General features: G+C 33.0%; 4 protein-coding genes across 7 annotated transcripts; 1 reads left to right on the top strand and 3 right to left on the bottom strand.

Annotated features, from left to right (window-relative positions):
* Positions 1-43,291: 43,291 nt before the first annotated feature.
* LOC145079852 (protein SYM1-like) lies at positions 43,292-45,467 on the bottom strand. Of its 2 annotated transcripts, none has more exons than XM_079023135.1 (5): positions 44,968-45,467; positions 44,226-44,454; positions 43,986-44,110; positions 43,705-43,904; positions 43,292-43,616 (listed from the first exon to the last, which is right to left on the bottom strand). In XM_079023135.1, exons 1-4 carry the CDS (start codon positions 45,070-45,072, stop codon positions 43,821-43,823), a joined length of 543 nt encoding a protein of 180 aa, XP_078879261.1. In that variant the 5' UTR covers positions 45,073-45,467; the 3' UTR covers positions 43,292-43,616; positions 43,705-43,820. The 2 variants fall into 2 exon arrangements, with proteins under 2 accessions (XP_078879261.1, XP_078879260.1); XM_079023134.1 differs by having other exon boundaries at positions 43,292-43,627; positions 44,968-45,466.
* Positions 45,468-47,464: 1,997 nt separating this feature from the next.
* On the top strand, positions 47,465-49,247 carry LOC145079800 (uncharacterized). Of its 3 annotated transcripts, none has more exons than XM_079023130.1 (5): positions 47,465-47,807; positions 47,892-48,003; positions 48,098-48,622; positions 48,745-48,913; positions 49,070-49,247. In XM_079023130.1, exons 1-5 carry the CDS (start codon positions 47,731-47,733, stop codon positions 49,093-49,095), a joined length of 909 nt encoding a protein of 302 aa, XP_078879256.1. In that variant the 5' UTR covers positions 47,465-47,730; the 3' UTR covers positions 49,096-49,247. The 3 variants fall into 3 exon arrangements, with proteins under 3 accessions (XP_078879256.1, XP_078879258.1, XP_078879257.1); XM_079023132.1 differs by having other exon boundaries at positions 47,791-47,807; positions 48,087-48,622; XM_079023131.1 differs by lacking the exon at positions 47,465-47,807 and having other exon boundaries at positions 47,873-48,003; positions 48,087-48,622.
* Positions 49,248-49,273: 26 nt separating this feature from the next.
* LOC145079836 (glycine-rich protein) lies at positions 49,274-50,268 on the bottom strand. Its single transcript, XM_079023133.1, has 4 exons — positions 50,121-50,268; positions 49,972-50,016; positions 49,666-49,698; positions 49,274-49,557 (listed from the first exon to the last, which is right to left on the bottom strand). The coding sequence occupies exons 1-4, from the start codon at positions 50,158-50,160 to the stop codon at positions 49,415-49,417; spliced, it is 261 nt and encodes an 86-aa protein (XP_078879259.1). The 5' UTR covers positions 50,161-50,268; the 3' UTR covers positions 49,274-49,414.
* A 10,319-nt stretch (positions 50,269-60,587) lies between these two features.
* On the bottom strand, positions 60,588-62,997 carry LOC145079784 (ARM-repeat/Tetratricopeptide repeat (TPR)-like protein). The gene is made up of 2 exons (XM_079023129.1): positions 61,221-62,997; positions 60,588-60,876 (listed from the first exon to the last, which is right to left on the bottom strand). The coding sequence occupies exons 1-2, from the start codon at positions 62,923-62,925 to the stop codon at positions 60,764-60,766; spliced, it is 1,818 nt and encodes a 605-aa protein (XP_078879255.1). The 5' UTR covers positions 62,926-62,997; the 3' UTR covers positions 60,588-60,763.
* Positions 62,998-72,089: the final 9,092 nt, after the last annotated feature.

Here is a 72,089-nt window from a genome sequence, read left to right as displayed (position 1 = left end):
TCAAAGATCAGACTTGTAATAAATCAGATTAGGGCAAAACAATAAATATCAAGATACGTCAATAATGAGATGACGGCTCAATAAATATCAGTAATTGCGGAAAAACCCTAATTGAAACCTTTTCACAGAAAAGAAGTGTATCGATTACACAACCTCCTGCTCTGGTACCAATTGATGAGATTAAAACTTAATCTAGAAGATCGACTAGATCTCAAACAGGTAAATAAAGATCAAACAGTAAGAACGTAAAAGTAATGAACAACTTAAGTATGAATCAAACGAGTCGAATGATTATAAAATAACCCTCAGAAGAGCTCGATCAAGAACATCAACTGTAGAGGGTTGGAGGTTTACAAGAACGATAAAAGAAACTGTAATGGTATCGTAATCGTCTAAAATCGTTAACCTAATATGCATGCAAGCATATACTATATATAATAAACAAGTAAGCTCACGGTATGGACAGGCCCAAAACCGGAGTACAAAATTAAATGGACTAACAGCCGAGCCCATTGACGCAATCTTCAAAATGAATCTTCAACCCAACACTTTGGTAATGGTACATGAGACTATCTCAGAATTTGCCTTTCTCTTTACTATTTGGTCAACCGAGTTGACTATGGCCGATCCCTTTCCATTGGGAAGAGAAATCCTTTTCTAGATATCCAATGCTACCATTGTCAATGTCCATGTAGACTTGGGAAGTTGTTCTTTTAATCAAATTTGCTTTACTGGTGTTCCGAATCATTGCTGATTCCACAAGACCAAGCAAAAAGATAACATCATTAAGGGTCATGTCATAGTCTGCCTCATAGTAGTCCCAAAGAGACTCACTATGTTACTAAGAAAGTGATTGAACATCCAACTTTCACGAGACTTTGACACCCAACTCTCCCGGCTTGTCAATATGTGACTTTATCTCCAAGATGTGAGCGCACATGGACTATGCTTGCCAATAAGGATTGAGTGACTTTAAACTTTTCAAGAACTTGTGGGTGAGGGAGAATAATTGGAGGAGGTGGAGGAAGTGAAGCACGATGTTGAGGGACACCATCTTCAAGAGATTTGGGAATATCATAGTTGTCTGAACCAAACATCTATAATGGGAGAAAATCAAGTTAGTTGATTCAAAGTCCTTAATATAACACCCAATATGAAATATTAAGGCTAGGAACCAACACAATATTTTATAATTTGGAAGAGGGATGCCGTAATCCAAGCTATAAAATATTTGAAGGTAGGCGAATGACGATTCACCAATTTCCACCATGAAAAACGAAATAATTTATTAGGTTTTAATTGGACTTGAAATTCCTAGATCTTTTGAGATTCATTGAACTTTTCAATGGCATGTTTCAATCTCGAGTGTGCCCTCTCAAATTTTGTGACTGGGATGCCGAGGATCACAAAACAAGGTGTGAATAACCATACCAATTCACTTGGTACCCTTAATATTATCACCCAATCAATGTGTCGGTTAACCACACACGCTCCATTGATCTATGACAAACATTAAGTCACCCTTGGTGATCCTTACTAGTCCAAGTTAGTGTGTCGGTTAACCACACACGCTCCACCAACGACTTGGTAAGGTACAAAGTGTGAATTCCATGGGCTAGCACCAAATTCACATTTTTCCTATAGTAACTAAGATTGGGAATTAAATAAAAAATATTCAGTTACTTTATAATATTCATTATACTTTTAATGAGAATTTAAAGTCATTGTCCTACCCGTTCGGCTAACGACCCTCCACCGATCAAGCAAGCGGTGAGTGAGAGTGGACACCCATTAAGTCGCCATTTTATAGGCAACAACCTTATACCCACCTTATAGACCGGCTTCGTGAATGAGGCCTACTAACGGTAAAACGACTTGTTCTTATACATATATATAATAATTAACCATTAATGTTATAAATAGTATAAGTGTTGAATTTTAACTTTTAAAATTCTAAGTGTTGGAATTAAAGTTTATTAAAGTGTGTGAAACTTTTCCAAATTCCAAAACTTGAGGGCAAGTTTTGGAACTATTCAAAACTAATTAATTCAATGATTTATGTGTTTAAAGTAGTTTTAATCCAAAAACTCTTCAAATTCCATAACTTGAGGACAAATTATGGAAGACTTTAAACTAATAAAAGAATTACTTTTTCTTTATTTTATAACTTATGAAATTAATTAAGGTTACACTTTATTTATATATTTATTAATGAAGTGACTCTTGAACCTCCATAACTTAAGGACAAGATTCGTCATCTGTTGTAACCATCCAAAAATTTTCATTTCATAACTTATGAACTAAAGGTTCATAAAAATGAAGACTCTTCATTTTCATGTAACTTATGTGTTTTAAGTGTGTGTTAAATAAAAGTGACCTTTGGATATCCATAACTTGAGGACAAATTATGGACTCCATTAAAACACATAAATGATCAAGAATTAATTCTAAACAATTCAGCAAATAATTCCTATCATCTTCTAAATTCATAAGAACATGAACATGATCTTCAAAATTTCAAGAATTATATGAACACATAAAATCATGGAATTTTGATTACAACTTTGAAATTGGTCCACCATCATCATTACCACATCAAAAACAGGTTTTATGAGTCCAAAACAGTTTAAGGTAATGATTTTAGACCAATTCCAGCACCAAAACTCGAAGATATGCTGTCTAGGGGTCCAACTCGTCGAGTGCATGAACTAACTTGCCGAGTTGGATGAGTTTTGCCTTGGACTCGTCGAGTCCCTTCATGGACTCGGCGAGTCAGCTGTGCAGACAGCATAAAATCTTCGATTTTCAGCAATTTGCATCAAGTATTCAAACAAGCAAGCCTAGGCTCTGATACCACTGTTGGGTTTTGAGCAATCTAACACTTCCTAAGTGTGAATGCAACCCTAATAAACCTTGGATCTATGTTTGTCTAAATACATGCAAAATAATAATTTTCCAAGGTTCATAACCTATCTAACATGGCATGGGGAACATTTCAACATAAAAGAGTTAGAAGAGATTACATACCTTTTTGATGAGTTTGGTTCTTGAGGAGTTTGAGGGCCAAGCACCAATAGTGTGAATGCCTCAAATGGAATCACAAAACACCACAAACTCTTGGAAAACTTTGAGAGAGTATACACACTTGTATTTTCGGCCACACACAAGCACACACATACTAGTTCACTAGTTGCACTAGTGGCTATTTCATGCAACATAAGCATGCTTATATAGTGTACATGATTAGGGTGAAACCCTAATAACCCATGACCTTTCCTTTTCCAAGGATCCATGGGTTAAAAGCTCCATGGATCATCCATGGACTTCCATACAAGCCTAGCCCATTAACAAATGAGTGTTAGCCCACACTATATAAAACCAATAGCCCACAGTCTAATTAGTCTTCCTTTTAATCTCTAAATTAATTCATAATTAATTTAAGACTAAGACTAATTAAATAACATGACTTCATATTAATATATTATAACTTATAATATATTAATAAGATATGTGTATAACTCTCATAAAATTATCCATAAATAGTTCGGGTGAGATGCAACCCAAATGGACCATGCCGAGTCGGGTCAAGTATATACCAAATAAGTTATGGACTTAGACACCTTATCCAACAATAGGATGGCTAGGTGTCAAGCGAGGACTTGTACACACACTACGATCCTAATGAACATATAATCACACATATATGCACTCAATTAGTCTCAAATCACTAATTGATAATGTTAAGACATCCTAGACATAATAAACACTTTACATAAGTGTTTTAAGCCTTAAGGATTGCATCTAAGCTATTGTGGGACAAGGCACTTGTGTTTAGGGTTCCAAAGGACCCTATATGTGAGTTTACTCCCCATATACCATCACACATGGAGTTTACGGTTGTAAACTCTTGAGTTTACGGCCGTAAACTCCCAACCATGGGTGTTTTGTGTGTTTTGAAGTCCCAAATGATTCCTAGAATTATTCTAACTTGGTGGTTAAATTCTTGGAAGGGTTTAAGGTCTAGAAACACTCCAATTAGGAGTTTACGGCCCTAAGGCCATTCCCCTTAGAGTTTACGGCCATAAACTCTAAGTATGGTGAGTTTTTGATACTTTCAAGTCTCTTGCACTTGTGGTATAGGTTCTAGACTTTTATTCCAAGCATATGAAGGAATTATGCACACTTTGGTGCCCCTTTAAGGAGTTTACGGCCCAAGAACCATGTCTTGGCCGTAAACTCACTTTGGTAAGTGACTTTGATGTGGTTCAAGCCCTTGATTAAATGGGAACAAGTCTAGGTTCAGAAATTGGTTTATAGTCCTGAATTTGGTTCAGAAATCTATTTATAGTCCTGAAATATTTTTGGCAGAAAATACTTTTATTCCTGAAATGATCTCTAATATAATAGAGTGTTGGAATAATAGTGGTGCACAAAACCCTAGTGCACCCACTCTCCTGATATTTCCTGAAGTGTAAACCCTGAATTACTCAAACTTATGTGAAAAAGTCTGAAAATTAACAGTGACTACTATAACTTCTATTGAAGTGATATAGGTTGTACAGAATGGAAATTTCGGGTTGTCACACTCACCTGAACTACTAAACAGAAGCTCACGGCTACCTCAGCAACAGATCAGCTAACCCAAGTTTCCTAAACCTAAATCAATACCACAATACTCCATGCGACCCCAGGTTAACCAAAAGTCAATTGGTCAAAAAGTTAATCGGTCAAAGTTAATCTAGTTGACACCCACGTCGTGGCCAACCCATGGCCACGTCGTGGCCACTCAACCTAGTCCCAATCAAAATCCGCTAGCATGTTGTGGCAGATATGTCACCACACCGTGGGCACATCTAGACAAAACAAACGCGATAAGTCCCGCCACCACGTCGTGGCCTTCCTCGACCACGTCGTGGTCCTCAGTCCGAAAGACTTTTCTTCAAAAAAAAAAAGAGCTTAATTCATGAGGACCAAAGCTAAAACATCAGATCTGATTCCTAATGGCTTCACAATGGATAAAGTTTAAGATGGTCCAAACCACCAAGATCCAGACTTTATGTCTTAAAGGGAACCAAAAATGCATCTTTCTCAACTTAATCCTTTAAGTCCAAGTCTCCCATTTATAGACTTGAAGCATCAAGATGTCTAGATGGATAAAGTTTCCAATTTTATCCATAATAGTGCCACAATCCTTCAAGATCTAAACTTTATTGCACCATAATGACCTAAAGGACCAAGATAACTTGCATGGCTAAAAGGGAAGGCAAAAGATCATTACTTTCCTAGTCCATGAGGTACAAGAAACACTTCAAACTGATCAAAAGGTGTTACAGCCCACTCAACTCCAAGATCACTCATAAAATAGACCAAAAGTGCCAAAAACCACATATAAAGAGATTTAAAGAACTAAAGAGCAAGATTGGAACTTTATACTTACAATAGTCTACAAATGTTGTGTCTTTGATGGATCCAAGCTTGAAGCATCATTCCTTGCAACCAAAAGAACTTTCTTAGTCTTTGTGCTTCATCAAAATATCATAAAAAGCACCCAAAAGAAGAGAGAGAAGAGAGAAGGGGCTCAAATCTTGAAGGTGGATGCTAGGGTTTCTCCTAAGGGGTCTTAGAGGTGGTTGAGGCTGATAAAATGCCCAAAAATGTGGAACATTAAGCTTACATACACTAAAAACCCTAAAATCATGGGCATAGGCTTGGCAGATCACCACCTCGTGGTCCCGACTCACCACTCTGTGGTGACTACCACCTCGTGGTTCCATATCACTACTCCGTGGTGACTGTTTAGCCCAAATCCATTCCAGCTTTGAACAATCATAACTTCTTTGTTTCAACTCCGTTTTCGGCGATCTTTATATCCACCGAAAGGTATTGACGAGCCACAGACTTCCATCTAGTTAATTTTGGATTAACACATGTGGAACTAAAAGTCATAATCCATAAACGAAGCCCGAAACATCACTTTTCCTACTTTCCCCTTTGACTCCAAAACACAAAACCAAGGCTTAGATCACATAACCAATATTATCAGCATCCAATAGATTCTAAACCCTATCCCCTTGAAGCCTAAAACCTTTACTTGATCGATTTTTTGTCCACAATCCTAAAATAAGAAACTTTTCGAAACCGGATGTTACAAATATATATTGAATGGTGAATAAAAATTAACAAAAAAGTTATGTGTTTCTATGAAAATAAATGCGCAATTTAAATAAATAAGTTCAAACCTAAAAAAATTCTTATTAAAAATGCTCTTTTGTTTTGCTCATCATTTAAGAAAAGGAGAATGACATAGCTTGACATATGTTAAGCTCAGATGCGAAAAACTCTTAGTTTAGATGGAGTTCAATATATCCGACGCCACTCCTTATAAATAAACTTATAAATTTAGGATAGTCACAAACTTATTATTTTCCTAAGTTCTATTTAACTTTTTATCATCAATTTAATATTTCAAATTAGCTTTAATTATGAAATGTGGTATCTTTAATACTACTTTTATTATTATGAAAATAGGTTTCACCATCTTGAATTTAGTAAAAAAAATATGTTTGATGGTACAAGATTAAAAGTTATATTTTATACAGACAACATCTAACCAAAAATATCTAATTAAAGCTAATTCACCTAGTGTTTGAAAGCATTTATGAACTTTTAGATTTTGGGTGTGTTCGACGGAGAGTTTTTGAGAGTTTTTAAGATAAAAATATTTCATAAAGAAATAAACTTCGTTATATAGTAAAAAAATTTAGCTTTTATTTTAAATAAAATAACTCATAATCTAATTCCATTTTAAGAAGCTTAATGCCATTTTAAGAAGCTTTGAAGATCTTTTACCTTTGGTAAGAACATCTCCATTGTGAGTTTTTTTTAAAGCTTATTATTATTCATTTATTTATATTGAGTATTTATTGTTGTTGGAGTACATAGTTTTTTTTTCATTACTTTTATTGACCACTCAATATATATTGAGTGGTCAATATAAGTGTAATCGTTTTTATATTCAAACCTCTCGTCTTCTACTCATATTTTATTTTACCATTTAAGTATATTTTAATTTTTAATTAATTTATTTATTACTAGTTAGTTAATTCTATCAAATATTTAATGCCTTTTATTACACAATTTTAATGTATTTTATTGGGAAATATACAATATCTCATATTGACCACCAAAACAATTTATATAACCTAAATTAAAATTTTGGTTAAATTCATCTGCATTTTTAGTTTGAATTTTGAATTTTTGTCATGGTTCGTATCTAGGATTTTTTTTGGGGGGAAAGAGGCCACAACTCGTATCTAGGATTTTTAGTAGTTGTATGTATGGTCTCTATGCGTTACCATCTCCACATTTTGGTGTGGCCTTGGAGTGGTGTTTTGATCAAGGGCGGTTTTCTTATGGTTCACGTAGTGACATCTGCAATGCCTGATATTTCTCTACGCAGTGTAAAAAGTTTCTAATTTTTTATCAATTATCATGCCACTACTCAATTTTCGTGCCACATCTACTATGAAATTCTACATCCGCCCATGATTGTGAGAGGTCTCCTCGGCCTCCTTTATGCCATTATAGACCCAAACCCAAGAGCCTTACATAGAGGAAGAATATTTGATAACACCCGCATTGGCGGATTTTGGTGTATCTTGGGGGTCCCGAGCCACTACTCGATTTTATGTCGTAGTGTTTTTTTTCTTCTAGCAACACTATAAAAATATATATGCAACTACAATAATAATTTCCGCGTCCTGAACACCCGTAAAAGCATATTGTGCCTCGTATGTGAACAAATGTCTCCTATCGATATTCCAATCTCTAAAACTCGTTCTCTTGTTCTCATTCACTTTTTTCAGCACAACCTTCCTAATTTGTGAGTCAGAGCGTCATCATTATAGGATAAAGCCTCAAATTATTGTCTAACCTAAATTTCATTTGTCATGATAACGTGTCCATAATATTTGAATCGCTCTCTGGAAGATTATATAATCTTATTCCACACTTCTTCACTTGTCTATCTCTCTGTGACTTAATTGCATTGTATCATGATCGAAATCGCATATAATGATAGAACTCGCATATTGTTAGAATGGTATGATCTTGAAATTTATTTTTTTATTAATATATGTAGCCGTACAATCTGTCAATCGGTAAGTCAAATTAAATGACAACTTTTATATGGACTTTGTTGACTTTTAGCTTTAACCGACATACACAATTTCTTGAGTAAAAGTAACAATCTAAGCAAAATTGGATTCATAACAAGCACATAATAAACTTGTTCTAAGATAATCATATACAAATATATAAAAAAAAATTATACATTTTCAGTTATTTCATTTTTATAAATGAAACTCGTTTTATGACGTAAACAGAAAATCGTAGATATTTGTTGAAAATTTTCTTAAACCACGCTTTAATAATTATCAATAAAAATAGATTAACGAGTACAATCTTAATGAACATAGACTAAAATACATTTGATGATCACTTGTAATTTAATCATTTCAAATAATATTGTCAAAATATAAATTTATGTTTTTTTAAATTTAATTTATTTCAGTCTTGAATATTTCTTGAACCTTGATTCGAATCAATAGTCTATTTTATTTTGAACATTTTCCCCTATTTTTTCAAATCAGAATTTCCAAATTGTAATCATTAAAATTATAAAACAACAAACATAATACTCATTATATATGTTATCAAATTTACTGTATGACATGCTTATTTAATGATTTTATCATACAAAGTTCATCCAAAAGGCAAGATTGTATGTTTTTTTTCTTCAAAAAATTAATTAATATTTTTTTAACTTATTCCTAAACTACACCTTAAATCCATCTATATCCTCAACAGGATTTGAACCCTCAACCTCAAGGTGGAAGAGAAACACCGGATACCACTAGGCTATAAGTCCTTTGGTACTTAATTAATACTTAACAATTAACATTATTTTATTATATACATTAATGATAACGATAAGAATATAAGCTAAATTGGAATTTGTTGACTTTTAGCTTTAACCGACATACACAATTTCTTGAGTAAAAGTAACAATCTAAGCTAAATTGGATTCATAACAAGCACACAATAATCTTGTGCTAAATTAATCATATACAAATATATAAAAAAAATTATACATGTTCAGACATTTTATTTTTATAAATGAAACTCGTTTTACAACGTAAATAAAAAATCGTAGATATTTGTTGAAATTTTTCTTAAACCACACTTTAATAATTATCAATAAAAATAGATTAATGAGTACAACCTTATGAACATAGACTAAAATACATTTGACAATCACTTGTAATTTAATCATTTCAAATAAAATTGTCAAAATATAAATTTATGTTTTTTTTTAAATTTAATTTATTTATGTCTCAAATATTTCTTGAACCTTGATTAGAATCAATAGTCTATTTTATTTTGAACATTTCCCCATGTTTTTTCAAATCAGAATTTTCAAATTATTGTCATTAAAATTATAAAACAACCAACATAATATTCATTTTTTCTGTTATCAAATTTATTATGACATGATTATTTAATGATTTTATCATAAAAGTTCATCCAAAAAAGCAAAATTATATGTTTTTTCCTCAAAAAACAAAAAATTACTACTACTTAACAATTAATATTATTTCATTATATCACATAAATGATAATGATAAGAATATAATACTAAAAAAGGAGATCATATATCATTTTTACCGTTTTACCCTTCAATCCAATAAATACACACTAACTCACATAAGGCCAAAAACAACCTCTTTCCTTTATCTCTCTCTCTCTCTCTCTCTCTCTCTAGAAAGCTTTTCATCTTTATAAGCTCTTTCTCTATCTTTGATCCAAAGAACTCCCCTCTTTCGCTAAAACAGGAGATAGAAATGAGTTGCAATGGCTGTCGAGTTCTGCGAAAGGGTTGTGGTGAGAACTGTGTCTTGAGACCATGTTTGGAGTGGATCCAATCCCCCGATGCACAAGGCCACGCCACACTCTTCATCTCTAAGTTCTTCGGCCGCAGCGATCTCATCAATTTCATCACCGATGTCCCTTCCGGTAACCAACGTACTGGTGTGTAAAGTCTAATTAGTAATTAACCACTCTCTTCAATTCATCCAACTTGTATTCTAATTTTGTATGTTTTCATCTGAATTTTGCATGTATTAATTGTGCATTTCAATTCTCGCAGCGTTGTTCCAATCGCTTTTGTACGAAGCGGTTGGGCGGACAGTGAATCCGGTGAACGGTGCAATGGGATTTCTTACTACCGGAAAGTGGCACCTCCTTGAGGCTGCTGTGGAGACTGTCCTTTCCGGTGGTTCGCCGATTCCGATTGGTGACGAAACATCGATCGCGGAAGTTGACGAGAGTTCCGAGGTCTTCAAAGCTAGAGGTGAGTGGGCGATGGCGATAATCGGGAATCAGACCGATGCAGGCAACTCCAACGTGGTACCACCAGCAAATGTAGTGATCGTTGACGACAACAACCGTAGTTTCTCGATCATTCCAACCTCTGAAATTGCTATGGACTTGGGGGTGAGTTCCCACCGTTGCGACGGTGAAGAACCAAAGTTGTTGAACCTTTTTCCATGACGGAAATTTTGAGCGTAATGACAGAGTAATTATGTTATGAATTATCAAATACATGAGTAGTCGTATGGTAGGGGATTCCCTATTTTCAGAAAAAGTTCTCAATAATAAATAAATCTGTCGAAGAGTTTCGTCGTCTACAATCGACGATGGCTATAAGTAATTTCCAACGTTTCCTTTTCCTTGACGTATGTTCGTGTGTACTCTCTCTCTCTCTCTCTCTCTCTCCCTTTCTCTCTCTCTCTCTCTCTCTCAAAAAGTGACAAAATTACAAAATTGGTCTCTATGGTTTCTAAAAAATCTCACCTTAAGGACAACTATGAAAAACATTACACCACTAGTCCTATTGTTTTCAACTTCTTACGTGGTTGGTCCTTGAATCGTCTAAAATAACTGAAATACCCTATTAGTTTATTTTAGAATTTTAAATATATTCTTTCACAAATATAATTAAAGAAACGCACCACTAATGTAACCCTACTTATAACACCTATTTTTCCTTCGCTTCATCACGTGGACTTCATTCACCTGTTTATCTTTTTAGTTATCGTCGACTCCTAGATTCTTCCCTTTTCGATCTCGTTGGTGGTTACAAATCCCTAGATCATTTTATTGAACTACTTAGTGTAGGTTTTACATCAAATTACTTGTTTATTTTGTCTTTGGATTTCACTATAAGAAGCGTTGAATCATGAAGCCCTAGATAACTATATCGAAGTTCTTACTCATTTTGTCCATAATTTTAACAAAGGTTTTAAGATGAAGGTGAACATTTAATAGCTTGTTACACTTCAGAAATAGTTTTTTGTATCAAAATGGAGGTTCACATCACTTAAATTTTATAACAGAGGTTTCAAGATGGAGGTCTACATCGAGATTCTTGTTGAAATTTACCATGAGGGGGGGGGGGGGGGGGTCAAGGGATAAATAAATGGACATTTGCTCATCTATGTAATGAAGAGGTAAAAAATAATGTTCAGTGTTTTTGCCATACCTAATGAACTTGAGGGAAACTACAAAAAAAATTAAAGTCACTTGTTGAAGACTGTATGCATCCTGAAGCTTGGCTTTGTTTTCCTTAGCATTTGAACATACATCTTTATCTTAGCGAGTCAAATATGAAGCCGTTTTTGGCAATTGGGAGCTTGGGTGTTAATCAGAGCAACAAATGTGCATTTGAACAACAATTAAAACTCTTTGTATGAGAAATATTTTGGAAATTTAAAGATGGTGTAATTAAAAAAATTATGGTGCATTCTTGTTTAGTTTTTTTGTAATATTTTTCCACTCTGTTTGCAAAGATGATTAGATAATTGATTGCAAGAATTTTCTAAGCTTCATTATTTTTTTTTTGTATTTCTTTTTCTGCTTTCCCTTTTTCATATTTTGATTCTTCGTGTTCCAAATAAAATCGATAGTGTTTCATAATTTAATTTTCTTTCTTCGATTCTTTTCAAGATGTTATTTTTAGTTAATTTCCACATAATGTTTGCTATGTTTTTTTCTGTAATTTTGATGGCAGTGGAAATGGAAGTGGAGGTGGAAGGTGGCGGATAAAAAGGAGAGGAAGGGGGTGTGGTGGGGGTTGAGGGATGCCTTATGATTTAATACTAATAGATAAATTATAAACAAGTAATAGATAAAGATAAAAAATATTAGAAATGGGTAAAATGGACATTTTACATTACTTTGGACCAATAATGTAAGATTTTGAAACCATACGAACTAGTAGTGTAACGTTTTTCATAGTTGTCCTTAAACTGAAACTTTTTGATAACCACAATGACTAATTTGAAAATTTGTCAAAAAAAATAAATTATTTATATATAGATTAAAATATTGTTCCCTTAAGATAGTAAATTAATCCTATTTGATTTTAAATTTCAAATTTTTGCCATAAATTTTTTAGATATTGGCATATTTAATTCCTATAACTTTGTGATTTACAGAAAAGTTTCCTGTGAGACTTTTTTTTATAAAATGTCTAGATGGTTAAAATTTTCGTATGTTGGAAAGTTTGTGTAACATCCCAAAAAATACGACTCAAAATTTTCATTTTTAAGTTTACCAAATCACAAACTTCAAACATCATTGATTCCAAGATTATGAAAACATAAAATAGTTATAGTGTAATCAAGACAATTTATGGAAAAACATTATCAGAGCATAAGTCCCAAAATCCCTACTGGGGAAAATCATAGTGTGATGCGTCACGTTCAAGCCGGCCACTTCCCCTTTGAGTTGGGAGTACCTAAAACACAAACTAAAACAGTAAGCACAAAGCTTAGTGAGTTTCCCCACCATACCGCATACCAATAATAAACATAAAGTCAAGCATATCTGGGTGCTGTCCTACCCCTTCGGTTTATTTCAACCGAATACTGTCGAGCATATATAGGTGATCGACCTTCCCTTTCGGTCTATTTCAACTGGATAATGTCGAGCATATCTGGGTGCTCGACCTGCCCCTTCGGTCTATTTCAACCGGATATCAGGTCTATTTCGCCCCTACCACTACCACATAATATTTCACATAATTCACAGAATCATCAACCATTACATGCACAATCGATAATTATCACAAAGACAATCATCATGCTAAATCATAACTAATGGGTCGGCCTTGGTGCCTTCGACCCATAAATTCTATGAAATAAGACTCACCTCAACTGTAAATGTCAAATCGTACTCCCCGGATGACTCGAGACCCCTCCCTATAGCACTACAAATCTCCTAATTAGTCATTGGATCTAAACCTGACCCCAAGGTCCAAACCCTGATTCATAACATAAAACAAGGTTCCCTAATATTTGCCCTATTAGGCCTCTTCCTTCCAAGGCCCAATTTTCAAATTAAAATCCAAGTCCATCCAAATAAGCTTTAAGGCCCAATATGACCCAATGAAGCCCAATACCATAAATTCTAGGCCTAGGCCTAGAGGCCTTAATCCACAGGTGGGCTTAAGGCCCAGCTAATCCATGCCCAAAGTCCTAAAGCCCAAAACACAACATTTGACCCACTGCATGCGTACGCGCGGCGTACTTGGCACGTATGCCCAGCGTACACTGGCCTTGACCAGTTATGGGGAAGTTGACCCAGTACGCCCAGCATACTGGCCAACCACCTTAGGAGCTTTGTTTTGACTTAATCAGTTAAGTTCTAACGTCCAAAACATAGATCCAGGTCCTAAAAGACGTCCTAAACCATAAAGTTATAAACTTTATGTTTTTGCATGCATGGATGGGGATTAAGACATGATTTATGTTCATAAACACACTTTGTGGCCATCTAACACTTGCATGGTTGAGGCTAAACTATCAACGCCCAATTTTTATGGGTCCAAACACTTCCAAGAGCCTAAAAGGACAACTCTTATGGGATGAAATTTCTAAAACACAAGAAACCTCAACTATGGAACCAAAAATGCACATAAACACCCCAAAAGTAGATCTAAGCATGCAATGGTCAAGTTTAAAGCTTTATACCTCAAATGAGTCAGAAATGATGCTAAACTTTTGGATCTACAAGCCCTCTTCAGGTTCTTACTCCTTCTTCACACTACTTCTTCAAAATAAAAAATAAAAACACCAAAAATGCTCAAGATTAGCTCAAAATGCATGCAACAGGCTTAGGGTTCGATTTTTTCACTTTAGGGACAGTGGAGGCTGAGAGAATGAAGGCTGGGACGAACTTAAGGTGTTTATATAAGGTGCAAACCCTAAAATTTAGGGTTTGCATCTGATCAGCTTACGACCAGCGTACGTAGGGGCTTCCCCCGCTTCGTGCCTCACCTAACTACGTCGCGCGTACACTATGTACACCCAACGTACAACCCTCCTCCCAAAAATAAAAGGTTATTACTCAATAAGTAACAAAAAGAAATACCTGGCAACTTGGGCATTACAGTTTGACCCTTGTATAGAAAATAAATTATAAAAAATTTCCTCGTAATTTATTAAAAAAGTCATTGTGCATTTTTTTTACAGAAACGGTCCATGTGTTTAAAAAAATATACAATTGTATTTTATAAAATTTGTCCTCATAACTTACCAGTTATAATTATGTACAAACTACAATAAAATTTGATGAACAATTTGTTTGGATCAAAAGTTATATTAAAAGTATTATCACTCTTTGAAATATTTTTAATTGTTCTACTTTTAAAAAATATTAGTTTTGTTAAGCTTAAAGAGTTTTTATAACGTCGTTAAATATAATATTTAGAAGAATAAACATTAAATGTTCACAAGTAATACAAGCTATTTGAGGTAATATTCAGAGCTTATTCCCGTGTTTTTATTGATATGGTCAAATCTAGGGTTTCTTCATGCCTTGTTTGCCTTGTAATTCGAGTGTGAGAGGTCCCATGGGGAATTGGTACCTAGATCTGGACCTTAGTAGGTCCAGGGAGTCCCAAATGCTCTGCTTTATGCCTATCCTTTTTAGTTATGGACTTAGGTTACCATTTTAGATGTCATTTCACCAAAAGAAGCCTTGTAGGCGATGCATGGTAGCCAAGATTGTAACTTTACGTGATAAATGTGCTTGGAAGGACTGGATCTATGAGTTACTGGAACGGATCTGAACTCAGGAGTGAGTTTGAGTTCATGCATGGCTTAGACTCGCCGAGTCCGAAGAACAGACTCGGCGAGTAGCATGAAGATTGTCCATAACCACTCAGCGAGTGGTCTTACCGAGTTAAGGGTTGAATCAGTGAGTCAGGGAGAATCAAAGAGGGTTGACAGGTGGACTGAGTCAAGCTGGAACTCGCCGAGTTGTTCTTGAGACTCGGCGAGTTGAGTCGTGGTGGCCCCGCGATTCATGCCAGGTGGAACTCGTCGAGTCAGGGAAGTACTCGACGTGTCAAGAGAGGATCCTAGGGAGTCAGTGAACACGTATAGACTCGCCGAGTCGCTCTAGTGCACTCGCCGAGTCCGGTCAAAGTTGACCGTTGACCGTTGACCAGAGTTGAACAGCGTTGACTTGATAAGGGTAGTCAACCTTAGTTGTGAAAGTGTTAATTAGAGGTATATGGTGTTATAGGAGGATTATAGCTCGAAGGATCGAGAGCGAGTGATTTCCGGGATTGCGAGTTATCGAGATACACGAGGTGAGTCTTCTCACTATACTTTACCTTGAGTAGGTAACCAGAGTTATGTGACAGAGTATTTGTATGCTATATGTTATGTGTTGTACTGCATTATTTCTATGTGATTTATGCTGTGCATGTTTATAGAGTTGGAACCGGAAGGTTCCCAGAGTTAGAACCAGAGGGTTCACAGAGTAGGGTCTACGGGCCCACAGAGTTATAGCCTCGAGTGGCTAATATGTGTTATGGGTGGTATTTTGGGGAATTCACTAAGCTTTGTGCTTACAGTGTTGGTGTTATTTGTTTCAGGTACTAGTGATGACCATGGGAAGGCGCCGGCTTGATGAGTACACACACATGGGATTTTTATGATATGTGATCTTGGGATTCATTGTATGACATTGATTGGAGTTTCAAACACTGATGTTTTATGAAAATTAATTGAAAATGTTTTTATATTATGCGAAAAATTATTTTTAAATTCACGTTGTTACAGACATAGCTTGACATATGTTAAGCTGAGGTGCGAAAGACTCTTAGTTTAGATGAAGCTCGATATATTCAACACCACTCCTTATAAATAAACTTTTAATTAAGGATAGTCACAAACTTATTATTTTCCTAAGTTCTATTTAATTTTTTATCATCAATTTAATAGCTAAAATTAGCTTTAATTATGAAATGTGCTATCTTTAAAACTACTTTTATTAGTATCGAAATAGGTTTCACCATCTTGAATTCAGTAAAAATATGTTTGATGGTACAAGGTTAAAAGTTATATTTTATACAAACATCTAACTAAAAATATCTAATTAAAGCTAATTCATGTAGTGTTTGAAAGCATTTATGAACTTTTAGATTTTGCGTGTACAGAGAGGTTTTGAGAGTTATTAAGATAAAAAAAATTTCATCCAGAATTAAACTTCGTTATATACTCATAATCTAATGTCATTTTAAGAAGCTTTGGAGATCTTTTACCTTTGGTAAAAACATCTACAATATGAGTTTTTTTAAAGCTTATTACTATTCATTTATTTATATTGAGTATTTATTGCAGTTGGAGTACATAGTTTTTTTTCATTATTTTTATTGACCACTCAATATATATTGAGTGGTCTATATTGAATGGTCAATATAAGTTTAATCGTTTTTACATTCAATCCCCTCATCTACTACTCATATTTTATTTTACCATTTAAGTATATTTTAATTTTTAATTAATTTATTTATTACTAGTTAGTTAAGTCTATCAAATATTTAATGCATTTGATTACACGGTTTTAATGTATTTTATTAGGAAATATACAATATCTCATATTGACCACCAAAACAATCTATATAAAGTATATTACAATTTTGGTCATTCTGGTTAAATTCATCTCTATTTTTAGTTTGAATTTTGAATTTTTGTCATGACTCGTATCTAGGATTTTTTTTTTTTGGGGGGGGGGGGGGGGGGGAGAGGCCACAACTCGTATCTAGGATTTTTAGTAGTTGTATGTGTGGTTTCTATGTGTTGCCATCTCCACATTCTGGCGTGGCCTTGGAGTGGTGTTCCGATCAAGGGCAGTTCTAGTTCCCGTAGTGACATCGGCAACACCTGATATATGTCTATACGACGCAGTGTAATAATTTTCTAAATTTTTATTTTGAATTATCATGCCACTACTAAATTTCCATGCGATATCTGCTATAAATTTCTATGCCCGCCCATGATTCCAATCTTCTCCACAACGTCGAGAGAGGTCTCCTCATCCTCCTCCATGCAATTATAGACCCAAACCCAAGAGCCTTACATAGAGGAATGCATTTGATAACACCCGCATTGGCGGATTTCGGTGTATCCCGGGGGGTCCCGAGCTACCACTCGATTTTATGTCGCAGTGTAATTTTTTCTAGTAACACTATAAAAAATATATGCAACTACAATAATAATTTTTACCTCCTGAACACCCGTAAAAGCATATTATGCCTCGTATGTGAACAAATACATTTCTCCCTCATAGGATATATCGATATTCCAACCTCTAAAACTCGTTCTCTTGTTCGCATTCACTCTTTTCAGCACAACCTTCCTAATTTGTAACTCAGAGCGTCATCATAGGCAAAACCCTCAAATTATTGTCTAACCTAATTTTCATTTGTCATGATAACATATCCATGATATTTGGATCACTCTCACGAAGATTATACAATCACATTCCACATTTCTTCACTTGTCTATCTCTCTGCGACTTAATTGCATCATATAATGATAGAACTCACACATTGTTAGAATGGTTTGAACTTGGAATTTAATATTTTATTAATGTATCTGGCCGTACAATCCGTCAATAGATAAGTTATATTAAATGAAAATTTTTATATGGACTTTGTTGACTTTTAGCTTTAACCGACATACACAATTTCTTAAGTAAATGTAACAATCTAAGCTAAATTGGATTCATAACAAGCACATTATAAACTTGTTCTAAGTTAATCATATACAATACAAAAAAAATTATACATTTTCAGACATTTCATTTATATAAATGAAACTCGTTTTATGACGTAAACAGAAAATCGTAGATATTGTTGAAAATTTTCTTAAATCATGCTTTAATAATTATCAATAAAAAATAGATTAACGAGTACAATCTTAATATACATAGACTAAAATACATTTATCGATCACTTGTAATGTAATCATTTCAAATAATATTGTCAAAATATAAATTTATGTTTTTTTAATTTAATTTATTTCAGTCTTGAATATTTCTTGAACCTTGATTAGAATCAATAGTCTATTTTATTTTGAACATTTTCCCGTATTTTTTCAAATCAGAATTTCCAAATTATAGTCATTAAAATTATAAAACAACAAACATAATATTCATTATATCTTTTTTTATCAAATTTATTGTATGATATGCTTATTTAATAATTTTATCATACAAAATTCATCAAAAAGCAAGATTGTATGTTTTCTTTCCTCAAAAAATTAATTAATATTTTTTTAACCTACTCCTAAACTACACCTTAAATCCATATATATATGTTCACGACAGGACTTAAACCTTTGGAAATTAATTAATACTAAACAATTAACATTATTTTATTATATAACATTAATGATAACGATAAAAATATAATATTAAAAAAGGAGATCATACATCATTTTTACAAATTTTCCCTTCAGTCCAATAAATACTCACAAACTCACATAAGGCCAAAAACAACCTTTTTGCTCTCTCTCTCTCTCTCTCTCTCTCTCTCTCTCTCTCTCTCTCTCTCTCTCTCTCTCTCTCTCTCTCTCTCTATAAAGCTTTTCATCTTTATAAGCTCTCTCTTTGTCTTTGATCCTAAAAACTCCCCTCTTTCGCTAAAAGCAAGAGATAGAAATGAGTTGCAATGGCTGCTAAGTTCTGTGAAATGGTTGTGGTGAGAACTGTGTCCTGAGACCATGTTTGGAGTGGATCCAATCCCACGATCCACAGGGCCACGCCACACTCTTCATCTCCAAGTTCTTCGGCCGCAACGATCTCATCAATTTCATCACCGCCATCTCCTCCGACAACCAACGTACTAATGTGTATAGTCTAATTATTAATTAACCACTCTTTTCAATTCATCCAACTTGTATTCCAATTTTGAATGTTTTCATCTGAATTTTGCATGTATTAATTGTGCATTTCAATTCTCGCAGCTCCTTGAGGCAGCTGTGAAGACGGTCCTTTCCTATGGTTTTCCGATTCCGATTGGTGACGAAACGTCGATCGCAGAAGTTGACAAGAGTTCCGAGGTCTTCAACGCTAGAGGTGAGTGGGTGATGACGATAATCAGGAAACAATGCATGCAACTCCAACGCGGTTCCATTAGCAAATATAGTGATCGCCGACGACAAAATCCAGAGTATCTTGATCATTCCAGCCTCTGACATTACGATGGACTTGGGGATGAGTTCCCGCCACAGTGATGGTGAAGAACCAAAGTTGTTGAACCTTTTTTGATGACGAAAATTTTGAATGTAATGGAAGAGTAATTATGTTATAAATTATGAAAAACATGTGTAGTCGTATGGTAGGAGATTCCCTTTTTTCAGTAATAAATAAATCTGCCGAAGAGTTCCGTCATCTACAATCGATGATGGCTATATGTAATTTCCAACATTTCCTTTTCATTGACGTATGTTTGTGTGACTCTCTCTCTCTCTCTATCTCTATCTCTCTAAAAAAAGTGACAAAATTACAAAATTGGTCTCTATGGTTTCTAAAAAATCTCACTTTAAGGACAACTATGAAAAACACTACACCACTAGTCCTATTGTTTTCAACTTCTTACGTGGTTGGTCCTTGAATCGTCTAAAATAACTGAAATACCCTATTAGTTTATTTTAGAATGTTAAATATATTCTTTAACTATTATAATTAAAGAAACGAACCACTAACGTAACCCTACTTATAACCCCTATTTTTTCCTTTGCTTCATCACGTGTACTTCATTCACCTGTTCATCTTTTTAGTTATCATTGACTGCTAGATTCTTCCCTTTTCTATCCCGTTGGTGGTTACAAATCCCTAGATCATTTTATTGAACTATTTAGTGTAGGGTTTGCATCAAATTACTTGTTTATTATGTCTTCGGATTTCACTATAAGAAGCGTTGAATCAAGAAGCCCTAGATAACTATATCGAAGTTCTTACTCATTTTGTCCATAATTTTAACAAAGGTTTTAAGATGAAGGTGAACATCTAATAGCTTGTTACACTTCAGAAATAGTTTTTTGTATCAAGATGGAGGTTCACATCACTGAAATTTGATAATGGAGGTTTCAAGATGGAGGTCTACATTGAGATTCTTGTTGAAATTTAGCATGAGAGGGGGGGGGGGGGGGGGTCAAGGGATAAATAAATGGACATTTGCTCATCTATGTAATGAAGAGGTAATAAACAATGTTCAATTTTTTTGTCATACACAATTAACTTGAGGGAAACTACAAAAGAAATTAAAGTCACATGTTGAAGAATGTATGCGTCCTGAAGCTTGGCTTTGTTTTCTTTAGCACTATAACATACATCTTTATCTTAGCGAGTCAAATATGAACCCTTTTTGGTGATTGGGAGCTTGGATGTTAATCAGAGCAACAAATGTGCAATTGAACGACAATTAAAACTCTTTGTATGAGAAATATTTTGGAAATTTAAAGATGGTGTGATTAAAAATTTTCTGGTGCATTCTTGTTTAGTTTTTTTTGTAATATTTTTCCACTCAAATTGCAAAGATGATAAGATAACTGATTGCAAGAATTTTCTAAGCTTCTTTATTTCATATTTTGATTCTTCATGTTCCAAATAAAATCGATAGTGTTTCATAACTTAATTTTCTTTCTTCGATTCTTTGCAAGATGTTATTTTTAGTTAATTTCCACATAATGCTTGCTATGTTTTTTCTGTAATTTTGATGGCAGTGGAAATGGAAGTGGAGGTGGAAATGGAAGTGGAGGTGGAAAGTGGCGGATAGAAAGGAGAGGAAGGGGTGTGGTGGGGGTTGAGATGTGAAAGACTCTTACTTTAGATGGAGCTCAATATATATCCGACACCACTCCTTATAAATAAAGTTATAAATTTAAGATAGTCACAAACATATTATTTTCCTAAGTTCTATTTAATTTTTGATCATCAATTTAATAGATAAAATTAGCTTTAATTATGAAATGTGCTATCTTTAAAACTACTTTTACTAGTATCGAAATAGTTTTCACGATCTTGAATTAAGTAAAATTACGTTTGAGATTAAAAGTTATATTTTATACAAAGAACATCTAATTAAAAACATCTAATTAAAGCAAATTCATGTAGTGTTTGAAAGCATTTATGAATTTTTAGATTTTGGGTGTATTCGACATAGAGATTTTGAGAGTTTTTAAGATAAAAAAAATTTCATAAGGAAATAAACTTCGTTATATAGTAAAAAAAATTTTACTTTTATTTTAAATAAAATAACTCATAATCTAAGGCCATTTTAAGAATCTTTGGAGATCTTTTACCTTTGGTAAGAGGCTAAGAGCATTCCAATGTGAGTTATTACTATTCATTTATTTATATCGAGTATTTATTGTCATTGAATTACATAGTTTTTTTTGCTTATTTTTATTGACCACTCAATATGTATTGAGTGGTCAATATAAGTTTAATACTTTGTACATTCAATCTCATCCCCTCGCCTTATACTCATATTTTATTTTATCATTTAAGTATATTTTAATTTTTAACTAATTAATTTATTACTAGTTAGCTAATTGTATCAAATATTAAATGATATTTTATTTATGAAATATAAATTTATAATGATAAATCTTTATTAAAATAGTTTGTATTAAAATATAATGTGTGTATAAAAATGATTAATTAAATGGAGAGGATTACGTAGAACATTTTAAATAGATAAGAATAGATTAGTTAAATTTAAAGAAAAAGTTATTGAAAAATGTTAACCATTAGAGATGTCATGTAATTAGAGGTTAAATAAAATGGAATGATGAGGTGTCAATAGTATTAAGTGATAGTATATGTTAACCATTAGATATTCTCTAAGAGCATCTCAAATGGAAGATTTTTATAGCTTATTACTATTTGGTTAAATGGTTAAAATAATTAAACACCATTGGAGTGCATGGCTTTTTTCTTATTTTTATTGAACACTTAATATATATTGTGTGATCAATATAGTTTAATGATTTAAACAATCAATCCCTTTCTCTTTAATAATATTTCATTTTATCCATTTGATTTACTTTTACTTATTTATTATTTATCTAAAAAATTATAGATAAACAAATATATAATATATAAATATAAATTATAATAATATGTAAATCTTTGTACGTGAATGAATGTTTATATTAAAATATGATGTGTTTAAAAAATGATTAGTTAACGATGGGGGGTTTATATAACATTTTAGATAGACAAGGATAAAATAGTTAAATTAAAAAAATCAAAAAAAGGTTTAATCATTACAGAAAAATTTAACTACAGGTCAATAAATATAAAATATTCAGAAGGCAATATTTATGACATATGATACAGGTTTACTATTGGAGATACTCTAAATATTACATAACTTCAATTGCATGATTGCAATATTGTCTATTCATGTGTACAGACCTACACCGATGAATATGATATATTGTGAGGCGTGACGGCTAAGACAAGACCTCAAACTTTTACGAGTTATGATAAAGCATGACGTTTTTCAAAGTGTAACTTAACGCACTAATTTTGTACACAATAAATTAAAAATTATAGATTTATATCAACTTTATCAAGTTTTTAGAAATTTTATATTAATTATTGTTCTAAAAGGCGCGCACAGGTGGTAGGCGTGGCATCGCCGTTACGAAAAACCTCATAACGTTGTTGTTAGGCGTGACGCGTGGCAATGCGTGACATGGCATGCCATGGCACGATTTGGCGTGTTTATGGCGCGTGTTTTTCGTTTGAGACACAGTTTTTTGCTCTTTGTTATGTCTTTTCTAATTGGGGATACAATTATTGTGTTTTTTGTTAACTTTTTGTTATTAGTTATCGATATAACACTTCTAAAAAGTAGATATATTTAATACAAATTTTATATTTATGTGGTAATATAATTCTAAATTAATATAAAATCGCCGCCTTACATCACGCCTTGAAAAACGTCATGGCTTGTTAAGCTTAAGGTTTGACCTTGCCACCACGCCACGCATCACGTCATTTAGAACCTTGATATTAATACCCTATAAAAAAGTTAATAAAAATTCATTGGCTTCTAGGGCATGGTGAACCTCGACTGCGCCAACATTGATGTAAACGAAAAAAGAAAAAAAACCTTCTCCTTTTGCGTCATTAACCAGTGTTGTAAGGCCCGGTTCCTGGTATGTATTTAATTCAAACTTTATTCGTTTTTGTATAGATATTTGACGAGTTGGAGGCCCCAAAATCGTCGAGTAGGGATGGATTTGGACACGGGTTGTGAAGTCTACTCAACGAGTTGATAGCCTCAACTCGACGATTAGGACTGGCAGAATGAAACCCTAATTTTCAGGGTTTTGCACCTTATTTAAAAACCTCAACCATAAGTTGGCCTCATTTACAGCATCCATCGTCCCAAACCCTAGCCACGAAATCCTAATTCACTTTGGAGAGTTTTGAGCCATTTTTATGTGCATTCCTTGTGATTTTGAAGAAGAAGGTACTTGAAGAAGGAGCAAGGGTGTGTAGGAGAAGAGTAGATCAAGAAGTTGAGCTTCATTTCTGGTTCATCTGAGGTATAAAGCTCCTACCTTACCTATGGTATAGTTAGATCTAGTTTTAGGATGTTTTCTCCATATTCTGGTCCAATAATGTTAGCTTTTTGGATTTGGATGTCCTTTATGGGCAAACCCTTCAGATCTAGGGTTTTTAGGGGACTTCATGGCATAAAGGTGCCAACTTTATGGCCATGGAAGCCCCATGCAACTTATGAACCATCTTTTTGGACCTTTTAAGCCAAATAGACTATGAATGCAAGTAAAGATAGGAACTTTACATGCCCACACTGTCCCTAGAGTCTAGATCTATGGCTATATGGCTTATCTTAAAGTTTTGATGGTTTTGGAGTTGAATCTAAGCCATTTTGAGTTAGGGTTAGAGCTCCTTTCTTTTAGGGTAGGTCTTAATGGGTAAAGTTTGAAACTTTACCCTCCTAGATGTTTATTCGACTCAGATCTGGAATATGGGACTTAGACTCGAAGAATAATGGCTTAATACATTAAGAAAGCTTAAAAGACTGAAGAACTAGACAAGTTCAACAAGGAACTCGAAGAGTTGGGTCGAAGTTTACCGATTCTGTAAAAGTAAGGACTCGACGAGTTCAAGGACGGACTCGGCGAGCTGAGTAGGAAAGTCCCAGTTATGTTGATAGGAAGAACTTAACGATTTGGATCACGATTTCAGGGTTTTCTGATTTATGGAACTCGGCGAGTTGAGTCAGCTCGGAAAGTTGACTTTAAGCAGAATGTTGACTTTGACTTTGACCAAGGTTGACCCTTAAGGGGTCATGAGTATGAAAAGGTAATTAAAGGAAATATTTTATGTGTAAGAGAGTGATTGGGGTTGATTTCAGAGCCGAGGACCGTTCGGCTACTTTACAACATTTGAGGTGAGTTATCTTCCAGTAAGAGTGGGTCGAAGGCACCAATTTCGGCCCAGTAGTAGTTGATTATAGTTGAGAAGATTGGCTTTGTGATAATTGTCTGGTACGCTACTATTTGTTATGCTTTATGTGCCACTTAAGGGGTCATGAGTATAAAAAGGTAATTAAAGGAAATATTTTATGTGTAGGAGAGTGAGTGGGGCTGATTTCAGAGCCGAGGACCGTTCAGCTACTTTACAGCATTTGAGGTGAGTTATCTTCCAGTAAGAGTGGGTCGAACGCACCAATTTTGGCCCACTAGTAGTTGATTATAGTTAAGAAGATTGGATTTGTGATAATTGTCTAGTACGCTACTATTTATTATGCTTTATGTGCTACTATGCTATGTTATTATACGATCATGGTAGGTGTTGGATTTGGTGTCTAAGCCCATAACTATAATTGGTATGTACTCGACTCGAGAGTAGCATAGTCCATTTGGGTTGCCTTCATCAAAACAGTCTGATAGGATGGACATTTGAGAAAGAGCTTATTTATGATTTATTAATAAATTACAAGTATAATATATTAATATGAAATCATAATATTTAATTAGTATTGATCAAGAATTAATTTGGAATTAATTTAGTGATCAAAAGAGACTAATTGAATTAACGGGGACTAATTATGTAAAACAGTGATATATAGTGTTTGGGCTATTGATCCATGATGGGCTAAGTTTATGTAAGTATCCATAAGAGTTAGCCCACATGAGATATGGATCATAACGCAAGTGTATGGATTAGAGTTTATCCATGACTCTTGGAATCCTACACTATATAAATGTTGCCCCTTAGCCAAAATTGGAGGACATAGGTGTTCTAAGAGTTCATATAATTGATTTTGTGTGCTCCATACTCTCTCTCAAAGTCTTCCTTTGTTCATGGTGTTTGTGAACCATTTGAGGCATCACACTTGAGGTGTTAAGCTCTTGAAAGGCCAAAACTACAAGCTACAATAAAGAGGTATTCTTCTAACTTGATTTTATTATTCATGTACCAAAATTGTATGCTAGTTGTAGGCTTCATGCTTTGGAAATTTTATTTCATGTATAGTTAGAGAAAACATAGATCCAAAGCATTTAGGGTTGCATGTGCATCATAGGAGTGTTATAGTGCTCAAAACCCAACAGTAGTATTAGAGCCTAGGATTGTTTTCTGTTATATTTGATGCTTGTTAGTTTTCAAAGTTGAAAAAAAACCAATTTTATGGCCTCCGACTGATGAACTTGCTGAGTCTACTGGCTGACTCAACGAGTCCACTCAGTTAAAGGTCAACTCGACGAGTCATGATCATCCACTCGACGACTTGATGCTTCTGATGGCAGAATTTTGAGTTTTTGGCCAGAATTGGTTTAGGATCATTACCAAAAACTATTTTGTAATCATAAAAATTGTATTTTCTAATATGTTAATGATGATCCTCTTCCAATTAAAAGATAATTGTCAAATTTTTTAAGTTAATTGTTGGTTATATGATAAACAAAGTTGCTTGTATATTGTTGATATGAATTATCTTGCCTTATAAGTTTAGTTAGATCAATCATGAATTATATGATAATTTTATTTGTTGAAATTGATCTAAATGGTTTTTAATGACTTCTATAACTTGTCCTCAAGTTATGGAACATGAAAAGTCTCATCCATTAAAATGACATTAAAACTCATAAGTTTTCATAAGTTATGAAAATGAAAAGTTTTCAAGAGTTGCAAAACTTGCCCTCAAGTTTAGATATTTGAAAAGTCTTAAATTATGAAAACATTAACTCTTGTAATTGAAAGGTTTCAATAGATGCAACTCTTGGGTTCATAACTTAAAAAATTAATTAAATAACTTTAATTTTGAATTTTTTTGATAACCTAGTTGCTTTGAATAGTTCAATTACACCTTATGGACTTTATTAAATTAATTAAAGTGTTTAATTAAAAGAGAAATTTAATAAATCCATAATAACATGGTTTAAGTTTAATTAAATTAAAAGTCTAGTTTGATTAAAAGATTAAACCACCAAGTATTTTAAGGTTACTGCCTATAACATGGCAGTTTAATGGGTGTCCACTCTCACCCACCGCTTCCTTGACTGGTGGAGGGTCTTTAGCCGAACGGATAGGATAAGACATTAATTCTCATTAAAAGTATAATGAAAATACCAAGTAACTAAGCTCTTATAAATTCTCAATCTTAGTTACTTAGGAAAAATGTGAATTTGGTGCTAACCCATGAAATTGCACTTTGCACCTTGTTAAGTCGTTAGTGGAGCGTGTGTGGTTAAACCGCGCACTAATTTGAGACTGACAGTGTGTGTCAAAGGGTAGCTTGATGTTAATCATAGATCAATGGAACGTGTGTGCTTAACCTGCACATTGATTATGTGATCTGTAACATTAAGATTACCAAGCACATTTGCATGGTTATTCACACCCTGTTTGTGATCCTCGGCATCCCAGTCACAAACCTGAAGGGCACAATCGAGATTTAAACATGCCATTAAAAAGTTCAATGAATCTCAAAGGATCTAGGAATTTCAATTCATTTAAAACCTAAAATTCATTTTCGTTTTTCATGGTGGAAATTGGTAAATCGTCATTTACCTACCTTCAAATATTTTGCAATTGGATTACGACATCCCTCTTCCGAATTGTAAAATATTGTGTTGGGTCCTAGCCTTAATATTTCATGTCGGGTGTTATATTAAGGACTTAAATCAACTAACTTGAATATCTCCCATTATAGATGTCTAGGTCAGACAACTATGGTCTTCCCGAATCTTATGGAAAAAACTTTCCTCATAAAGATGATGTTCCACAAGAGAATCAAGGTGAAAGATTAATCCCTTCTTTGTGCTGTAGTGGAACTTCACTTCCTCTACATCCTCTAGTAGTTCTCCCTAACCCACAAGCTCAAAGACTTGAAAAGTTCAAGGTCACTCAAACCCTATTGGCTAGCGAACACCAAGATGGAAGGTTTGTGTGTGCACATGTCTTGGAGATGAAGTCACACATTGATAGGCTGGGAATGTTAGGAGTCGTGTCGAGGAAGTTAGCTGCTAACTTGGTTCCTCAGTCACTTCCTAAGTCATATAGTGAGCTCATTAAAGATTACTATATGACAGACCGCGACATGTCCCTTATTGATCTTACTTATTTGCTAATTGCTGCTGAATCAGAAATGATTTGGCGCACTGGTAAAAGATATTTGACTGGAAGATCTACTTCCCAAACTTCCATGGACAATGATAATGGAAAAACTGGAAGTCTAGAAAAGATTTCTCTTTCCAAGGGAAAGGGAAATGCTAAGTCTGAGATTGTCCCGTGTACCATTCCCAAAGAGTCCATATGTTTCTATTGCCAAGAGAATGGGCATTGGTTGTGAAGTTGTCGTATCTACCTGAACGATCATAAGATAGGTAAGGTCAAAAAGTTTGACTCTGCTTCAGGTAAGTCTACTATCTTACTCTATTATGTTCCTATTTGTAGATTCTTAATACATGGTGGGATAAGATTACGTTTTGATGTTTTGTAGGATCAAAGGAAGCTTAAAGGAAAAGCATGCTGAGTCTGATCGCGAAGAGATGAATTTCGATAGCATGATTCGATGATCAGAGTTTTGAGTTGCTCAGGAGTTATGTAGATTTCTTAGGAATATTTAGAAACATAGTTTTCATATGTACTTGCATTGTAAGGACAAGTTTTCCGTGTTTCATAAAATATTTAATAAAAAATTTATTTTATCTTATTTATATTTCCTTGCAATGGCATTGTGAAATTTGGTGTTTATATATATATATATATATATATATATATATATATATATATATATATATATTTTAGCAATATGGATTTGATTCTTTCGTTTGTGGTAGTGTCATAATTTACCAAATAAGGAAAGATTTTCATCACCCAAGTTTCAATTGTCTAGAAACTTGGAATCATGCAACTTGTATTGCATGATGAATCATAACTTTCGTCTTTGGTAAATTAAGACTAATTCCTTGTTTACATGTATATGTGAGTCAAGTGAAGGACTAGGGGATCGGGTACACTTGGTTGTGCACTGATGAGGTCCACCACAAAAAGCGATAAGACTATTCGTCATGATTTACTAAAAGCTTAGTAAATATGGTTATGCTTACAAGTTTAAGTAAAATTCTGAGTCATTGGAAAAGTTTCAATGTATAGTAGAACGAAAAAGAAGAATGAAATTGGGCAGAAAGATAAAAGTTTCTCCATTATGAAAAGAAGGGAGAGTACTTTAGTATCGTGTGTTATGATAATCCTTATGATTATGGAACCATGTCACAATTGATCCTCTAAGGATACCTTAGTGCACTTGTATGGCTAAGAAGAGGAATCGTGAATTGTTGAAATGGTTAAATCAATAGGTGAATCATACTTCGTTCCAAAATCAAGTCTTAGAGTCATACTCCAAGATTGTGCCTTGAGTGACAAAATCTTAAGAAGATTTATAACACTTATCAAATGTAGAGTAAAATGTTTTTTTTTTGGATAAGACAAAGACCAACTAAGATCAATTTTGTGAAGTGTTTTTCTTGATAAGAAACCGCACTAACTCTTGAATATTTGTTTGTTAAGTAATGTTCCTGGATAAAGAGAGTCTTATATGTCAAGAGGCCAGTGGGAGTCTTAAAGATCTTGAAAAGCTTCAAGAACTAATCAAGAATAAACCTATTGTTAATCACTAGCACACGACTTGAGGTTTTTAACCTATCGTGTTGACATATTCTTATTTCTGTGTCCATTCCAATTAAAGTTGACTATGCATATGAGTTCTATGAGTAGTCAATTGTTTTCATAACAACTTGGAAGTAATGGTAGGCCCTTGAGTTGTCAGGTGACAAGAAATTAAGTTTGAACAAGTTCAGTCCATATGAGTTTGGATTTGTCACTAACCTTGTCTTGTGATTATGGTTATGACAAATTCACATGGATAGGAACACATACACCATAAAATCTAAGTGTCATAAGTTTCTCTCCAATTCATGAAAATGATTGTGATGAAACGCTTTCACTAAGTAGATTTTAAAGAATTAGCAATTATGATATTTGCATTCTCAAATTCGATTATGATTATGACATCCCTCTTCATAGTTCGAATTGTGAGAAATGGCAAATAGTTTGAACATTCAGAACTTATTGTTGTAAGTTCTGAATAGTTTAGGCACACATATGAGCTTTCTAATAAAAGGTTTATGAGCTTAGATAAAGGCTTATCGAAGCATCTCGTATCAGAAATCTAAACTTTGGTAAGAAAGTCAATAAGTATTGATTTCTAGAAGTCCAGTTGATTTCAGAGTAAATGTCAAAGCTAGTGGGAGCATAAGTGTTATGCTAGTAAGATAATAATTATTATGCTAGTGGGAGCATAATTATTATGATAAGTGTTGCGAGTTAGCAATGTTAATTATAGAAAACAAAAGTTTCAATTCGCAAAGTTGCGGAGTTTGAAAAGTTGTTTTGCTATAATTAAGGGATAGGAACTCATACTTCATTTCAAATCTAAAAGCTTAGATTGTGAGATTTTAATCAAATTTAGTCAAAGACGTATATGAATGTTATGTTGAAAAGATTCGACATAAGGAAATTCTATATATGGAAATGTTATAGCAAGAGACTGGTAAAATATTAGGTCTTTATGTAAGACATTATGAATTGTGTCCCATATGCTTCGAGTATACGATTGATTGCATATGCTATAATATTTATGTGTTCTGAATTTTCCAAATGCCTAGGGCATTTAGAGGGAAAATGGGCCAGAACTATATATGACTAAAGTTGTTAAACAATTGCTATGGACAACCCAAGGTTCACTAAGGATTGGTCACTTGTGGGCAATTGGAAGTATAGTCATGAATAGACCATATTGATATAATTCTGAATAGATAGGATTCTATTAAGAATGGATAGTCATATGGAAATTATGGAAAAGTTTCCATAATAGGAGTTGGATATCAAGAATCTATGAGTAAGTTAGAAACTTTTATGCAAGAAGGATGTTCAAAGGAATGTACTTTGAATATTAGACTTCGCTTCCATGGAATTGGTCCAGTTTCCAATATCCAAAGGGAATAATTTTATAATGTCTGTTGCCAAGTCTCTACGACTTTTGTGCATAGTCATTACAGAAGGATCACCGCATATAAACTTAGAATCTAACAGATTATAGTAAGTGGCAAGGACTTGGTATTCTCGCTCTTATGATAAGGTTTTGGAATTTTGAAATGAATGTTATTGGAAATGTTTACAACTGATCTATTTCACAAAGTAAGGACCATAAGTAAACATAGTGTGGATGCTTGGAGCATGGGACAACTATTGTTTTGATTCAAGTATTAAGTTGATTAATCGAAACATTATACAATGAATAATGTGTAGTCAATATGGTGATTAAATAAAAGGTATTTTATTCAAAAGCTTTGAGACCATATTGGATTCGATTAATATTGTGTTTCACTTTGCATGTTTTGACTTCCCGGATAACTATGTTATTCAAACTATCCACATTCGATCATACTTTGGAAGTAGGTATTGAGGCAAGACTGTCATGAATCCGTCTGTAGATTGTCTAAAGTGTTTTAGACATAGCACAAGTTTGCTGCAGTGTTCATGAGTACTTCTGGAATAAGATTCGAGTATTGGATTAAACCCACGCTCATCTAAATCACTTCATGGATTTTATAACGAGTGATTGCGAGACGATAATATCTTATATTCTTGAAACCAAGACATGTGAGTTGTAGTTTACAAGTCGGTTGCACATTGACATATGTAAACGCACCAGTAACTTGGTGTTATAAACATATTGTTTTCTATGATTTCATGAGTAAGTACAAGAGAGTATTTGATTCAAAGTTTATCCATTCCTTTTCCCCAAAGTGGGATAAAAGTGATATATGTGGGCCCCTCGATGATTTAGTGATGACAACCCTAAGTGCTTGGCCAAGCCTAGACTGATCTGATTTGTTCAATTAGTCGGTCGCCATAAATAGGAAATCGGGAAACAACACATGAACAAAGAGAATGATTATCATCCATGTCTCAGTTCATACGATATCTATAATGGATAAATATATGATCCCTTATCTAAGGGACGCATCACTTGACTAGGTCAGAGTTCGACATAGGCTTTTAAGAGCTACGATTGTTAGTTGGGATTTTGGAGTCGTACTTGAAATAATAGTTATTAGACTTATCCAAGTAGGAGACTGTTGGATTTGGTGTCTAAGCCCATAACTATAATTGGTATGTACTCGACCCGAGAGTAGCATGGTCTATTTGGGTTGCCTTCATCAGAACAGTCTGATAGGATGGATATTTGAGAAAGAGGTTATTTATGATTTATTAATAAATTACAAGTATAATATATTAATATGAAATCATAATATTTAATTAGTATTGATCAAAAATTAATTTCGAATTAATTTAGTGATCAAAAGAGACTAATTGAATTAGCGGGGACTGATTATGTAAACCAATGATATATAGTGTTTAGGCTATTGATCCATGATGGGCTAAGTTTATGTAAGTATCCATAAGAATTAGCCCACACGAGATATGGATCATAACCCAAGTGTATGGATTAGGGTTTACCTATGACTCTTGGAATCCTACACTATATAAATGTTGCCCTTTAGCCAAAATCGGAGGACACACGTGTTCTAAGAGTTTATATAACCGATTTTGTGTGCTCCATACTCTCTCTCAAAGTGTTCCTTTGTTCATGGTGTTTGTGGACCATTTGAGGCATCACACTGGAGGTGTTAAGCTCTTGAAAGGCTAAAAGTACAAGCTATAATAAAGAGGTATTCTTCTAACTTGATTTTATGATCCATGTACCAAAATTGTATGCTAGTTGTAGGCTTCATACTTTGGAAATTTTATTGCATGTATAATTAGAGAAAACATAGATCCAAAGCATTTAGGGTTGCATGTGCACCATAGGAGTGATATAGTGCTTAAAACCCAACAGTAGGAGGGGGTGGGATAGACCCCGTTACCGGTCGAAAGGACCAAGGGGTAGGCCAGCACCCAGATATGCTAGGCGGTATGTGACTTATGTGTTTATGTACTAGGATGATATGTGGTAGTAGTAGGGGTGAAATAGTCTCAGTTACCGGTTGAAAGAGACCGAAGGGGTAGGCCAGCACCCAGATATACTAGGCAGTTACCGGTTGAAAGAGACCGAAAGGGAGGCTAGCACCCATATATGCTAGACAGTTACTGGTTGAAAGAGACCGAAGGGGTAGACCAGCACCCATATATGCTAGGCAATATGTTATTGTATGGTATGTGGTATGATGGGGGAACTCACTAAGCTTTGTGCTTACAGTTTTCAGTTTTGGTTTCAGGTACTTCTTCTTCGAAAGGAAAGGAGCCGACATGATTGCAGCGCATCACACCAGGATTTCTGCACATGAGATCTTTGGGGATTATACTCTGACGATGTTTTATCATGACATGTTTTTACTATTGATACTTTGGTTTTGTTATGGGTTGATACTATAGTTGTTTTCAGACAAATGGTTGAATAATTATTATATTAAAAATGAAATTTTTGGTCGTAAATTTTGGGATGTTACAAGTGTAGGATTAAAGATTGAGTCCATGATTTGAGTCTAATCGACCTTCCCTCTCATCCCAGGGTGAGGCAATGAATTTAAGAAAATGTTTGTTCTTTAATATATTGGTTGCTCAAGAAATTGGACTAGTTGCTCTTCTGACCCGGAGTGGATTCTAGTGGAAGGGTAGAGCAAATCCTTATAGTAGGAAGGTTTTCATTATTAGGACGGGTTCAAACTGGACTGAAGGGATGAGGAATTAAATAGTCCTCTCTTCCTGGGGATTCATCAATGGCTATGAATTTCAAATCAAAGTATGGGCATATGCAACTAAGAGGGAGCAATAGCTCGCCGATGGAAGAGCCATGTCAGTAAGAGTAAACTTCTATTGGGACTTCAAGGGATTGTGGATTCAAACAAAAAAAATGTTCCTTGAAAAGAAATCATGCCATGACATGATATGACACGACTAAACAAGCCATTACGTGTGCTTTACCTAACGTCAACACAGAAGGTGTTTTCTTGTTGAAGAAGCCATACCTTGACGCCATGATGTGTCTTGGTGCCACCATAATGCACCTTATAAAACCTTGATATCACTTACTTCGGTGGCAACCTATACAACCATGACATTTCAACTGTATATCTAATTTTGTAATATGTTTAAAAAAGTTTAGGTTGTAATAATAATATGCCCTCATAATGTTTTTTTTCTTAATGAGAAGTGATCTCTATTATAAGAATTATAAATATGAAGATATAAAGATAAAGATCATATATATATATATATATATATATATATATATATATATATATATATATATATATATATATATATATATTAATACTTAGTTTTTTAAGGGATATATACACTAAAGTCTCAATATTTTCATCGATTTGACAAGAAAGTCCTAAACTTTATTCTTTTGACAGTAAAGTCTTAATTACCGGCAGTTTTTGACACTTTTACCATTTTTTTCCGGTTAGCCGGTAATTAACTTTTTTTTTTTTGTCAAAAATATAAAGTTTAAGACTTTCTTGTCAAATCGTGAATTAGGACTTTACTGTCAACAAAATAAAATTTAGGACTTTTTGTCAAATCGTTGAAAATATTAGGACTTTAGTGTATATATCCCTTTTTTTGGTTAGAAATTTAATGGTATGATACTCTTTAAGCATAAGAGTTATTGAAACCTTCTCTAGTCAGCTAGATCCTATTGAAATCCTTAACGTTTGTTTTCTTGTTAAATAGTTTTTTTTTGTTAATTTGAACAAACCGAAAAAAACAAAATTACCCTTTGTACCCCTTCTCCACATTCGTACCCTTTTGACTAGGCATGTATCGTTTGTGTTTGTATAATTTGTCCCTACTTTTTAGTTCAAGATTTGGCGGCGAAGCAAGGAGAAAGTTTTTTACAAGTCTTTTCAACCTTTCTTGCTCTCTCTTTTGCATTTGTTTCTCCTGATCGTGATTCTATTAGGTTAAAGATGATTATGGTAAGAAAAATAGCGGTGTTGCAACAAAAGTCACAATTAAAAGTTATTGGGTTACAAAAATACACAAAAGTCCTAATATTTTCAGTAATTTGATAAGAAAGTCCTAAACTTTATTTTTTGGACAGTAAAGTCATTATTCACGATTTACAAGAAAGTCCTAAACTTTATATTTTTGACAAAAAAATCCCAATTACCGACTAACAGGAAAAACAAAATTACCCTTTGTACCCCTTCTCCACATTCGTATCCATATAGTAAACTATCATTAGGGATGTCAAAAAGTCCCGTGGGACTCCGATCCCGTGGGGGCCCCATCCCGTATGAGGGGATTTGTTGAAAAAAATCGGGGACGGGGGCAAGGTTTACCCTCGTTTTATTTTCGGGGGCGGGAGCGAGGATTGGTAGTCCTGTCCCGAAACCCCGTGGGGGGCTCCGTTAATAAATTATATAAATTGACATATATTAATTATATAAATATAATAAACAATAAAATGATTTTTACATACAAAAATTTAACAAAAAACATGTTTTTAAGTTGCTTGTAACATGTAAAATTATGTTATAAATATCTATTTGTTACCCCAAAAATAGTTTCTTTTAACCCAAACAAGAACTTATTTTAGCCATATAAGTTAGCTCAAAATCAATCGGGGGCGGGGGTACGGGGGCGGGGGCGGGGGTGGAAAGGATGGAGATTTCGGGGGCGGGGGAACGAGAAAATTTTGGGGGCGGGGGATGCAATCCCCGTCCCGTTTGCCCCCGTTGACATCCCTAACTATCATTTATAATTTAGCCTTCTTGTATGTGGTGCATATTAGATTTGGAATCTCACACCAAAAGATCATAACATGATTGACGAATATTATGAAACTGATCCCTAGCCCCATAGCCCCATACCTAAAAGTAGGGATGTCAACGGGACCAAACGGGTGCGGAAATAGCTGCCCCTGTTCCCCCGGTTTATAGGCTTAAAATTCGATTTTTTTTTTGCTAAAAAACTGCTTTGTTTTAGGCTAAAACTAATTATTTTTAATAACATTAAAAGCTTAAATCCTAATGTTTTAGAAACTAAAAAATTACGAATCTAACATTACAAAACGACAATTCCAATAATCTTACAAATCTAAAATACGACAAATCCAACATTACAAATATAAAATACTTACATGTCCAAAAATATATGATCAATTCGCTACATCTTCAACATCCATTAATTGAAAACGGTAAAGTGAAACATACACTAAAGTTAAAATTAGAAAATCTATTTTGTATATGTATTTTATATTAAATATATATTTTTTACATAAATCTACAACCGGGGCCCCGCGGGAGTACCGGACGGAAGTACAGACTCCCGACCCCGGTCCCGAAAATAAACGAGGTTTAATTATGCCCCTGCCCACGCTCCCGCTCCCGGTTTTTTTTAAAAACTTAGTCACATACGGTATCGGGGTCCCATGGGAGCGGGGTCCAACGGGGTTTTTGACATCCGAAAGAATCATTTCCATCCCTATAAAAAAATTAAAATACGCTTCTACTCATATCCCGAATGAAGAATAAAAGACATATTTAAATTACAATTTTATATTTAATAGTATCAAAGCTGCAAGGTCACATCAACATTTGGATCAAACATACTAGTCTCAAAATAATTAATTTTCTTAATCAATTATTATATTTACTATATATAAAATAAAATTATAGAGTAAATTACACAAATGGTCCTTATGGTTTGGAGTAATTTGTGCGTTTGGTCTCTAACTTATTTTTTAACTTTGAAGGTCCTTATTATTTGTTTTTGTTATGCGCTTGGTCTTTACTGTTTGTTTTTGTTACGCCCTTGGTCCTTATCTTACTTAAAAAGACTATTATTTAAACAGAAAAAAATAGAAGGGTAGATAAGGTAAGGTGAGGGGGTGAGGTTGGGGGTGTGTTTATCTAAATAAATTAAAAAATCAAGGGCAAAATAGTCTTTTTAGGTAAGACAGGGACCAAACACATAACAAAAACAAACAGTAGGGATCTTCCGAGTTAAAAAATAAATTAGGGACGAAACGTGAAAATTACCCTAAACCATAGACCATTCATGTAATTTACTCAAAATTATATACTTATAGTTTTCTATATTCATGAGTTTTCTCCTTATCTTTTCTCATTACACAGGTGCTCTATATGGTTTAATTTATGAAAAAATTCATCAAATAACCAAAAGGAGGGGAGTGTTTGAAGCAAATGACCAAGAAAAACACAATTGTATAAAATGACCATGACTTCCGTAGAGAGGCGCTCTGCGGAAGTCCTTATGCTCTGAGAAACAAGAAAACTCTCTGAGGAAATGACGTGGCGGGGGAAAAAGAAAAAAAAAATTATAAAATTTTAATTCCACAGAAGGTACATCGTTCCATAGAGACGCCCTCTGTGTATCTGTTCTTTAGAAGAGTACCTCTGAGGAATTGTTATTTGCTAAAACATTGCTTATTTATTCGCTAAATTCTAAGTCTATTTCTTAGAAACATAGTTTTATAGTTTAAATTTATGAATCAGTGATATGTGCTAAATGTTGATACATCGTTAGATTTAGAAGAAAACAAATACCAAAATCGTTATTAAGCAATGTTTTAGCGAAGAACAATTCCTCATAGATACTCCTCTGAAGAACAGATCCGCAGAGGACAACTCTGTGGAATGGTACACCCTCTGTGGAATTAAAATTTTATAATTTTTTTTTTCTTTTTCCACCGCCACGTCATTTCCTCATAGAGTTTTTCTTGTTCCTTAGAGCATATGGACTTCCGCAGAGCCCCTCTCTGCGGAAGTCGTGGTCATTTTATAAAATTGTGTTTTTAATGGTCATTTGGTTGAAACACTCCTCTCTTTTTGGTAATTGATGAATTTTCTCTTAATTTATTGCATAGTTGGTCTGCAAATGACACTTTTACTCCTTTTTAATTTATTTCCTTTTTTCTTATAATTATTCATAATTTATACACTATTATCTGTTTGTTAAATATTTTTAATTTTTTTAGACTGGAGGGAGTGGTGCCACAAGAACCGCACTCCCTCATCTGCCACATAAACACCACATAAGTGCCATGTCAATTTTACCACACAAAGTGTGGTTCTTTGCCACACACTAGGTGTGGTATACCAAAGGAGGATAAGAGAGAGAGAGAGAGAGAGAGAGAGAGAAACAAATAAAGATAGAAGATAGAGAGTAAGAGGAGTGCGACATTTTTTGGGTGAAGAGAGAGAAAGTGCGGTTCTTACCACAAGAAGGGGACGGTGTTTTGAGTGATGATGTGGCGAAACCGCAGGTGAAACCGCACCCACTCCTCTTGGTCTTATAATTAAAATTGTTTAATGTTTACGTATCCCACCATCTCACTTCCTCTATCTTATTATGTTGTCCACCACAATAGCAAAACAAATTCTAACATCCTAAGACGAACCAAGCCAATTTTCAAATCTAGTTTTTTTCACAAAATTTTGTAAAACTATATATATATACACACACACACACACACACACTAAGAAGGTGTTTGGATAAATTAGTTTAAAGCTTATTAGCTTATTGCGATGAGAATAAGCAGTTTTTGCAAAAGTGTTTATGGTAGGAATAAGCAATAAGAAATAAGTAAGGGGGATGCTTATTAAAATCAGTTTATTTAGCTTATTCCTACCACAATAAGGTGATTTTTAAGGATTCATATCCAAACACTTAAACTTAGCTTATTGTGATGAGAATAAGCAACAAACACCTATTTAATAATAATAATAATAATAATAATAATAATAATAGTAATAAGCCCTCTCGTAGGCAAATCATATTAGTATCTTTGAAGATCGTTGCTATACAACACCTATTTAATAATAATAATAATAATAATAATAATAATAATAATAATAATAATAATAATCACTGTTATAAAAATCCCGACTAGGTCCCGATTAATCCCTAGGCTCTACTCGACCGATTAGAGGGCACCTAGCGATAAATCCTTACATATATAACGAGTGACACATTATAAAGCGATGAAATTTTAACATTTTGAAGAAGTTTCATCTCAATGGAAACTATTTGAGGCATGATTAGTATATATTAATAATATTAACCTATTTTGTTATCATATTAGTGTTATTTACGAACTTTGATATGATATTAGTCATATTTTTTTTAAATTCAACAAATTAGCAATTAATGGTACCCGATTAATCTCCGCCTAGCCGATTAATCCCTTGACACCAGTCCACCGACTAGCTAACGACGAGCATTTTTTGCAACCTTGATAATAATAATAATAATAATAATAATAATAATAATAATAATAATAAATCATGAACCACACCCTAGCTCGACTTAAATCAATCACAATCGAGAAGAGATGAGTAGTAAGTCAATAAATGATCTTTGCCAAACATCATTCTAAAGATATTCCCACTCAATCAAGTGAAAGATTGCATGAATTTGGCTTTAAGAGTTCAAACCTTATACACAGTGTGTCTATTCTTCATTCATGATCAAACCGATGAATGAGCAAGAATTGAAGGTTGTGAAGGTATGGGGAAGAAGACAGTGAGTGTGGTGATGCTTCGTCGTTGGTGAAGGTTGGTCAGCAGATTGTGCGCAAATGGAGTAATTAGAGGCTTACCGGCCATTCCACTTGACCTTGTATTTTATTGTTAATCAAAACTTTTAACAATTATAACCATGTCTTCATCGCCATCTAAGAAAACCTAAAAGCCTCAACCAGATTCCACCACCGATTTTGCAGATGAAGAAGGCAGTAGCATATGAAAAAAAATGATATGATGACGAGGTGATAGAGTAGGTAGAGATAAAAGTTGTGTTCCATCTTATATCTAAGCGTGACATAGCAAATAGAGTAACGATGAGCAGTGGTGGATGTCGACAAAAGGAAAGGGTGGGCTTAGGCCATCTCCAATGGTGGTTTAATGGAGAGTTCAATCTCATTAAACTCAAAATCCTCATTGTGGGAAAATGACTAGGATTCAATGGAATGGGGAGTTTAATCCCCATTTAACTCTATATTCTCTCTCCACACACACACAAACACGCATATATATATATATATATATATATATATATATATATATATATATATATATATATATATGAGAAATTAAATTGATTCCTACTTTTTATGCCTACAAATGTTCCTACCCAATAAAATTATGACAAGTGTCATCATTCCATATTTTTTTAATTAACTCATTAAGGCTATATTAGGAATATATCAAATAAAATTAAATTGAATGGTTATTTGTCATAATTTTAGTGGGTATGAATAATTGTAGGAATAAAATGTAGGAGGTAATTTAATTTCTCTCTCTCTCTCTCTCTCTCTCTATATATATATATATATATATATATATATATATATATATATATATATATATATATATATAAAGTTCAATAGAAAACCATTATTATTCAAGGAACCAATGAACCAATCCAAAGCGTCGGAATTTAAAGCGATCAACGACAAAAGGAAGGGTTGTAAATTTTTATAATGGACGCACATGTACCGGATTATAATAAAACGCATTTCCTTTTTTTCATTTAAAATTTTTTTAGGCCAAGTTTTTTATCAAAAAAAAATCCGAATATACCGTTGTTCACGATTTTTCGTCATCTTTCCATAGAGATCCATGATGATATATAAAAAACGAACTTTTTTTTTCCGAAAAAAACCCACTTAATTTTCTTATTTTTTTAATATTTAAGCTTTTTTTATTAAAAAAAACTAATTATACCAAAAATATTAATTTTTTGTACTCTATTAATAAACATCAACACTGATTAAAAAAAAAAAAACTCGAACATTGTAAATTCATACTGTGAATCTAAACTGTAAATATTTCAATTTTTAACATTCACAATATGAAAAATCTCGAACAGTTCAGATTCACATTGTGAATCTGAATTACTATTATGCACACTGTGAATATGAGAATGTTCACAAAAAAACATCGAACAGTGTACATTCACATTGTGAATCTAAACTGTAAATATTTAAAATTTTAACATTCACAATGTGAAAAAGCTCCGACCAGTTTAGATTCACACTGCGAATCTGATTTATTATTATACACAATGTGAATCTAAGAAGGTTTACAATGTAAATTTAAAAAGTTTATAATATAAATCTGAACAAGTTCACAATGTGAATCTGAACTGAAATATCGTTTTTTTTAAAACAGAAATATGAATATATGTTTAAAAATTACAAAAAATATGAATTTTGATATATTTATTAATTTTTTTCTATAAAAAATAGACTTTAACTTTTTTCATTAAAGAAAATGAAGTGAGTTTTTTTTTGAAAAAAAGTTTGTTTTTTATATATCATCATGGATATCTATGGAAAGAAGACGAAAAATCGTGAACAACGGTATATTCGGTTTTTTTTTTGATAAAAAACATGACCTAAAAAAAATTAACGAAAAAAAGTGGTGATTTTTTTTTTTTTTTTTTTTTTTTTTGTAAATGGTGGATTTTTTGGTATAATACGGTGTGTGTGCGTCCAATGTAAAATTGTACATCTATTTCTTTGGCCGTTGATCGTTATGATTTCTGATGCTCACGTTGGTTCCTTGGTTAATTATGGTTCTCTATTGAACCTCACTCTCTCACTCACTCACTCTCTCTCTCTCTCTCTCTATATATATATATATATATATATATATATATATATATATATATATATATATATATATATATGTATGTATACTAGTTTATAACCCGTGGGCACCACGGATTAGAAAGGTAAAAATAATTTTAATTAAATTATAAGGTAATTATTGAGCTATGATAAAAAAAATTAATAATTTAATAAATTAGGCAATAGATATTATAAATAATTTTTTTGTTGACATGTTTGATATGTGTAAAATGGAGGAGTGAATTAGTGGAAATTTAATTAATGAGGAAAAACCTTAGAATGACAAGTGACAAATAATTAATGTGAAGCTCTAATTGATTGACATGTGGCAAATGTGTTACTCTTTTATTAGGTATATATATATATATATATATATATATATATATATATATATATATATATATATATATATATATATATATATATATTATTTTTTATTTTAAATTAATTTTAATTGTAGTTTTTAATTTTTAATTTCATGCTAATTAATTTTTTAAAAATTAACAATAAATAAAAAGAAAATGATAAATGATGTGACAATGCATTAAATTGTATCAAGTTTAATGAAGTGTAGAGTTTAATGGGTAAAATTATATAATGAGTGGAATGTACATGTATCAATCCATTGAACTCATATTAGTTCAATGCATTGGAGATGGTCTTAGGTTAGATGGAAAAATGAAGTCGTTGTTGAGAGTCGACATTATATATATATATATATATATATATATATATATATATATATATATATATATATATATATATATATATATATATATATATATATATATAGTTGGCATTTAGGTTTAATAGTGTTGTCTTTTATTTTAAATTGAAATGACTTTTGTAATTAATATAAATTGATATAGAAAACAAAAACTAATAACATATTTAATTAGGAGTAAATAGTAATTTTAGAACTAATTTGTAACCAAATGAGACCACAGTGACTAACCACGCAAAAAGTTAAGACTATGGGGATGATAAATGTAATTAAAAAAATGTTAGAGGTGAAACATGCAAATCTAAGAAATCATGGGGACCATTTTTGTAATTTTGTCTATATATTATTTAATTATTATGTTAATATCATAACTACATAACTAAAACAAAAAATTATTTTAAATTTAATTGGTAATATTTAACTTATATAGTTAGTACTATGTCAATAAAAATAAATAACACATAAATAATAGATTATATTTTTGTACAAATTTAATTACCTTTTTCGATTTAGTTAACGCAGAATGTATTTTATATTTAATAATTTAACTACTATACTATACTTTCTTTTTGTTATTAAGATAATATAACAATTATATTTGATAATAATCATTTTAAAGATGTCTACATATTTTCATAATAATACTTTTGCATAAATTTCTTTTTACCTTTAATTGGTAAATATTGAACAAATTATACAAAATATTCAAATGTAAAAAGAATATAAAACTATTAAGTAAAAGTAGTACTAAAATGATTAATTAATATGATAAACTAAATTTCTGGAAAAATATATAATGTTCCTCCCATATTTTAGGGAGACATATATATATATATATATATATATATATATATATATATATATATATATATATATATATATATATTTTCAAATAAGATTGGAGTTGGAATTGAGTGCTTAAATTTTAATAAACAATCCAATTTTATTTATAAGAAACTCTAAGTAACACAAAAGCCCTGAAAAATGCAAATCGCACCATGTCCATGAGTTCCCTAAATGCACTCAGTAGACAGGTGAGAATGTTCAAAAGTATGATCTACCTGCCTTCATTTGCCAAGCTTAAAAGACAAAACTACCCTTGAAGAATCTTTTAGAACAAACTTTTTATTTGTACGGCAGTCAAGTTCATAAACACTTCCATTCTATAGCACCTTAATATAGAACAACTCTCAACTACTTTTAACACATTTTATTATTATATCATATGCTTCTCCAAATTCCATCCACCTGCACAAAAACTATAAACAAATATCAACATTTATGACTTTATCTATTAAATCGTTTTTTATATATTAAGTAAAAAAAACACTCATACCTGTGCTCTTGAGGGATCGATTCTCACCCCTATTGCCTCCAATCAATGTGAAAAACTCCCATGAGTGTTACAAAGAGAGTTATGGCCATAGAAAATGAAAAAAAAAATGCTAAAACTTAAGCTTCAATTGCTTTTTCCAAACTTGCCATGTACGTCAAGTATATAGTCCACAAATATGAAAACGAACTATTCATTAATGGCTGTGAAAAGATAAAACATATTTACGTTAATTTAGTATGTCATCTAATCTTTAAAAAAAAAAAATTAAGAATTCGACATACCTGCAAATGAACGGGGATGATTTTGTAAGTGAAGAAATCACACACCGGCCAATACATAAGACCGCCTGTTAAAGTTGGCACAAGATCTCTCCTCAATCTTGAACCAACCTCACTAGCACTTTCACCTGAACAACATGACATGACAGAACAGATTGTACTGTGTTTAGCATGCAGACCGACATTGTAGGTGTAACACTTAAGTCCAAAATTAAGTGTAAAAATGTTGATGTACGTGCGTACCTTGTAGAAACGCGTTGTAAATGAAAAAAACGGCGGTGCAAGTGGGTCCGTAAAAGATTTGACCAACAACTAACTTCTTGAAGGTGGTAGTCATGTCTCGTTTTGGTAGGATTCTTCCTAAGAAATTAAACCATACGTGTTGCGCAGGCCCTAGAAAAAAGAGCCCGAACATTGACATGCGTAATGTTCTTATTATGTTTAAAGAACCCCAAGATTCCATGGTCATCATCTGGTTTGCAAATTGTAATGAAATCAGTTGATGATCATATAAAATGACAATAATTGAGAAAGATATATTTTTGTCATTTTATTTTCAAAAATACTCATTACAAGATACTTGTACTGTTTTTGACATTTTAACGGACTTAAACAGTTGAATCAGATGGATGTCAGTTGAACAAAAGTTGCAGTTTTTTGTATATCTAAACTATAAACATTAATAACTCGATACCATGCCAACAATAACAAATTTTGACTTTTTAGAAGTCAAATGAATGGTTTTCTAAATTCAGAAATTGATAGAAATTATTTTTTGTTTTCAGAGAACAAGTTCAATATCTATACTTCCCTACATATAAACTTTACCTGACAAGAAAATTGTGAAGATAAAACCTGAAAAATCTAGGACAGATCTGGATTTTTCTCCAAATCAAGTATGAAATTAGATAACAAATATCGCATCATGTAAAGCCATAAAACGCCCAAATCCAGGTTTAATACGAAGGGTTTTGATTCAGTTTACCTGTGCAGTCAAATCAGCAGCTGCGTAGATCAAGCCAGCGGAGATGCTCTTCGTGTAGAGCGGACGAACATCAAGCATTTTCAAATACCATGAAAGAGGCCCCATTTCCTGATCTGAAAAGGGGGAAACAGAAGAAGATTATGAAGATTGATATCAATTCGGAAGAATTGACGAATAAATGGATTTGGGGTTTGCGGGATCTTTAAGATTCTTGCGAGGAAACAAGGAAGAATTAGAATAGTAAGCTCTGCATTTTGAAGCAATCGAAATGAAGATGGGTGTGCGGGAAAGATGGTGGTTTTGGCTATGGCTACTCGCATGTTTTGCTTATAGTGTTCCAACAAATGAAAATGTTCACGCTCTTTGATCTTTGTTTTCTTTTTCTTTTTCGATTTTTTTTTTCTGGAATGTTGATTGGTTGAACGGGTAATTCGTGTGACACTGAGAAATTTTGAAGTTGGGGTTTTGGTTTTCACTTTTTTACTTACTTAAAAAGGAGTGATCGTTTCGGCTCTGTCCTGATTGTTCTGTTTATGTTTCTATAAGTGCGACAATGATTTTTATATCCTTGGACGGAACAAATAACATGCAAGAAGTTAGACGTATGAATAAATATCTAGTGTGATTGGTATTTAATAGTTCATTTATAATCTAAAATTTTGATGATGAGAAAAATTAAATTAATAAGAATTAGAAGTTAAAAAACAGCTTATTTAAGCAACACAGGCAACGTATTTTTATTAGAATAAATTATAGATATCGTCCATTCTTTAAGCCTCCTTATGTGACCTAAGCCTTGTTAGAATTTTCGGGTGTTTAGAATACTTGGAAAACTAAAGTCGTTTCAGATCAAAGTATGTACTTTCGAAGTCTTTAGCTCGGATAAAACTCAATGTATATCTAGAACAAAGAATGAAAAAAATGTTATTATACTTTCACCCACATCGGCCTTGTAAATGGACTTGCAAACAAAAAATAAATGCCACCTCAGTTCTTCTAATCATGCAAAATGTGAAAGGCATGAGCATTTGGGCCCGCTCTTCAATTTTAGCTGAAATTAATCTAAGAAACTTTAAAAAAAAATATTTTCATAACTATTTATTAGATTTATCTAATATTGCATGTTCATGATAATATATAAATAAACTAATTATGTAAAAATCAGTTTTATTATTATACTAATATTTTTAATAAAATTAAATAATGCAAATATATTATTAAATAATTATTAATTACAAATAATTAATATATTCGCTAAGAGATATTGTGAAAAATTGTAAATTGGTTGTTAATGTAATAATGAGATCCACTTTGAAGATGAATGTTATTATACTGATATGAAAGGTAATTGCAAAAGTGGTGTGACTTATTTGAAAGGTAAATGATATTGCACTGATATGGATGATCTTAGACAAATATATTCGCTAATGTTCTCTGTAGACTTTGATTTCATTATGCTTTTCAATGAAGATAGAAATATCAATGACGTCTTCCTCATTTCCTAGGGATATAAAGGCCCAACTTCAAATCGAAATGGGGAACCACGAAATCATAGTAAAAGTCTAACCTAGTGAACAAAAAGATCGGTCTCAGATCAAGACCGACCGAACCGAAAGAAGCTTAGTCCCAGAAAAGACCGGACAAAAAAGGTTAGACTTGAGACTATCCGAGACACGCCCAAAAAAGAGCGAACCATTCCGTGACCGATCCTAAAAAGACGGGACCGTAGGGATGACAAAAAAACCCAAATGCGATGGGGAAACCCGAAACCCGACTATTTCGGGTCGGGTAACGGGTTGTTATCAGACTTTTTATCGGGTTCAGGGCAGTAAAAGGGTTATCCTTGCCCCATCCCGATATATATATATATATATATATATATATATATATATATATATATATATATATATATATATTCGAATCTTTTTTATATTAATTGTACGCATTCAAAGATACAATACTTACTATGTACAATCTTTTTAATTATGAACAATCTAGTGTAATGATTTTTTTTAATGTTTTGACATATTATACTACACTTAAATCAAATAATTTTTATTATAATAACATCCAATTTATTTTATTAAAGTGATGCATCATATTTTTAATTTAAAACGGAGGCTAGAATATGTATATCTTTTATTAATGTAATTTTTTATCATACTTTTTATAAGACATTGGGGTATCTTAAACTGGAATAAAAATTTTATTATGAATTGTTATAAACTAGATAAGATACCTGAAATCTGATGGGAAAACCCGAAACCCGATGAGGCGTGCCGATAAGATACCTGAAAGATATGGTTTGGAAAACCATGCCCCGCTCCGTTGTCATTCCTACCGGACCGAAAAAAAGATCAGGGAAACAATCAATCTGAAAAAAGATCGGACCATTTAGAGCCCGGTTTTAAAACTGAACTGCTAATTTGGATCTCTAGTCTTTAAATTGGATCAAACCATACTAAACCTGGTTCACATTCGTTTCCCCGGAGGGGACCGTGGGTTTGTAAATAATACGAATCACTTCCCATAGGAAAATACTAGTATCAAATTTCTTCAACCAATAACGGATTAATTTTGCCTGCAATGTGTTGAAGAATTTCCTTCAATCTGATGATTTCTCGTTAAATCTTTCATAGAAGCCATCATTATTGATGCTGTTGGCTGCAGGATAGTCTTCGTTCTCGGGCTCATTTGGCGATTTTATTCTACATTTCATCATAAATCCTTAACTGCCACTCGATTAGATTGGATTGGATAGATATGGCCTCGCATTTGGATCGATGGGAGAAGGATCCGTTCTTTCGTGCTGCCGAAGAAGTTCAGGAATCTGCCGATAGGTAATTTCCCCAATTAGGGCTTTTCTTCTTCTTCTTCTTCCTGTAATTCGTTCATCAGATTGTTTAGTTTTCATGTGATTCAAGGATGGAATCCACGTATAGAACATTGATTCATGCATCCAAAGAACCTTCGGTCTGGAATTCAGACGCTGTTCGAAGAGATTTACAAACTGCCATGGGCACTACCAAATGGCAGGTGATCGAAACCACCCCAATTTATCCCCAGTTTCGTATATAATCGTTGACATTGATTCTCTGTTAGAAATGATTTTTATATAGAATTGTTGCAGTTGGAGGAGTTCGAAAGGGCAGTTCTCTCAAGCTACAACAAAACTTCAACTGACAATACAAAAGACAGGCATCGTGACTTCATCAATGCAATCGAGACTCAGATTTCAAGAGTTGAAACTTCATGGAACGATTCATTCTCTTCAAAAGGGAAGCCACCATGCCCATGGGTGAAACTTAATGAAGGAGAAAGGAAAGAACTCGCACTATTTCTCGCAGGATCAGTAACACCTGGCGCTCATGAAGAACAACCTGCAAAAACTCGCCGGAAACAAAAGGCGGCAGCGGTTGCGGCTAAAGTAAAGAAAATTTCCGGGCATAGAAGAGCCGCGAGCGCCAGTGCCGACATCGGGTCATGGAAGATCACGGTTGATGACGATGTTGGAAAAGACGGAAAAGCCCCTCGAAAGATCCCGAGTTTTTCTGGGCTCTTGAACACTTTAGAGTACACGGCTTCGAAATTAAAGTGGCCCAAGAATGGGTATGGGAAATTAAAGCAAGAGCTGGATGTTGCGCCTATTATTCAAGTGAGTTTTTGTTTTGTTTTTTTTTTTTTTTTTTTTTTTTTTCCCTTATGTAACGTTTATAATATGTTTGTAAATCTTGTATTAATGACCATATTTTGTTGTGTTTTTTTCTTTCTTTAAAGATTCATGATATGAATTGCCCTGAACATTATGATGATGATCATCATGATAGATGGCTTCATAGATGGTGTGGTGCAATCCAACGACAACTTCAAAGGTTGCAGTATTATATGTTGTATAGTTGTCGCACCCAAACAATCTTTTGGGTTGTTGTCATTATTTGTTTACTTGGTGAGTTTTCAGTAAGGCATTAACATCTTTTATCAGGACAAAAAGTCTATTGGAACAATATATCATGTCTTATCAGTCTATAGAAACAATTTGTCATGTCATATTTGTTGGTAGTGTCTTTTTCTAATTCTTGTTTGTTTATTCGTTTGATTGCAGCTTTATTTGTATTACATTCGATCTAAAAAGGAGCAAGGGAGCATAATAGGCGACATCTCCATCCAATTTTGATGTTAGATTTTGTAGAAATGTTGTATTTTTAGGTTTGTGTTTAGTAAACTTGAATTGTAGCCTTTTTTTTTTTAACACTTAAACATATAGCAATTCATTTGGAACATATCAATAATCACAACAACATGGAGATTTTACAAGAACTTGGACAAATGATGGATTAACTCGAAGTTTCTATTCATTTACTCTTACAAATTGGATACAAGGTGACACATGATTGAGGTGTCAATTCTCAAACTGAAATTTCTTCTACAAATCCCAAGGTGTCAAGAATCAAGATGACTGTGTAGTACCTTCGGTTTCACTTTTCTTATTGAAATCAACTCCCTGAAAAACAACTCTTGAAGATCGGTACTTGCTACCAACTCCTGTGCCAAATCCCCATCCGAGCCCCACCCCAACTCCACAGCCTCCACCTTTCAAATCAATCAAACAGTTGCAGGTTTATCAACAATATGCATGAATGAAGAACAAGTTGCATATATACAAGTAAAAAAACAGTCTTGAACTCTTAAATGGCGTACCTGCACCAAGACCTAGGAAATTCAAAGGCATACCTGAATAAGATACAATGTTAATTAGCTTGGATTAAATGTAACAACATACTTTTGCTAATTTGAGTTGCCCTAAGTTAGATTTACAATTTCCGAACACAAATCTGAAATGAGTATCGTTCAGTTGTTTGAAATTCAATTTGCAGTTTATGAACAGGAAGAACAGATAACATTATCTGTATATATTGATCAATCATATGGATAAAGAATATAAGACGAGTTATAAAAGTAATTGAGGGTGGAAAAAGCTGTGAATGTGTTAGAGAGAGATGTGACCTCCGAAACCCCATCCGACGCCAAAACCACAGCCGACTCCAAAACCTAAAAACAGAAACCAAGTGAGGGTTTTGCAGGAAGAATCTTAACGAAGAGAGAAAATTAGACGAAATATTGTAAAGGGAAATGCAAGAATTGATTAAGATTACCGAATCCAATTCCAGTTCCATCGAAATTTGTAAGCACCATCCGGATGGAGAACTCTTTCTACGACAATGGCGGATCCCTAACTTTTTTCACGTTGCAAGGCCTCTACAAAAAGAATGCTGATTTTATTTCTTTGCTAAATTTGTGTTTTAGTACTACCACTTTTTGTTTTTCTACTTTTGCACCCTATATCTTTCAAAAATTATTATTATTATTAAGCTCGGGTCACGAGCCATTGGATCTCTTCAACTTTTGATCTCGGCCGCATAAACTCTGTTTTTACAAGGTTTTTTTTTATTTTTTATTTTTTTTTTATTTTTTTTAGTTTCTTCGTTCCTTCTTCTTCATGTATCCATGACTCCACTCTCTACATAACTGCGAATCAGTTTTATTGAAGAACTGCAAATCAGTTTTATACCGACCACATGATTCCATGATTCCTAAACTCCTTGCTCCTTCAACTCCTCTCGGAACTCTTTGCCTATAAATAATAGAGATTACGATATTGTCGGAGAAAAACGTTTCTTCATAATCATTTCTTCATCTTCTTCTCTCCCATGTTTGTTTATCGTGTTTCATTCATTCTTGTATTGGATTTCACCAATTGAAAAACTCATTTAATTTAAAAAAATTATTACTTTTATAACTATAAAAAATCTTTTTAATTGTAATGTTTTTCTTTCGATGTACTGAAAATATACATTAATGGCTTCTAATTGTTTTTGGTGTTTGTTGTAGGTTATTGCAAAACCTTTTTTTGCTCCGTGGCTTCTGATTGATTGGTTTCGTCCATAAATGGCTTCTGATTGTTTCAAGTAAGTTTGCTTTTATTTTCTCATCTAAATTCATGTTATTTATCTTATTTCCTTTATGTTACAAATTCATGTTATTTATCTTATTTTCTTTTGGTGTTCAGTTTATTTATGTATTTTTTGTTGGATTCGATTCATGTATCTCTTTTTGGTTCATGATTATTGTGTTTTTCTGTTCCTGTATCACTATTTGATGCTTAGTTTTTTGTTTATTTGTTTATCGATCACTCTACTGATAAATCAATCTCAAGATTTGCTCATGTATTTTGTTTTTTTTTGTTTGTTTGGTTAGGTTTTTTTGTTCGTTTATTTGGTTAGGTTGCTGAATTTCTAAATGCATTACACAGAGCATTATTGGAATTCATAAGCTTCTAGGAATGGAGGTATCTTTGATTTAGGTCATGTCTTCTTAGTCGTATGTTCCTTTCTAAAGACTGACACAACACACTTTGTATACCCAAATAGGTCTAGATCATTTTCTTAACATTTGTCTCATTTTCTTACAATTTTTTATCCTTATAGGTTACAACTAAGAATTATCTAACTGAAGTGAAAAAGGGGCAATGAAAGTGAACTCTTACTATTTACAAGTAACATCTAACCATTTATGTAACATGTTTTTTTTTCTTTACACCTGATTTTAAGGCTGATTATCATTTATTTGTTTTTTTTTTCTTTTTTTGTTATGGTGCTAAAACCGATTTTTAACATTTTGGATCACAAGAGGACACTAGAAAGGTAACTAGTGTGCTTTAAGTATTGGTGATAATTCGTAACTATTTTGTGATTCTTGCCCTTTACTAATTTTCACTACAGATATACTTCTATGAGAACATCTTCTTGCTCATTTTCCCTGTTAGTGGTGCATACATGGTTTGTTTTGACATAATTATCCTTTTGACTAATACAAGAAGTGGTCATCATGCTTTATGTCATGATTGGCTCCTTAATTGCTATAAAATCTTAGTATGGGTAAGTCTATCATTAATTAATTATTATATACACATGATGCAAGTTTTGTAACATCCCGAATCCAGGGTTTGCTAGTTCAGGGTTAAAAATGAAAATGTATAAGGGCAACTCGGCGAGTCCATGGGTAGACTCGGCGAGTAGAGTCGCGAATATGGTCGCGTGTTAAGTGGCCAACTCGGCGAGTCGGCGGCTGGACTCGGCGAGTTGGTGCTAAGTGGAGAAAACCCTAATTCTCGGGGTTGAGCCCTATATAAAGAACATAACATCCATTCCCCCAGCCTCTTTACTCTTCCTCAAGTCCAGAAACCCTAACCTTTGTGTGTGAGTGGATCAAGTTGCATTTGGAAGCTTGGAGAAGAAATTGTTGAGGAAATCTTGAAGGGTAGGAGGCTTGGAGCAAGGGGCTTTGCTTGGATTCGAGTTTCCTTGCTGTTAGGCGTTCTTTTGAGGTATTATCTCATTCTTGGGCTGTTACTTATATAGATTCTTCATTTTGGGGTTTATGGGGAGCTTATCTTGGGATGTTTTGGAGTTTGGAGATTAGATCTGAGGTTGCTACCTCAGATCTGGAATGGGGAAGGTCTACAGTGCATTAAAGTCCCTGTGGATGAGTGCTTAGTGAAGCCATCATGTCCCAAACCCTATCCCTAAGGTGTAAAAGGCCTAGATCTCTTTGGATTCACGTAAAGTTTGCCACTTTACGTGATGGATGGGTTGTAGGAGGCTAGATCTACGTTTTGGATCAATTGCATGGCCTGGAATGCTTCTATATGGATTCAGACCGGTGGTACTCGACGAGTCACATGGGTAGACTCGACGAGTTGCTTGAAGATGAGCTGGAACTTGACGAGTTGGAAGAACAACTCGGCGAGTAGGTTGAAGATAGCCTTAGACACGGCGAGTCTGTTCTTGGACTCGGCGAGTCTTGTTGAAGAGTCCCAATATCTTCTGGTTGAGTCGAGAATCGGTGAGTCAAGGGATGACTCGGTGAGCTGTGTGCGAGTGGACTCAGAGTTGTTGGACTCGGTGAGTCTCGGGGTGACTCGGCGAGTTAGGTCGCGGATTGAGGGAAGTTCTGAGCTTGGGGACTCGACGAGTCATCGGGTTGACTCGGCGAGTAGAGTCAGTCAGGGGTTGACTTTGACCTTGTCCAAGGGTTGACCAGTTGTCTTCCAGGGGTATTTTGGTAATTATGAGTATTTTATGAGTTCAGTGCTTTGTTGTTATTCAGAGGAGGAGTTCGTGTCGGAGTTTGGAGTAACGGGATCTTATCCTTTCAGTTGGCAGTTTCGAGGTGAGTTATCCTCACTATATCAACAGGGTCTAGGCCGGCCCTTATCGGATTGAGATCCGGGTAGTTGTTGTAATGTTATTGCTTTGATATGTTTGCATCCTGGTAGCTAGGATGGTATATGTTAGAGACCTGATTGAGATTGGTATCCTGAGAGATAGGGTGATGCTATGCTAGTGACCGGTTAGGTCGGTATCCTGGTTAGGATGATGATATGTTATGTGATCTGTTTGATCTGCTGGTTGACTGTGAATTGCTATATGATTGTATGTTTGTGTGCACATGGTTGTTTGGACTGGAGTTGGGTTGAGGCAGGTCCTACTTTGTGCTGTAGGCCAAGATACCCAGGGCGGACCGGTTGTCCCGAAGGCCCAGCGAGCGGTCCGGATAGGCTGTAGGCCCCAAGAGGGCAGACCAGACGTGCCGAGGCTCGGAGAGTGGACCAGGCCGACTGAAGGCCCAGTGCGGGCAGACCAGTCATACTGTAGACTCAGAGAGTGGACCAGGTGGATTGAAGGCCCGGTGCGGGCGGACCAATCACACTGTAGACTCGATGTATGTGGTTAGATTCGGAGAGTGGACCAGGTGGATTGAAGGCTCGGTGCGGGCGGACCAATCACACTGTAGACTCGAGGTATATGGCTAGACTCGGAGGGTGGACCAGGTGGACTGTTGGCCGGTGCGGCGGACCAGTCCCACAGTAGACCCGAAGTGCATGGCCGTTCTGTGATCGGATATGTTATGGCATGTTATGCGTGTATGGTATATGTGGTTGGTATTTTGGGGATATCTCACTAAGCTTTCGGGCTTACAGTTGTGGTTTAATGTTTTTTCAGGTCCTTCAAGAGACCATGGCAAGGCGAAGGCGTGATCATACCGCTCCTCGTGTTTATGTTGTGATGAGATTCTGGGAATACTTAAAATAAATTGTATTGAAAACCTTTTTGTAATAACTTTAATGGAATCGGGTTGTTTTCGAAAATTTTAAATTGGTTGAAATTTTTGGTCGTTACAAGTTTCCTTATATGTAGTTAATCTATTAGTAGTTTTGAAGGTTCATCCCTAATTTTACCTTTTAAATTTTGTTTGATACAAAGATTTCATTCTCACTCTTGGATTATCGCTTCTCATGTAAACAAACATGTTTATGTTGATTCATAGTATTTTGTTTGATTTTTTTTGCTTATTAACATATTGTCGGTTTGTAAGTTTTAGACTTTCAAGGTTTCAGTTACATTATGTATTTATGCAGTCTACTCAAATCCTGAGTTTATTAAGGGAATGACGACAAATACTGGTTACATGGACATTACATTTGAATGTGCACATGTTGAACGAGAGACTATTGAGGGAATGACGACAAATATCAGTTACATGAACATTACATAACAAATGAAGGTTTCAGATATTTGAAGATCTTTATTTAGTTATATACTTTATTTATCATCTTGTAGATGTAAGTTATTGTTATACACTGGTATAAGATAAGAAAAGTGATGGCATAACCTGTTAATGATATCCGAAAATGCAGAAGATGAAGAAGGAAGTGAGAGTCTATAGGTTAATTTATATTATTTCTATAAAGTTAGATTATGTTTTTTTGTATGCTTCTTATTATTGTGATCGATATTTACAATTAGGTTGGTCATGATAATATTAAAGATCATATTTGTAACACGTGTACCTTTATCTCTACTTTACTAGACAGGAAGACATTAAGTAAGTTACAACATATTGTTTAAATTTTCTAGTTTTCTTACGATATGAAATATTTTTACTTCAATTGTTATTGTCAGCAACATTATGTTTATTTCTCATGATTCTTATCGTGTGTTAATTGATTGTCATTCTTTTTATTTTATTGTGTTTTAATTTTTTTTCATTCATATGTTTTTTATTTTGGTAGATTTGTCATTATACAATGTATGGTAACAAATTACATGATGATGATATATAACAAAGTAAAATTAATATTTTTTTATTACACTGGTCAACAATCCATCGGACGAGTAATGAACAAAAAATAAGTTTGTATGTGTTTGTATAATTGGAACAAATGAATGATATAAGTACAAAAAATATTGAATTTCATAGTACAATGCTATAGATGGAACAAATGAAGGTATGATGTTATACAAAAAAGTAAAATCGATCTATTGTTTTTTATTACATCAGTCAAGTGTCCACCGGATGGGTATTAAACTAGTTTTAGCGTGTTTTTAGGGGTGTTTGTATGTTTAAATGTTTAGACGATGCGATATAGGACATGATTTGCTCATTATGGGCTGAGGTGGATGGCCTTAATGTCGTTGTAACGAGGGGGAACACCCCCCCTTCTTCTCGTTGCATCTCGTTAAGAAATTCTCGTTCCCGGTACGACGCATTGAAACGGCGAAAAAAGTATACGTTGGGGGTAGTGACCGTTGCAAATGGTCAATATTTAATTTGCTTATGTGGCATGTAAGGTAGCATAACTTGGTGTTGCATCTTATTGCCCACACCTAATGCTGTTAAAATAGAGATTAATGTTACATTTTCCTATAAACTATGGTCAATATCAAAGTCTTAATCGTGTAGTCTAAATAGGGTAGCAACATACGAGTGTTAAATACACTAAGGCTAAAGGGTAAGAGAGGTGTTTCATACGTAAAAGCAAATGCATTTCATACGTAAAAGAAATTGCAGAGATTTTCACTAATAAATACATTGGCTGATCCACTATAGATCTCGGGGTATCTCGGGATACCCCTCAAAAAAAATTTAGTAGTGTTCATTTTTACGGAAAAATTCATTTTATGTTGCGGTTTTATATCGGAAAAAAATTGGGCTATCCTAAAATATTTTAGGTTATTTCTAAATTCCAAAATACAAACTAGCCCAAATGATCCAAAAATTTTAAGCACGCACCAACTAATTTATTGAAACAAAGAGGTATTAAGCCCAATCAGTTCAATGAAGAAAAAATTGGACATCCTAATCCTTTTTGTGATTGTCGACTTCTTAATTGTCGACTCGTCTTCTGTTTTATCGACTCATCCTATCGTTGACTTCATTGCAACCCTCACTCACAGAGCCACAGTGTCGTCGCCTGCTGGAGGGAGAATTCTGGCGACCTCCTCCTCGACTCCTCCACAATGAAACAAGTTAGTATAAAAAAATACTCAATTCTATTATGTATTTAGGTTAATTCAAATTCCAATTTTTTGTCATTATGTTTGAAAAATTAGAAATTACTAATTAACTTTGTTAAATTAGGGACGTACGGTTAATAGTTAACGATTATTTGTTGTTGTAACTTGAAATCAAGTTACGTCACTTATTCAATTTCAAGCCTAAATGAGATCACATGTAAATACAATTTCAAGCCTTTTTATGTCACTTATTCAATTTACACGTATAGTATACAACTTTACATCAGTTCCCTATTTTTGTTTTAAACCCCCAAGTATTTTTTTTGGTGTTTTTCTCAGCTCTATTTTTTGTATCTAGTAACTTTTGTTACACTTATAACACCATACTAGAGGGTTTTAATATTATAAATAATATTCCTGATAAAAAAACATTTGTTTGTTATTCGATGCATGACATACATAACAATATCAATTTAGAAAACCAAGTACACTCTTAACATATTGAAACACATATAAATGAAGATATTCACATAAATTGTCATTTGGTAGCATCATCCAAAAGTGAGAAAATTAATGATACAGATGTGAGTTTTAAATGTGATGCCGATGAAAGTAATGATACAATTATCATGGAAATGTATTCAATACACCCCATGGTGCATATATGTTTTATAAACGATATGCCTTTTTACATGGATTTGACATATGTATCCATTAGGATTATAAATTTTTTACATGGATTTGACATATGTATTCATTAGGATTATAAAAATAAGACAACTAAAGAGGTTTATCGTAGGATATATGTATGCAACAAATAAGGCTTTAAACGTTTGAAGGATGACAGTTCATGTGTGAATGCAAAGAAATGTTGAAGAGAGTTAATGATAGGATGTGAAGCAATGCTTCATAATTTAAAAAGGAAAGATGGGAAATGGTTTGTGGATATTTTTAATGATAAACATAATCATGATTTAAGTCTTACGTCGACCAAATTAATGAAACATCAGTCTCATGGGAAGTTCTTCCGCTTAATGGCATGTAAATCTCTCATGGTGGACCTTAGTCAATCAGGGTTGAAGTCATCTCAAATTGAAAAGGCTTCAAATGAAATAAAACTTCATGTGAAGCTAATGTTAATTCACAACAATGTGTTGATATCTTATCTTGAGCAATGAAAAAAATAAAGGTAAGGAGTTTTATAAACTTATCAAAAATTTCAAGATAAAGAATTAGTTGATTTTAATTGGTATTTCGTTGTTCATTTAGTTTACGATGACTCACCTAGAAATGTTTTTTTTTGGGGCTGATGGAAGGTCAAGGGATGCATATTCAAAATTTGGAGACATTGGTGTGTTTAATGTTACTTATATGACAGACAAGTTTAAGTTGTCTTTTTCTCATTTTGTTGGGGTGAGACATTATGGCAAATCCGTAATTTAATGTTAGCAAAGTAGACTGAGGTTTTACAATTTTTGATTTTTTGGCCGAGTAGGTAGAACTTGCCTAGGTAGAGGTCTAAGCCCGAGTAACTCATTGAGTACTTGACTGAGTTGTCTGATTTTTACAACATAGTGGAATAAAATCTCGTTAATCCTGTTTTCAATAGTCTCCTAATTCCCTTTAATTGGATGATAGCTCAACTTAGTTCAAATCGTTGTTGGATGGTAACTATGACATTCATTTGAGTTCTTTGGACTTAATTTCACTCTAACTCAGTGTTTTCACATATACATTTATTAGCATACACTAGTTTATAACCCGTGGAACCACGGGTTATAAAATTAATTAAACTTTCATAATAAAAATTTATAATTATTAATCAATTATTTTAAATAAATCATTGTAAATAAGTTATTAATTAAAAGATATATATATATATATATATATATATATATATATATATATATATATAAATTTTAAAGTTATTATAACTTCAAATTTAACATATAATTAGTAAATGTAAATTTGAATTTTGAAATGAGTTGTTTTCTAATATATCTACATGACATATGACAAAATATTAATGAAGAGTTGTATTAGAGTGACACTTGGCAAAATAAGATTAAAACTATTCATTTATTAGAATAAGGATGTGCATGCAATTTTGCACAAACACCCGTAGAGTGTGTGACGAATAAAATCTTCCATGATAATACGATTATATATCAAATATATTTATTAACTTCTCAGTATTGTTTAATTGTTTTTTTTAATTTCTTTTTGAATTATGTTAACCAATGAGTTGCATGTCAAGTAAATTATGATGTGGACTTATTTGTATCAATGCCATTTGGAAATTAATGAAAATATGATAGGCTTGTAGAAATGATTAGGGTGTAAAATTCAAGTCATGCATTGCTTCATGAAAACAAAATGTCCACTTTCTAAAAATGCATCTATTTTTTGATGAAGCAAAATGGTCTCTTGTCTTATTTTATATAGTTGCTAGATACAAGTATATATGATAAACTAGTTTATAACCCGTGGAACCATGAGTTATAAAATTAATTAAACTTTCATAATAAAAATTTATAATTATTAATCAATTATTTTAAATAAATCATTGTAAATAAGTTATTAATTAAAAAATATATCAAATTTTTAAAGTTATTATAACTTCAAATTTAACATATCATTAGTAAATGTAAATTTGAATTTTGAAATTAGTTGTTATCTAATATATCTACATGACATATGACATAATATTAATGAAGAGTTGTATTAGAGTGACACTTGACAAAATGAGATTAAAACTATTCATTTATTAGAATAAGGATTCAACCAAAAAGTCATTTTTTGAACTATAGAAAAATAAAGGATCTCCTTTGAACCGGTTATAGTTATAATAGAATTGTAATCCTTCTACTAATATTCGTTGCTTGTTATCCTAGCTTCTTTGTTAGTTATAATTGAATTGTAATTCTTCTACATAATCGTTGCTTATTATCCTAGCTTCTTTGTTTGTTTCTTTCTTTTTTTAGTAAAATATTGAAGTTAAACAAAACATAACAAAATATGATTATTTATGTAGAACCATATGATCTCAATACACTTTATTATTTAAAAAAAGATATATAAATATATAGTTAATTTTGATATCTATTTTTACTTAAACAACTTTTTTTATAATGGCTAACACACATCTAATCTTATTCTTCAATCTACATTAATTTTCATTTACTACAAGACTTGAAGCTTCGATTATTTGGAGAGACATTTTCAAGGTTAGTCGAAAGATCATTTGGTTTTTAGTTAATAACTAATAATTCTTTTCACATTAATTAAAAAAAAATTAAATATTTTCCTATCTTTAGTTTTTATTTATCTTCATACACATCTAAAATGTGAAACTCGTTTTTTTTAATTTGTTGATTATGACACTTGTGTATATCTAAACTAGATTGAAACAAAAGTTAGTAGATATTTGATTTCTCTTAGAAAACAAAGTTACAAAAGTTTGTGAGTGACATTTTGTTTTATAATTTGATAGCATCATTTGTTCATTTGTCATGATGCAAAGCTAAGCCTAGGATTAGGTTTACCTATAAAGAACACAGAAAAAGGTCATTGCTTGCTTCCAATTGAAGCATCATGGTGCCAATCTACCAAATCCTAGCCCACCATTGTTTCCGCCTTTGAAGCTTTTGAGGTAGCACAGTATATACACTCGCTTTCTTCAGAAATCAATACTCAAAAGTCAAAAAGAGTTGCTCCACCTCCATCATATCCTCCATATCTCAATTCCATGTGTCGATAATAAGTTTCATTTCTTACGTATGATCATCGATCGGAAAGAATTAAAAAGTTCTGTAGATTTTGAGTTGAAGTATTTGTTTGGATCTTTAAATTAGAAAACTGGTTCTTTTGTGGCAAAAGTTCTTGATGGCGTTGTTGTAGCCGATAACCTTAACCCAACTTAACTCAACTGGATTTTAGTCACAACCCAAAACCTAATCAACTCGACTCGCTAATCTACTACCATTGTTGTGTCCTTTTTGCCATAGAAATGTAGAGAACTGTTCACTTTGGAGGTTTTAAATTACTTGGTGGATCATGAACTGTATATCAACACAACTTAATTGGGTGTGGTTTTCTGGGACTGGTACAGGATATAAATAAGTTACTAGCCCTAAAATGTTCAAATGTAACATAATATGCCCATTGAAACAAAACGAATATTCAATCTTTGTAATTAGTATTTTATCTAATATGGATTTGTGGTCCTCTCTTGTCACTATCTTCTCACATGCATGCACATATGAATAGTGATGGGAGGAGAAAAAAAAACCATCAGGTTGATCATTAAATACTATTACATTTAAGAATCAGTATTTGATGCTAACTACCAGTACAATAGTATATAATTAATAAACTAGAAACTAAAAGAAGGTACAACAGTTGTTTTTCTAAACTGCTTATACATACCTAAATATTTGTTATATTGTTTCAGCCATGGAACATTTCTTTGTATTCCTATATCCATGAACCTTTCTCCTGGTAGCATCTCCATCTTTGCTGAACACAGGGTCTTCTAAAATGGTATATAACCCTGCAAAAATTTCGAGTCAACATTTCCTGCATGATATATTTTTCTTCTTTAAACGTTGTATTCCAAATAAAAACCATATATACCCTTGACTTCTGATGTCAAACATACTACAGGTAATCAGGTATGTAATAGTATATGTATTTAGTTTATTTGGTATTGATTCTTATAACTGGTTATTTACTTTTGATAACCATGCTTCGGAAGTTTCAGAAATCATTTCAGTGTTGATGTCCAATGTTAACTCATTTGACCATCAAAAATTAAAATCTCTTCTTTTTTGGCGAATCCATTTGATTTTTGATAACGACACAAAAGTGAGAGAAGGTTAGATACGTAAGTCTTACCTGACATCAGCCGTTCATCGCTTGTGAGTTCTTCCTTGTTTCTTCCAGGATCGATAGATGAGCTCCCATTGTTTGATAATTTTGATTTGGCAGACGCGAAAAACCATGTAGAATCCATCAGTTTCTTGATCATATGCACTGCATAGTAAGGGATTTTCGCATGTTTTTTCTTGTCGGCAGTAACGAAATTGATGAACATCAAACAGTCCATCAAGCTTTCTTTTGACAACCCTTTCATGTAGTAAGCCTGTGATCTTCTCCACAGGCTTTTGGCATGAGAATTGACAGGGTTTGAGATTGAAAGAGCTCTGGTAGCATCACTAATGGCGGCATCTGGATTATTAAGCAGTAAATAACACTGAGCTCTATTACTGTGAAGTACAATCCTCTCTTTCTTTAGTTTTAGTGGACACAATTTTACACCTTCGGTGTATTTCACAACTGCGGTGTCTATATCTCCTAACCAAAAGCTATGATTCGCTTGTTGTTTTATCAGACTCACCAGGACTCTTTTCTCCTCTAGTTTCTCATCAGACATCAATCTCTCTTTCTTGTTCTTATCAACTTTAAAAATCCATGTTTCTTTTAATATTCTTTCAACTTCACGATTCTTGATTCTTGATTTCCCATTCTTGAAGTCAGTGAGCAGTGCTCTTGTGATTTTCTGGCCTATTTTTGACCTTTCTCCTAGTTCCCGGAGCTCAATCAAATCAAACAAATAAACTGATGCGATTTCAAGAACTTTGTACCTCGTGTTCAGGTCATGAAGAAGTAAGAGAAGACAATCAATCGCCATATACTGCCAATCATCCGAAGATCTTGAGAGGTTACAGATACTTTCGATAACCTCTTCGGATTCTGAAACTCTTGTTCTTCCAACTGGGGTATAACACAAGATCCTTATTAACCCGACACCAGCAGGTGATGTGTGATTCACAAGCCCACCCCACATTGAACTCAACTCCTTCAAGAACTCTTTATTACAGATAACATCTATGGACCTACCTCTAATGGCAAAGCAATTTAGTAGGTGTAGAGACCAACACTGGATTTGGCTAGCCCATTCCTCAGCCTTTCTGTTCTCCATCTCTAATCCTCCAACTCCTCTAGTGATCAAGTTTTTATGATATTTGACCCTCTCGTTTGCGTCGTTAACAGCCACAAACTCATTATAAACTACCTCATCGCAGCTACATGCTAGGCCCATGGTTAGCTTCACTACCTCTTCTTCATAAACCGCCAAGGCTTCAAAAGTACCATCATAGCTTGCTAGGTGTCCAAGAGCTCTAACTGCAACCCTTTGCTCCAACCAACTCATCTTTCCTCTCATAAGATCCAACAATGGCGGAATAATACCAGAGTCCGCAGCTTTTTCTGCGAACTCAAATCTGTTCATGGTGTATGATCCTACAATATGGGCTGCATAATATGGTATATATACGTTTTGGCCATCAAGAAGCCAAGCTCGGTCGTTGATGCTCTTATCGAGCAAGGTAACCATGCATTTGAATATACCTAGGGATGGAAACTCTGGATCCTCGGGTTGAGTCATGGCGATGTTCCATAGACTACTTAGAATAAGCACACGCTCTTGCTCGTTGATTGTTAGCATTTCTTTGAAGCATTTCTTGATTCCTGCTCTCCTGATCAATATGTTTGGCTCTTTCATGGAACAGAAGAAGCAAGTAGGGTTAGTGCAGCTCATGGTGGATCGATATCTGGAAAGATTCTGTTTATCGTGTTGGATTCGTCTTTGATTAGGTCTTGTATAAAATATAAGGAGATGGAATAATAGTGGAGTTGGCCAAGTTATAAAGTGACAGTGAGCCGAACAAAAGAAGACTTTTTACAAAATGTAACATTCTGAATTCTATATCTACAAGTGTACAGTCCCACTCATCATTTCTTTTGGCGCATTCTAAGATCAAGAGAGTTTAGAATGAAGTTTAATCATTCTTTGATGTTGAAAAAAAGCAACTAAAGTATCAACTTTTATCACTCATAGATATTAGTTATTCCACAGCACATTAACCTCTACAAAATTCATGAATATATCACATCAATATTTTATCACTCATTGAACTCAATATATATTTAATAGTTAAAAGATTTATTTTTTCCTATTGAAGAGTTAAATGACTATTTAATTACATATCCATTGAATGTCAACATGACATCCTACAATGATAAAGTTTAATCCAATGAATGTCAATTAGTCATGCTACTTCATTCAACTCTTCCATTGAAGTATATATTGTGCATGCTCTAAATGCCAACTTGATATCCCATTATAGTTGATTTAATCTATATGATAATTAGGCATATGCATTATCGATGTTCTTAATGTACATCAACTTAGATTATAATTCCATACTTCGTGATCAAGACGAATGTTTATATTTCTTTTCAGAAGAAAAAAAACCATGGGAATAGAATTCAAATCAATTCATATATATATATATATATATATATATATATATATATATATATATACACACACACACAGAGAGCTAGGTTCAAATGTTTTCAACCAGTATTGTGTGTACATATAGACCAATAATAATTTAGCACAAGTTAAATTTTTAAATAAATTAATAAGGGCAAATTAGTAATATTGCATGTATATTAAATAAATTCCAAAATTAAAATCAAATCAAATCCCTATAAAATTGCAATCAGTTTTTTTACCCTACAAAAACCAGCAGAACTGAAAAAGTAATCGACATTTTCTTTCACATTTAATCACCGATCGCCGTCACATACTCCTCCCCTTCGTTGCCACCGACTCCGTCGTCAACAATACTGGATCCGCCTTTCCCCTTCACCTAATGTTGGTCACTTTCAATTGGTCCCTTCATCTTCATTATATGCATCCTTAATTTCACATACAGGGCTCTTAAATCCAATCGATGCAATGTGAGGGAAAAGCGAGTGAAATAACATGCTGGTCAATCCAATCGGCATTCAAGTTTCTCCGCTTGAATTTTCTAACTAGGTAAAAAATTTTCAATTGTCTTTAATTTCTGATTTTGCTTTGTAGATTAATCTTTTTTGGAATACAAATTGATGTGTTGGTAGGTTTTTAGATTATCTAGGGTTTTGTTCAACTTTAATTGTTTAGTTAAAATTACAAACCGCCGATAATGTTTTATGAACTTTGGTTAAATTTGATTAGTTTATTTTTTAAGGCTAAATAATAGTGGAGTGTTTGATATTAACTGTGAACTTTTTTGGTTTTGATCGATTCAAACAAACCTTTTTCTCATGGGTGTTCTTATCTACGTCAATGAATATTAAAATAAATAATGATTTCTTTTCTTTTTTCTATGGGAAGATATTTTTAGAGTATTATGATTATGGAATTTAATTCAGAGAATATGACAATTTCAAAAACGAAGATGCTTTTATTCATCATTTTAAATTTATGAATTTTAAATTCTATCGATAGCCTATAATTTATGAATTTAAACCATATTTTGATTTGATTTTCTACGTCATATGATAACTTAAAATAATTTCTATATGATTCAATATTGTTTGATTGAGTTTTGGAAAAATAGATTTTACTTGCAAATTGCAATGGATTTTGCATATGTGTTGGTTACTATTTTACTGAAATAAGAAAATAGTGGTATGTATTCCATATATTCTGCCAGAATGTATTCTATGTATTCTATCATATTCTATGTATTCTTCCAGAATATATAAAGTGATAGGAATTGCAAATAACACGTTTTTAACTATTCTTAGTTTTTTGTTTTATTTGTAATAGGAATGGCTGGAAGAATAGGTTGAAAAATTACATTTTTGAAGAGGTTGACAATAATGTGGAAAATGAAGAAAACATGGAGAACAATAGTGCATTCTAGTAGAATATATTATGTCAAATTTATAAATTGTTTCTTAACAATAATATTCTTTCAGAATGAATTGGTGTTTTTGTTAGATTTTGATGTTTTTTTTTTATTTTTTTTAAACCATTTTTAGTTTCAATCTTTAAGAATAAATGTAATTCTTAAACCATTATTTGTCATAATTTTTTTAGAATGAATTATATAATTGTTTATAACCTTAGTCTTTACGGATAAATATAAATAGTGATTCTTAAAGAATAAAATATGTATTTCTTAGAAAAATGTTATTCATGATAATATATTGTATAATTCTTTAAGCATGTTTAATATAAAAGGTATCTTGAATGAAACCATATTCTGCAAGAATAAAACCGCAAATATATTTACTAGTTTATTGTTGACTTTTTGTCATTCTGACGGAATAAAATCGGTTATTATTAAAAATAATATTAAAATTTAATTAGAATAAATTTAAAAAATTCAGATTTTTAAAAATAAGGGAATTAATGATCCTTTAAAATCCGAAAATTTCCTTTTTTAAAATTGGTTAATTGACCGAAATACCCTTTTGCTAAAATTTGGGTGATTATATGGTACATGCTACCCTATTGTAATATCATAGATCCTCAAATTATAACTATTGATTCTATTCATCCGGTGGTCCAGATCTGTGCATTCTGGCACACAATAGTTAGTAAAAACAAAATAACCTAAGCTTATATATATATATATATATATATATATATATATATATATATATATATATATATATATATATATATATAGCATGACTCTTTTGAGAACTAAAAGATTTGTGAGAACTTGCAAACACATAATCAACTCATCATTTTTCAACATCAAAAACATCAATCTTCTGCAAATGGTGCATATAATCTATATCTAATCTCAAAAAAAAGATTTAACGATTTTTTTTGTTTTTTTGTATGACTACTGATGAGCACACAGACTGTTGATGACCATAATCAGCAGTCATATGGACTGTTGATAAGCACACTCAACAATTATACGAACTGTTGATAAGCACAATTAGCAGTCATATGAACCCAATCAGCAGTCATATAGACTGTTGATTGCTCATCAGTCGTTTATATAGTTATTGATTGTGCACATCCGCAATCTATATGACTGTTGATTGTGCTCATCATCATTCTGTATAACTGCTTTTTGTGCATACATGCAAATTTCGAAAATAAAAAAAAAAAAAAATTATCAAATCATTTTTTTGAGCCTAGATATAGCTTATACACAAGGTTTGGAGAAAATTGGTGTTTTTGGTATTGAAAAATAATGAGTTGGTTATGAGTCCGCAAGTTCACACGTGTTTTTGTTCTTACAATAACTCAGCCATATATATATATATATATATATATATATATATATATATATATATATATATATATATATATATATATATATATATATATATATATATATATATATATGGCTAAAGTGAATATACCCAACAACCTTATATAAGCTTAGGTACCTAACCACATTATACTACGTCGTTTTACATTATATTTTCATTGCAATCGTCCAAGGTTCTTAAACTTCAACCCTTAACTTGATTTACTTCCAAGATTTTCAGACATTCACCATTATATTCCTCTTACATCATTTGAATTGTTGCAGTAGTATATGAAGCCCACCAGGAGGTATTCGATAGAAAGACGTCATTTGAAGGAAGATAATGGTGAAAGTCCAAAGATTTTGGAAGTAATCAAGTTATGAGGTTGAATTTTAATAACTTTTGGCGATTACAATGCAAATATGATACAAAATTACGTAGTATGATGTGGTTAGGTACCTAAACATATATATGGTTGTTAGGTATATTCACTTTACCATATATATATATATATATATATATATATATATATATATATATTCATCTCCTAATCTCCTTATATTTTATACAAGACCTAATCAAATCTCAAATTATAACCACTCTGATAAACTGATAAGGCTATATGTCAAACTAGTCCACCCTAAGCATTTAATCATTCCCCCCTCCTTTTAAAGGTCGGTCCAACTTATAAAATTCATCAATCTAACCACTCACTTGACTGGTCTGGTCGATACTCGTGAATATTTCGGCCCTTTTTGTTGTTGAACTTCATTATGGACCTAGTTAATATGGAAAGCCTCATATGGTATTAGGGATTGAGTGTAAAGGGTGTTTTGCAAATCTAAATACTAAATTTGCTTGAATAGTTATCAAATCATGATATCATTTTCTTGAAAACTACATGCACCTTATTGTTAGGATATATAGATAAATAATTCTATGGGATAATCTAACAAAAGAGCATTTAGTTTTTCGGGAATGAGAAAGACACAAGTAACTTGAATCGTATTTTGGATAATTTAAAATTTTATAGTTGTTACAACTTAGAGTATATATATATATATATATATATATATATATATATATATATATATATATATATATATATATATATATATATATATATATATATATATAACAAATGAAAATGACACATGTTAATTTATGAACATCTTTATCTATGAACATGAAAAATCACTGGTGTTCATAAATGAACATATGTCATTTTCATGTGGTTATGTCGTATAATTTGGTTATATATATATATATATATATATATATATATATATGTGTGTGTGTGTGTGTGTGTGTGTGTGTGTGTGTGTGTGTGTGTGTGCTCGCCTAATAGATATTCTAACAACGATACTTTTTAAAATTTATGTAAAAACCAATTTTAGCCATATTTTTTCTAAGTTAAATACATTTGTTTTAAACTGATACGATAATGTAACGCCCATAGATCCGGGCTAGTCAATTTAAAGACAATAGACATCAAAAATGAGTTTTTAATGGTAGATTATTTACAAGGAATAATCTTAACCAAGTTTTAGAATACGTCTCAAAGGTTCCGCACATATAAAGAACGTTGAAATCCGAGTTATAACGAAGAGGTTATGGTCCGTCGAAGTTTTATGGTAAAACCGGCACGACACCGGGAGACGTAAATAGTGAATTTACGATGAAGGACATTTTAGCCTTAGAAATCTAAACAAAAGTTGTAGTATACGTTAAACCAAGAACATACAAAAAAAAGAACCCCCAAACCTGACTTCGTATGAGGAAGTTATAAATTTTCTAAGATTTGGCTTAGCAGTGCACAACCCGAAACTCGAATTTTAGATCGAGCGGCTTTTGGCCTACGCAAACTAAATGAGAATTGAAGATCTCATTAATAGGAACTCAACGGTAAAAAGACAGACGAAAACGGAGTCCGTATGTAAAAGTTATAAATTTTATGCGGCCATTTAACAGTATAATCACCTCCTACTGTTAAATTTAAGATAGGTCGAGAATTAGCCGGTGGAGTAAAAAGGAAAGTTGTAGATTTTATTTTTACCTACGCGTAGATATAAATAACGTCAAAAACGTAGCTCGTATGCGAAAGTTATGGACGAAGCTTAGTCTCTACTTTTCGAGCGCGGCGAATTCGATACAGTTTTGTAAATCCGAGATAAAATGAGAATTAGCCAATTAGGTCTAAATGAAAGTTGTAGTACTCGTAAATACCAACGCATGGATATAAATAACGTCACAAACGGAGCTCGTATGCGAAAGATATGGACGAAGCTTAGTCGTTACTCTTCGTGCGCGATAAATACGATACAGTTTTTGTAAATTTGAGATAGAAGGAGAATTAGCCGACGGGGTCTAAATGAAAGTTGTAGTACTCGTAAATACCAATGAGTGGATATAAAGAACATAGAAAAAGGAGCTCGTACGCGAAAGATACGGACGAAGCTTGGAGACTAATTTACTATAAAATTCCTATAAATAAGATATGAACTCTTCATAATTTATTCACACCATAAGCCTTTCTTTCTCTCTCTAACCTCCCTAAACCCCTCACAAGTCTAGGGAACCTCCCTAGCACGAGAAGAAAGCCCCGGAGCGCCCGACGGCTCCGAGAAGAAAAGTTTTCGGCTCGGAAACACTGCTCCAGCGAAGCCCGGTTTTTAATAAAAACTCGTTGTAAGTGAGCTACATCTATACTATATTTAATATAGTTTTTATTTAATCGTAGTAACATTATTAGGACCTTAAAATAATTATTTGGACTATTATTATGAGTTATATTGAGTGTTATTTAACGCTTATATAATAGTAATAATAGCTAGACTATTAATTAGTCGCGGTTAACGTTAAAAAAACTAAACCCTAGTGGTATTGATACTAGGTTTTGTCGAGGAAAATTGTTTTGAGATAATGAATCGTTGTCTGAGTTCGGAATCACCACATAATCAAGTGAGTGCATGCTCTCTTTCATCTTACACATAGATATGAAGTATTTTATATAAACTACGTGCTATGTGTGCATATTATCTATATATTTGCTATCTATGATGGATGAACGATTTTATACAAGTTTTAAATGATTTAAACTGTATACGTATTTTATATCTATAAATATGTTGGATATAACATGGGTAGATGAGTGATGAGAGATAAAAGATGATATGAGTGATCATTGGCAGCTATGGACTTAGTGCCTATTGAACAAATGTTGGTAGCTATGGACTTAGTACCTGATAGATAAACGTTGGTAGCTATGGACTTAGTACCTAGACACTGGTAGCTATGGATTTAGTACCCGATGGATGAACTTTAGCAGCTATGGAATTAGTGTTTTACGAATGAGCATTGGCAGCTATTGACTTAGTGCCAGTCCTATAACCCTGGAAGCAAAGGACTTCAGTATGAACGAAGGCATAATAGATGACTCTTAGGGTAGACTCTTGAGAGTAAGAAAGATAATTGGGATGGGTAATTGGGTTGAATGTTTGATTGTTTAAACATAATAATTATATTACTGTGGGTTGAAACCCCTATGTACTCACCAGGTTTCCAACCTGACCCACTCAGCTTATTTATATCACAGGTGTTGATATGAAGTCACATTACACTGAGAGATTAAGGAGATATAAATCACTAGTGATAATGAACGTAAGTTCTGTTATGCTTATGTTTCTGTATTGACGATGACATCCCAAATGTTTTTAAATGAATAAAAATACTTTTCTTCGGAAATGCTTTGATAACATATTTATCATGTTTTACTGGGAACAAATTCCGCAACATTTTTATTAAAAGAGGTACTCTGATTTTTATAAAGCATAAACAAAAATCGGTCTTTTCTGGCCGTGAAAATGGGGATGTCAGAGATAAGGTATGTCCTACATATTTTTCAAAGTAGTTCCTACATTTTTTTCTATATAAACATTAAACAAAATTAAAAAATCAGGTAGGTTTAGTAATAACGAGCTTGGGCTTTGGTTGCGAAAAATATAAGAACCAACTAATAATCAAGACAAACTTATTAAACGAACTAATAACATAAGGATGTTGATGCCACATGCATATACATTTTTATGTAGGAATTCATTGGTGTAGTAGATGATAGTTATAACACCCGATATTTTTACACATTAAAATAATATCGGTTATAAAATATTTTTTTGTCAATGGGTCCTGTTTATAAAATATGGTCCGAAAATTTTGCACTTCATTTACAAATACATTTGTAAAAATATTCTTTTGGGTATTACAACTTATACAATAAACCATAGTAAAGTTGTAAGGTTGCTTATGTCATGGAAGCTATCCCCAATTTCTATCCATTGGCTCTCTACTATCTATCTCAACACAACTCTCTACGTTATCTATCTCAACACAACTCTGTAGGTTGTATCTAAATACTTAGAATACATGGAATTTCAAATAAAATATGTAACACAAAAATTGTCTTGTGAGGTACATGAGTTTAGACACAAAATCAATATCAAAATCATTTTATAAGACTATAGTTTGACATGCATTTATAAACAGAATGCATAACATGTTATACATGTTCTCACTCATTGCAATTCCTCTTGGGACGTCCCGTGTCTCAGCTATCTACTGAATATGATGTCCTTAAGGACCGCCCCGAATTAGGCTAGTCACATAGGTGACAATACTGGCGTTGCCCTTTATCAGAGAACAAATCATTCAGGCAAGACCCATAATTGGTTCTCATGCGAGCCCCTAGGCAACTTTGGTCCCCATCTGACCCCTAGGTCTAGTCGGCACCATCTCAAGACTATGCAATTCTCTCACCTGATGCATGATCACTACTTTCTTTTAGTGACTCAATCACACACAAGTGATTGATGTGATAGTCGTGCACTTTCAATAATAGCATTGCATCGTAAAATATTCAATATAATATAACTGTAAATACAAGTCCTTAATCCTCTTCAATAATTCATGTAGCAAGTTGTAGCTAGCTAACCATTGCTCATAAAAGAGCTTTGTTCAACAACATTTTCCTTTCAAAACATTTAGCTTACTCTTTAGCAAAAGAGTTCATTTACATGCTAGCTAGGATTTATTACCTTTTCAACAAAAAAAAAACATTTCCAAATTATTTTAAATCTTTTCACAAAAAACTTTACTAATATGTCATGTATCCCAAATAGGAAAATCCACTTGTACTCACCTGGCCAGTTAGTGAAAACTAATTTCCCTTCTGCCTTCTAGCCTCGCATTATCTCTTAGCTCAAATATTGGTCCACCTATTTTGACAAAAGAGCAAGTTCCTTAGAACTTGTCTCAATACAATTAGGAGCTTATTTATTTATATCTATTACAATGACCACTGTCTGATCACTAACACAATTGGTTAACCATTTGTTACCAAATCAGTAAGCTCCTCAAAACCATTACCAAACGGCTTAACTACATAAGCTTATAGTCCAATCTTACCATTGGACAATCCTGTGAATTAGGGTTTACAACCCTCGTTATCTAATCGAGAGTTCCGTCATGAAAAATCTTTATCACTTTTACCAATTAGATCATAATAACACCTTATTACAAACTTCAAATACTATATCGAGTTTATATACCCATCACGACTTAATATTTACATAAATTAAATTTCATATTAAC

Source organism: Lactuca serriola, chromosome 1 (genome assembly GCF_051521515.1).
Source record: "Lactuca serriola cultivar US96UC23 chromosome 1, Lser_US96UC23_V15, whole genome shotgun sequence".
Taxonomy (NCBI): Eukaryota; Viridiplantae; Streptophyta; class Magnoliopsida; order Asterales; family Asteraceae; genus Lactuca; species Lactuca serriola.
This window is presented reverse-complemented; position numbering and strand designations above follow the sequence as displayed.

Bases quoted from the DNA above. Each gene is read 5' to 3' on its own strand.
- LOC145079852 (XM_079023135.1), bottom strand. From the start codon at position 45,072: ATGGGGCCTCTTTCATGGTATTTGAAAATGCTTGATGTTCGTCCGCTC. The intron at 44,111-44,225 runs GTACGCACGTAC...CATGTTGTTCAG, and splicing joins TTACAACGCGTTTCTACAAG to GTGAAAGTGCTAGTGAGGTT. The intron at 43,905-43,985 runs GTATGTCGAATT...ATCTTTTCACAG, and splicing joins TCATCCCCGTTCATTTGCAG to CCATTAATGAATAGTTCGTT.
- LOC145079800 (XM_079023130.1), top strand. From the start codon at position 47,731: ATGGCCTCGCATTTGGATCGATGGGAGAAGGATCCGTTCTTTCGTGCT. The intron at 48,004-48,097 runs GTGATCGAAACC...GAATTGTTGCAG, and splicing joins TGGGCACTACCAAATGGCAG to TTGGAGGAGTTCGAAAGGGC. The intron at 48,623-48,744 runs GTGAGTTTTTGT...CTTTCTTTAAAG, and splicing joins ATGTTGCGCCTATTATTCAA to ATTCATGATATGAATTGCCC.
- LOC145079836 (XM_079023133.1), bottom strand. From the start codon at position 50,160: ATGGTGCTTACAAATTTCGATGGAACTGGAATTGGATTCG. The intron at 50,017-50,120 runs GTAATCTTAATC...TTCTGTTTTTAG, and splicing joins TGGAACTGGAATTGGATTCG to GTTTTGGAGTCGGCTGTGGT. The intron at 49,558-49,665 runs GTACGCCATTTA...TTGATTTGAAAG, and splicing joins TTTCCTAGGTCTTGGTGCAG to GTGGAGGCTGTGGAGTTGGG.
- LOC145079784 (XM_079023129.1), bottom strand. From the start codon at position 62,925: ATGAGCTGCACTAACCCTACTTGCTTCTTCTGTTCCATGAAAGAGCCA. The intron at 60,877-61,220 runs GTAAGACTTACG...AAATTTTTGCAG, and splicing joins CGATGAACGGCTGATGTCAG to GGTTATATACCATTTTAGAA.